The sequence below is a fragment of the Narcine bancroftii genome, chromosome 8 (genome assembly GCF_036971445.1).
Source record: "Narcine bancroftii isolate sNarBan1 chromosome 8, sNarBan1.hap1, whole genome shotgun sequence".
NCBI classification, from domain to species: domain Eukaryota; kingdom Metazoa; phylum Chordata; class Chondrichthyes; order Torpediniformes; family Narcinidae; genus Narcine; species Narcine bancroftii.
In genome coordinates this window covers 135,000,939-135,073,027 of record NC_091476.1, presented here as the reverse complement: position 1 = coordinate 135,073,027, position 72,089 = coordinate 135,000,939, and the positions used below count along the sequence as shown (strand labels likewise).

Below are 72,089 nucleotides of genomic sequence, written 5' to 3'. Positions count from 1 at the left end.
GAGAGGCAGGAAGCAGGTTTTCAGCACTTGTGAGCTGCCTGGGTGAAATATTAATGAGTACAGTTAAAGAGAAAAAGAATGCAAACAATGGGACATGGAGTGCATGTCTATAGAGAGAGAAAAGCAGAATATTACATGAAAATGAAAAATAACTCAGATTTTTGGACCTAACTCTGTAGCTTTCCTGCGCTGTTCCAAAGAGTTGTAGAATTAGCTTGAGGAACTATGCCTGATCTTTCATCCAGCCAGGTTTTAACTTCTGGACTTGATTTCAGATAACTTGCTTTCTTTGTTTGTATCAGAATTGGTCAGTTCTGTTCTCGGTTATCCAGCTTAATATTAAAGATCTTTGGCATCAAGATAGTTGACAATGAAACAAAGTCAATAGGCAAGAAAAGTAAAGCCTCCCAATAATTGGAGAAGTTCCTACTATTGAGGAAGATAGTTGTGGATTCTTGAGGTTAGCCACCCAAACTTCAGGACATCATATCAGAAGCTGTTCAGGTGCTTCATGATCTCCATAGTGGGGATGTTTTGTGTCAAGTCAAGTTTATTATCTTCTGATTGCACAAGTACAACTTGACAAAACAGCTTTCTCTGGTCCTCAGTTCAAAACACGAAGACACACAACCCAACCTAACACACATATGTACAGACAATATATATTGCAGGACAAGTATTCATACATACAAATAAATAAATATTTTTGTGAATATGAGAGTCTCAGGTGGTTAGTGTGGTCAGTTCCTTTGATTGTTCATCGTTTTCACTGCCTGTGGGAAGAAACAGAAGTTTGCTGTTGATTGCAGTGTTCACTTCCACTCAGTGAATGAGAGTTTGTGCCACATGTGAGAAGTGTACAACATCCAGGCTTGTACCGAAATGTGGCAGATAAAAGGTGTCCCAGTCCCGTTCCAGTCAATAATGACCTCAGAAGAGAAAAGCCAGCTGCCTCCTTGGAATGATCAGTGGCTTTACCATGACTATCTCTGAGTCAACAGCAGGACTCACCATTGACCAGAAGCCCAATGGACCCTATATGTAACTGATTGCTAAACTTGATCATGGTCTGTCCATTTTCTGATGATGGCTTGCCTAACTCCCCAATGCTTTCACCACTTAATGAGTGATTGTGATAGTATAGATTCTATCACCAATGTGTATATGTACAGATGGTAGTGTGGGATGACTGTGATTGGCTGAGAGCGTAGCCACACTTACTGGCAGGTCTTAAAGGATTGCTCCTAGCCAGACCAGGTCATTCTGGACTGGTTGACCTACATGTGATATGCTCCAGTCTTTTAGTTAATAAAAGCGTTGGTTTGGATCAACAAGTCTTTGGTTCTTTCGACGTGCTCTACAATGATGAAATAGCAAGTGAGCCAGTGAATAGAATTTTTTCCATTCACGTAATTTGGTTTAGATGCAACAGAGTGAACCTACAGAACCTGGGAGTCACTACCTGAGGCACTCATTCACATGTAGTCTGCAGAATGCATGGAAAAAAATTGCTGAGCTCTCTCTGCCTGACATCCACAGATCAATGTCATGGCTTTGCTGCAATAGTGTGAATCTCAGTGGCCAACCATTTCAGTTCCCTATCCCATTCCCTTGCTGACATATCTGTCCATAGTCTCATTCACTGCCAGACTGAGACCACTTGCATCTTCCATCTGGGCTCTCTCCAACCAATTGGCATTAATGTCGACTTCTCTGATTTCTGTTACCCCCTCCCCCCATAATTTTTCTTCCAGCTAGTGTTCTCTCTCTCTCTCTCACTCCTCCCCCGGTCAGTTTTCAGTCTTTATTCTTTTACCTTCCTGTTCTTTGCGTATTCCTTGAGGAAGGGATCAGGCCCATAATGTCGATAATATACCTTTACCTCCTATGGATGCTGTGAGGCTGGCTGAGTTCCTCCCACATTTCTGTGTGTTTTACAACCATCTACAGACTTTAATGTTTCACTGGATTCTATATGTAATTTGACATTTATTAGCATCTGGATTGATTGAAATTCAATCCATTCAGAGTTAGAAAACATTAATAAAAGAATTTTATATGGTGCATTTACTCAGTTGGGACTGTCAAGATTTTGTTGATAGACTGTTTAATATCCTGCTTCAAGCCAGCACTCATGCTTCTTTATGTAAAAGCAGACCAAGATCAATTATAGCAATGATTTAAAAAGTATACTTTGTTTCTGCAATGATTTTTGCACTGCAGATTTCCATTAGCCATTTCCTCCAAAGCCAAAGTTGTTACCCAAAACATTCTTTGAAATGCTAATTAAATCTAATGTGGATGTGTGCATCACATTAGAAAGCAAAATTGTTTTTTACTTTCCCAAAATCTTTCCAAATGGAACACTAAAGTCTTCTGGTGATGCAACCTGGAGATTTTGTTCAGATAGAAATACCTTGGGAGTGAGCACGTCATTTTTATGACATGATGCCTTATAATGAAGGCAGAGGTACAGAGCCAAACTCGTCAATGGTTTTGTTTTGGTCAGTTCTCTTCAGTCGAACCCGGATTGGTAAATGAAGAATGCATACCTATCCATTGTTCAGAGCCACCCATTGTATTGTGCCCACTTATCCAGGCAAGGCCCTACCTCTGTGCCAGCTATCAGTTTAAGGAATAAAGGAGGATGCAAACCAGTCCTCATTGAGGGGTCAGCAGTAGAGAGGGTAAAAAAATTCAGATTCCTGGTGTCATTATGTCAAAAGACCTATCCTGGGCCCATCATGTTGATACAATGGTAAAGAAGGCACACCAATGGCTATATTATGTTAGGAGTTTGTGGAGATTTGGTATGTCACTATAAGACTCTTGCAAATTTCTACAGCTGTACCATGGAGAGCATTCTGACTGGTTGTATCATTGTCTGTACAGGACAGGAACATGCTATAGAGGGTTGTAAACTAGGCCAGTGCCATCTTGGGCATTAGACTTCACTTAAGGACATCTTTATGAGGTGGTGCCTCAAGCAGCTTCTATCATCAAGGACCCTCAACACATAGGCCATGCCCTTTTCTCATTGCCAACATCAGGAAGGAGGGACAGTAGCCTGGAGATACACTCAGTGTTTCAAAAAGAGCTTTCCCTCTGCCGTCAAATATCTGAATGGAAAATTAACCCACTTTTTCTCCCTTTTTGCATAATTATTTTACTTTTTAAATCTTGTAATTACAGAATTTTTGCACCTTGTTCTGTACAATACAGCTGCCCCAAAGCAACAAATTTCTTAATGAATGTTCATGGCAATAAACCTGATTCTGACTTGGGAGCCAGTAGATGCTTCCACATTGACAGGCACCAGGAGAGAGTGAGCTTTGCGATACTTCACTTTGGGTACTCATTAGTAATAATGTCTTGCTTTTGGCACAGGTAATCATTATTCAGATCCTATTGAAATGAATTACTAAAGTGAATAGCTCATGCTGATGTAATCAGCAAGAGGGGGATGTTTTCATTGCCATCGAACCAAGTTGGAACAGGTTAAATTTCAGAGCCGAGTTATTGGAGTCTACTTGTTTCTCAAATGGGGCATTCATTGAAAAGTAGGCAAGACAATGGCCCGCTGAAAACTATTGTTTGGAATGTTATTCCTTCCCTCTACTGCTGGTTATATGAAAGCTTCATCAAATGACTGATAATTTGTAAAAATAAATTTTGAGACTGGTTGGTTTATGTCAAGTTAAAATCTAATTTGGTCAATGTGTGGACTGGTATTCACAGTAAGTCTGATAACTTATATTTCCAGTCTTTATTTTTAAATTAAATTTAGACATTGGTAGAAATTAATAAGGCTGTGAACTATTTTCAATGATTTATTCTGATGGTAGATTCAATTGCTCGATGTCATATATGTAAGTGGTGCCTTTTAGTAGATGGTATGGAGTAAGTATTCAGGATCAAATCATGAATCTGGTTAATCACTGAGTACATCAGAGGATTAAGGTGGACCTGGTGTTTTCAATATCTTCCAATTCTAACAAGAATTTAATTAGGTTATATTTGGTTAAGGCTCGGTGTTTCTTTTATTGTACTAAAAATACTTGGGTTATTTTAAAACAACTATGCTTTAATTAGCTATAGACCTCATTCATGACTGTGTAGAGGCATCCATCTTGAATCCAATGGAAGCTGCAACAAACTAGCCTCACACTCATTTAAATTTAAAGTTCCACACAAACGTAAACACAGCATCAGAAGCACAAACTTTTTAAGTGTGCAATTCTTTTTCTTTTAGAGATTCAGCCTGTCAGGTGCTTTGATAATGCAAGTGGATCTTAATGCAGGTGCTTATGTCAGTTCTGCTGGTCCACTACTGTCTAGCACTGTTGCTGTGCAGGCTGGATCTTCTGCATTTGTCTGTTCCTGCAGTATCCCTTATGTTTTCAGCAGGCTCTTTCGATTCCTCCTCAGTATTTGACCATCCTCTGTTCTGACAGAGTGGGATCTTGGATTTATTTCCTCCAGAATAGTGGCTATTTTGTCCCAAGCTTTGGAATCTCTGAGTCTCACTATATCATGTTGTGCCAGTGGCCCTAAGCTTCTTGCTCACTTGTCATAGTTTGCTTTTTGTTCCTTTGCAAACATTATTGTTTCCCTTCGACACCTCTGTTCCTGTTTGGATCTGCAGAGTAGGGAAGTGTAGTGTGTATTCTCCATCCCATCTTCTTCTTTGGCTTGGCTTCGCGGATGAAGATTTATGGAGGGGTAAATGTCCACATCAGCTGCAGGCTCGTTTGTGGCTGACAAGTCCGATGTGGGACAGGCAGACACGGTTGCAGCGGTTGCAGGGGAAAATTAGTTGGTTGGGGTTGGGTGTTGGGTTTTTCCTCCTTTGTCTTTTGTCAGTGAGGTGGGATCTGCGGTCTTAACCCAACAGAAGTTCTGCATTTGACGAGCCATGTTCAAGTGGCAAAGCTCTGCAACTCAATAGAGCTAGATATGGATCTGAACCTCTGTCTAGTGCTTTCTTGATCAACTGTTCAACAATGTGAACTCCTTTCTCTGCTTTGTCATTTGACTGGATGCAGAAGACTTGGACACGTATCAAAAATCATACTCTTCTGCAAAATTCTGCAATTTTCTACAGTTGTAGCATGGTCCACTGTCACTAGATAATTTGAGGAATTCCATGTCTTGCAAGGATCGATTTCATATATTTGATCACACAAGCTGCAGACATATTAGGAAGCAGCATAATCTCTGGCTGGTTCGATAGATAGTCAGTAACCAGCAAGTAATTATTTCCAATCATGTGGAATGGATCAGGCCCAACTTTCTGCCATAGTTCTGCTGGTAAGTCAGTTATTAATATGGATTCCTTTGCCTGATTTGTATGATGTTTCAAACAGGTCTCCCAGCTGGAAACCATCCTGTCAATGACAGCATTTATCCCTGGCCAATAAACAGCAGTTCTGGGCCAAGTCTTGCATTTTTCCATTCCAAGGTGCTCCTTGTGCGCCCTTTTCAACATCTCTTGTCACAATGATTTGGGAATGATCATTCTGCTCTGTCTGAGTCGAAACCCATTGACAAAACTCAGCTCAGCTCTTGTGTTGTAGTATGGCTGACATTCACCTCTTAGCTGTCCTTCATTCAGATATTGATGACCTTCTGTAGAACTGTCTTTTTCTGTTTCATCTATGATCTGCTTGGATTTCATGTCAGATACGGGAAGAGATTCAGTGAACAGGTTTACGTGGAGATTCATATCTGTCTCTGTGGAACTCTCATTGTGTGCTTCACTTTGCATCATTGCCCTGGATAACGCATCAGCTAACAAAATAGGTTTCCCTAGTGCGTACATCATCTTGAATAGGTGTAAGTTTTCACGTACATTGTCAACAAACAATGATTCATGTCCATTAAGGACTACTGTGAACCTGAAGTGGTGCTCTTTAACTTTCAACTTGAGTTTACATGTACTTTTCATGGCATGGTGCTGTTCATTATAGGCTTTGAGCTGTACAGGATTTATGGCTTTATCTTCATTGCCCTGATGTCATGCTCACAGATCAAATTGACCTTTGCCCCTGTGTCCAGCTTGAAAGGAATATTTGTTCCATTTGTATGTAATTACACAGTCCACTTGTCCTGCTTTACTCTGTTCACACTTGGATGTTCAGTGTCTGTTACTTTATAATCTTCTTGCACTACAGTACCAACGAAAAGTGCATCACTGAGGCCAATTTCTTCTGTAGTGTGTGCAGTGTGCACGATTTCACTTCTGTTTTGTTTCCCTTTGGAAAAACATTACTTTGCATAGTGATTCTGCCCTTTTCACTTATTACAGACTTTTCCATAGGTGGGGCATTGTTTTACTGCATGTTGAGTGCCACATTGTTTGCACTTGAATGTCTCTCCATTTTTTTATTGTTTCCTATACCTCATTTTTTTATTTATGTATGTGGACACTCACTGTGATTATGTCTATGCCTTCATTTTCACTGGCTTTTGCACTATTATCAAACTTCTTTCCATGCTGCAGAGCTAATTCACTGGCATGGCATATCTTTACTGCTCCAGCTAAGGTAAGCTCAGTTTCTCGCAGCAACCTTTCTCTCAGTTTCTTATCAATAATTCCAAACACAATTTGATCACGGATCACTCAATCTTACATCAATCCAATATTGCATATTCTTACTTTTAGTTTCAAGTCCACTAAAAAAGTATCAAAGGTCTCTCACTGCATCTGCATGCATGAAACACGTACCTCTTGAATGTTTCATTTTTCTTTGGCGAACAGTGTTTATCAAACACCTCGATAACATTGTCGAACTGGCCCTGGATCTTCTGCCTCAGCAAAAACAAATGTATTGAAAACTTCTAGTGCTTGAGGTCCCACCACAGAAAGTAGCAGTGCAATCTTCCATGCATCAGGTTTGCTATTGACTTCAGAGGTTTGCAGGTGCAGCATGAATCTTTGTTTGAACAACTTCCACTTGAGGTCGACATTTCAGTCCAATTTACAGCATCAGAGGCATTCACAGTTTCCATTTTTCTGCTGCTCTCACTCCTGGTACCATGTGATGTTTCTTTTATTGTAATAAAGAAACTTGGGTTCTTTTAAAACAACTATGCTTTATTATCTATAGACCTCATTCATGACCATGTGGAGGCATCCATCTTGAATCCAACCAAAGCTGCAACAAACTAATCTCTGACTACCTCTAGTGGTCATGAGGATCACTAGCATTCTATCATTACACTAGGCTAGGCCATTTTCCATATAAATTGCATCAAAGGACTGATATTTGCAGCATCCATGAAGATGAGTTTAGAGTAAGACAGGCTTGGCCATGGAACTTAGAATAAGCATTTCTTAGAGTCATGGAGAGAAGGAGCTCAAAAACAGCACCATCCAGCACCAATCTGTGGTTTCCCTGTAGGTAGTGATGGGCATTCACATCTGACCATTGCAGTGCCTTTTGTGAAGATGCTCCCATGTAGCTTTAAGTTAAAAACTGTGAAACTGTGATTTTCATGGTGGTGTGGCGAATCAGAGCAGATATTGAGTGATTTCCAGGAATGTTACAAAATAAAGGTTTTATTTCTGACAAAGAAAGTAGCATCTTTTAAGCTTGTGCATTGTTTTTCTTGAAATAATCTCTTGTAACATAAGTCAAAGCTGTTTCTCCACTGTTTGAACTTTATATATAGTCTTGTATTCCACTTCTAAATTTAAATCCACTGACTAGTGAACTTTAGAAGCATCGTTTAGTGTGGCTACAACATTATTTATCATGTATGACACAGGAAGAGTTTCTGGTGCTAGGTCATATAAATATGTAGAAGCAGTTCTCTATAAAACTGGACTCAGTGCCATGCCCTTGAAGTGATTTTAGCATTAATCTCATTCAACAACAAAACCGAATTATCTCATGAAATGATGGTTTAAAGCAGCCTTTCTCATCCTTTTAATAGCTATAGCCCCCTTAAGACTCTGCTCAAAGTTTATTGCCCCCCTTCCCTGTGAAGCAGTCAAGTTTAGTTGGTTTCTTCCCTGTACTTCTCTCCTACTGACTACATAAAAACCATTAAAAAAATTATGATTTCAGTCTGTGGCCCCCAACTTAAATGTGCTGTGGCCTCCGGGCTTTGGGGGTGGGGGTGGGGGGGGAGGGGAAAGAGTGTATAAAGCATGCATGCTGCAATTCTTCATATCAATTATAATTTTGTATCTCACCATTATTTGTTATTGCTACCTTAATTGTTTAATGGCAATGCTAAGTTCATGTTTGATATAAACACGTGTTCATATTTTTCTTCATTAGTCATAACTTTGGGCATCTCTGAGCCTGAAAGCACTTGCCAACTTGCTTTTGTAACTAATTCAATTTTTTTTAAAAACTTGGCGAATGAGAATGCAGGGAGGAGTGAAAGGAATAAATCAATGTGTGGTATTATCAGAAGTTCTCATTTGACTTTCTTGTTTTGAGTACAGGATACTAATAAATGCAAGATCCTCATATCTGCTTTCAGACTGCAGAGGAGATTGATCTCTTGTTCTACAACCTTAATTCTAATGCAGAGTTTTACGGTTTAAATCTAATATACACAAAATGGAAGTGATTCATTTTCTGTTAACTATGAAGTTAATATGTGTGTCCAGTGAACAAGAAGGTGCATTCTTACAATTTCAATCTGTTCCAGATATCATTCCTTCAGACAAAATGAATGAATTACTCACATTCGTGACATTTTAAAATTTTAATTATAGAAGCAAGCTGGTTAGGAATGACCATAGCTCCAGTGGTGGGATATACTTGTGTTTCTTTTTGGTGGAAAATTTGAAGATGAAGTGGATTAAAACATTGAGATAATTTCAGAAATTTGAAATTGAAAAATCATCAAAATAGGTCACATTTTTTTTTTTGTTGCTTCTTGAATTTGTTCTGTTTCACCTTCCTTTGGAAATGTTCACTGACTACCACCAACACTAAGGAACAAAATGTGAGAGAAGCTTTTCTAGCCTTTGATTCAATGCCTCCTGAGACATCTGGGTAGAAAATTTATTGTCTCATCAGTCAATCAATTATGATTTCTACAAGAGAGGTTTAGTGCATACAACATAAGACACATTTTTGGCCTGTTATTTTAGGATTTTGGTTGGATCGCTATTCAATTCTTGCACTGGTAAACTGGAAACTGAGATTAGTCATCCAGAAAATGTGCTCATTTCCTGTACTGGTGCTTTTGAATATTGTTACTGAAGTGGGTGAGGGTAAAGCTGTGGATTTTTTTTCCTGAAGATGTGGGGTTGAAAACTCGTTGCCTGAAGGGCAGAAATCTTCTCCATGGTTACTCAGTACTTGGATATGAAACAGGAGAGCTGTGAGCTTCATTTGTTGCAAGGTGAGATGAAGCTGGATAGCCCTTGTTCAACCAACATCAGCTTTGAAGGGCTGAATGGATTTCATTTGTGTTGTAAGTTTGTGACTTTGTAGAAAGAGACTATGCAGAAAGAATTTCAGTCTAAAATGCTGTGGTGTCTAGAACACTGGTGGGGCACAGCCTCATGATGACAGAACAAAGTTGCAATTCATTTCTTGCATCAAACAGAAGAAAAATCAGAGTTGTAAAATCCTGAGCACATTCTTCATAATTATGGTTTACAGGAAATATTTTTAAAACCAGTAAGTACTAAAAGTAGAATAGTCACATACCCCTGCATAAATCTTCATCCACGAAGCCAAGCCAAGCCAGTATGGGGGAAGTTTAAAGTTGCTGTGCAGGGTGAGTTTTTTTTCCCCACAAAAATAGATATTTAGAACAGGCTGCCAGGGTAATGGTATATACAGATACAATAGTATTGTTTAAGAGGCTTTTAGATAGAAACGGGGATATGCAGATATTGAGCAATACGGTGTCAGCAGCGGTTCTAATTTTATATGGGCATCGTGTTCAGCACAGACATGAGTTGGAAAGTCTCCCTCTGTGCTTTAGTGTCCTGTATTCTATGCCAAAGAGTTTCTTCACTAGAAGTGTCCAGTGAGAGCAGCAAAACACTTTCAAAGGCTTCAAGTCAAGATTGGCATTGCATTTTGAAAAATACCAGAACAAATTGAAAAAGCAACAAAGGGTAAAATCAAAACACAAGAGTGGTTATTGCCCAATGTATTTTAATATTTTATTTTCAAAGTTTGAATTGTGAAAAATATTTTTTTAATGTACACATTTTGCTGTACTCAACTTGTACAGTAGGTGGATGGGAAAACTTCACATCTGGCCCACTGATCTGGAGCAGATTTGATGCAGACAGCAAAACAAAGCCAGGGTCCCGTGATACAGTTGCATGGTTAGAACTTGCATTTTATGGAGCTAAATACTTTCTTAAAGCTGAAAAACAAATGTGTCAGCCCACATGGAGTCTTTTAATTAACTGCCATCCAAGTTAGCACAATGCTCCCAAACCTAGTGCAAGACTGAGACAGAAGTGACTGCAGTTATTGTCATCTGGAGCACCAATGGAGGTCTCAACCCAAAGTATTGAGCATCCCTTTACCTCTACAGATATTGCCTGACCTGCTGACTTTCTCTTGTAGTTTGTTTTTTGCTCTAGTGTAAGAGTCAATTGTGAGCACATTCAGATCATATATTAAATTTATCCATTTAATATCAAGCATTGAAGTGCTACAAAAGGCACCCAGTCTCGACAAAACAAGTCTGAAGCTTTCTATAGAAATACTCAATGTGAAGTGATCAAATTTTTGCAAGTGTAACTCTCAAATTCAGCAGATGCCAGATATTTTTTTGACCCACCATCAAATCTGAATGGGAATATTGGGGATAAAGAATGCTTTACTCTTCCAAATTTATTTTGCACTGTGTGCCAGTATAATGTCAAAATTTCATTGATTGGACTAGAATTGGATCTCTGGAACATCAACAGAAATGGAAATGTGCTGCAGCCCAAGCAACATCTGGACTGAGATTGTGCCTGTGAGTTGAATTGCTCAGATGTTGACACATTAAATAAGTGGTTGACGTTGGCACTAAGACGATCTGGAAAAAGCTGTAAGAATGTCTGAGAGTGATTGACATCCTTTAAGCCCAACTGATACATTGTGTGCTCATTGCCTTTAGAAGTACAGCACTGTTGATGCTCTATCTATCATAAAGTTTACCATGAGATGAGGGACATACAAAGCACAAAATTGGATGGAGAGAGGGGAAGGTTCAAATGCATCACCAAATCTGCATTTCAAAGACAGTAATATAAAGGGGGCAAGGTGCTATTGTCCATCTAGGTAGGCTGGAGTGAACCAGGAAATGTGATTTACACTGGGTGCCTGATATTCTTAATGGAGCTGCTTTGTTAAACATCAAGACGTTGTCCATTTAAAGTAGCTAGCTTTCATTACTTTACGATATACCTGTTGAACTGTGGACCACAAATATTGTTCCTAAATCAGAATTTTTTGATCCCTGAGCAAAACAAAAGTGCTGAGCGTGTTGACAGCATCATTAATGAACAAAATTTGACTGGGAATTAGCTTGAGTGCCTGTTGCAATATTCCATTGAGTGAGAGTTCAGCAAAGAATCTGCAAATGCTGTAAAACCCAAACTGCATGTTATGCATCACTAATACATAAAAATGGGGACAAATAAATCTTCTGTCATTCAATTTCTCGGCATTAATGTTTCAGACTCAACACAGCAACAGTGAACTATAAATTGGCCTTGTCGGGGCTAGAGGGCTCTATTATCCGATCATCACCACCATTGCTGTTTAGGGAGCTTTTTGTGTACAGATTGCCAAGCATGTTTTCAACAGCAGGACAGTGACTACACTCCATAAGTACACCAAGTATGTAACGTACTGTAAAGTGTTCTGAGGTTGCTGAATCAAAATTTAAAGGACATGCATTCCATTGTTAATCAAAACGACCTGATGTGGGTCATTTTCAGGAGACTTGACAACAATGTTGTAACCCTGATGTTCATCAGTTAATGGTACAAGCCAAGAGTAAACAGAACATGTCTGGAAAAAGTTTGCCCTTCATCTTTGCTCCAGCATTCAAAATATATGATGCAGTTAGTCTTGTTTTGGGATTACTAAGGTTGACAGTGAGGCAAATTGGGTCAAATTGCACCTATGTAGAAGATGATAAATGTTGATGTTGCAATAACAAGCTCGAGAGGAACCATGCTGAAGACTGGGTGAGCTTTCAACTCCTTGCATGACTGGAATTCAAAGCAAGATTGAAATCAATCAGTGAAAGCCTGGCAATTTCTCTAAAAGCCCCAATTTAGCACCTGTCTGATTATTACCATTCTGTATAAAGATCGTCATCAGAATGTGACCGTCAGTTAATGAGGAAGGGCATAAGTTTTGCATTTCTGCAATTAAACAAGTAGATATAACAATTCCTGGTATTGTAGTTACAGAATAGTAGTTGGTCCAATTTAAACAGGTTATACTTGAGTTACATTGCATTTGGAAGCAGGTTAGGAAGTAACAGTTTCAGTGTTGAAGTGAGCTTTGGATTTAGATTGAACCAATTATTTCTGCTTCGTCTGAGAAAGGAAACCGTCAGTTTCAGAATCAATAAGGAGAACCACAAAGAGGCAGATAATAGGTTAAGGGAAACAAGGATATTTGGTTTTGGATGTAAATTCCTGTATTTTGTATGGTTGCCTGGCTTCTTGACTTACTGGTGTGGGTCATCAATTGTTATGTCTGTGTGCTGCTTGATGATCCATTTGGAGGAAGTAATGGAGCAACCAAGCTCTAGAGGTGTTGAGTGAAACACGAAAGTCTGCAGACGCTGTTAATTTAGTAAAAACACAGAAATGCTGGAGGAACTCAGCCGGTCTTTTCAGTGTCCGAAACAGCAAAGATATATTGCCGATGTTTTGGACATGAGCGAGTTGAGGCTGATGTACGCTGCCTCCTCACTGATCACTTTCATTTATTGGAGAATCAAATTGATATGGTTCTCAAATTCTTTCAAAATTTAACTTCTTGAATTCATTGAAAGGCCATTTCTTCATCAAGTGGTGGCTTAATTTTAACGCAAATGCTGAATCATAATGTATTTCAAATCAGTGGAAAATGCTTCTGAAGGATGTTTTAACTATCCTGGGAGAGAAATAGATTCTGGGGAGATTAACACTCTCGTTTAAGCTAACAATGGATTTCATTTCCCATCCAATAATGTGCAAGTTCATTACCAGAATTGTGGCATAGAATGGGTATAGCTGCAGTTTTAAGTCAGACTGGTTAATGTTAGTCTCTCTAGCATTCTCACTCTGCTACATTCATAAGTCATCCACATGTCCTTTGGGTTTTGGAATTTGTAGAATAACCCCTACCAGTTAAAATTCTGAAAGTCAGGAAGTAGTTATTCAGCTAATTTAATCAGTAGATATAACAGTTCCTAGTGAAACATAACTTTATTGCAGTATAGTAAACTTACCTTTATTCAGCTTGTGGAATCTGTGTTATTCGCCCCCTCTGCCAGCATCAGAAATTGCTGCTACTATGGTGTAGATGCAATGTTGAGGAAGCGTGGATGGCAGTGGATGGCGATGACACCGGAAATGTCGTGAACAGCAGTGGTCAGAGCTGCAAAAATCACAGCTGACCCAAAATATATGGGGATGTAATATGTCAAAGTTCATTTTCCGAGGGTAGATGAATCTGAAACTCGAGGGCAAAGGTTTAAGGTGAAAGGGGAAAGATTTATAAGGGACCTGAGAGGCATTATTTTCATACATGGTACATGGTAGAGTCAAGGGCAATTATAACATTTAAAATATATTTGTATCAGTCGGTATATGGCTAGGAACGGTTCAGAGCAATATGGGCCAAATGCAGGAAAATGGGACTAACAGTGAGATATCTGGTCAGCACAGACAAGTTGGGCAGAAGGGCCTGTTTCCCAATAGTATGAGAGCTAACTGGAAGTGCAGAAATTTGGAGATAAGCTTGTTTTAAGATGGAGAGTAAGAGGGGAGTTGAAATCAGTGTAATGAAGCATTCATTGTTCCCTTTTTGTCAAATAAATTGTCTGCTGAGGTCTGTTTTTTTTAAATTAGGCAAAAATGTGGTGAACAGGTGTAAAGCTCTAGAACAGAAGTCAAAGCCTGCATTATCCTCCAGAGATGTGGTCAGGAATACAATGTGGACCAATGATGGGCAGAATGAGAGGATCCTCAGATCAATAACCCCTTTTTCACTGGCACCTTGTTCCAGGAATTGACAACCAATTTACTGGTTAAGGTCCAGTGGGAAAGCAAATCAATTGGCACACTGGCAGCAAATCACGCAAAATAATGCCATCAGTTGACGCCATCATGTCGATTAACCCAATGAAAAAAAGGATAACTTGCATCACGAGACAAAAATGTTGAAGGTAGACTCTCCTATCTCTGGGGATGACTGTGGTCAGTGTGAAAGCAGGTAGTGTCCTGGTTAAAAGTGGTCCAGTGGGAACAGCAAAAACGGCTTCTTTAACCAGGACACTGAACGGCTAATTAACTGGGATGGCAGTGAAAAAAGGGCTAATGTGTGGCTGGAATTGTTTTCTTTTGGTCACTGGTGACAGCCCCACCACGCCCCACCAGGATGTTTAAGATGATGTCAAGAGGGTGCTGAGAGTGGATGGAAGCGATACCTTTAAGGATAGGGGCTCACACAGAGACCTCTGGTTGCACTTTCTAGAAGGTATTTGATAGGTCTGAATGAGAGTTAGCTGAAACAAAAATTGAGCTGTCATCATGCCATGTTTCCATTGCAGTAGCACGTTTTAAAGACTCCAGGACTCCCAGTGTTTGGCATCCACTTTGGATTTATTTTTACCTCTCATGTAATGCATGAGGAAAGACAGCAGACAACTTGTGCTGAGCTTGATCGTAGAAAACAGCAGTGTGACAATGGCCAGAAAGTCAGTTTCATTGTGATATTGATTGATAGACAAATAATGAGCAGAGTTGAAGCAAAACTATGAAAGAAATAGGTAAGTTAGAAGCAGAGAAGCTGCTTAGGGTCAAAACATTTATTTAAAGTATCTTCACCTCCTATGGATGCTGCAGGACCTGTTGAGTTCTCCAGTATTTCTGTGTTTTTGCTGCAATCACAGCGTCTGAAGATTTTAGTGTTTCTCTTCTAAACACTGGTTACCCTTTACTTCCTATGGATGCTGCATGACCTGCTGGGTTTCTCCAGCACTTTTGTGCATTGCACCTGAATGTGATGTTTGGCGGCATTGACTCTCACCATCCCATGATTAGGCATCTCTTAATCTCTTTGACTAATCCATTTGCAAGTCAAAGGTAAACCAGCAAAGCTTTAAAAGTGAATTGAGCGGAGATTTAAAGGAGGGAAGAACATTGCTGATACAGCAGACATGAGGTACTTTCTTTGTATTAGCTTCCTTGAATGATACAAAGAACCATTTGCAAGTCAAAGGTAATCCAGCAAAGCTTTAAAAGTGAATTGAGCGGAGATTTAAAGGAGGGAAGAACATTGCTGTACAACAGACATCAGGTACTTTCTCTGTATTAGGTTCCTTGGAGGATGTTCCTCCTCTCCTGACGTCTCTTGCCTTTACATAATTTTCTCCTGTGTCAACAAATCTTTGCACCCATTCCTTCAGCAGTCATTTTAAATGCTCTTGTATGCCCTTGTTGGTTTATGTGGCACCTGAGGTATTACATAAATTAAACCCTCAATGTGTCTGACCAGATTTGCATTCAAATTTGTTTGTTTCCTGCCCGTTAAGAGTGCAGATGGAGAATTAGGCAATCGTTGAGTAATCGACTCCCTCTCTTGCAGAAGCTGATCCATCCAATGATTCAGGCCTGGGAACTGGTGCCATTGTTGGGATTTTGATTGTGGTTTTCCTCATCTTGCTGGTGGCTGTGGACGTGACCTGCTATTTCATCAATAAGTGCGGTCTGCTGATGTGTATCGCTGTGAATTTCTGTGGCCAACCGGGCCCTGGAGTGAAGGGCAAAGATATTGAAGAGGGAAAAGCTGCTTTCTCGTAAGTACATAAGAAGTAGGACCAGAAGTGGTCCATTTGGACCGTCGACCCTGCTCCACCATTGAGTAAGACCATGGCTGATCTGGCCAGGGTCTCCATTCCACCTACCTTCTCTGCAGCATCTACAAGGCCACCATTAGGATAAAGCCAGGAATTTCCCTCAATATTATGAGTGTTGATAAAAACACAACTCGGATATCCGGCAACTATGATGGCTGAATCAGTTCTATGCATTCGTTGAATGCCTTTCTGCTTAATAACATCAGGAGGAGGCCAGTCAAGCCTGTTCTGCCATTCAATGAGATCATGGTTAATCTGATGATAGTCTCAGCTCCACCTACCTGCCCTTTCCCCATATCCCTTAATTTTCCTACTATGTAAAATCTATTTAGCTTTGATTTGAATATATCAACTGAGGTGGTCTCCACTGCTTCAATTGGAAGCGAATTCCACAGACTTACCACCCTTTGGGAAAGCAGTCCCCCCTCACCTCTGCCCTAAATCTACTACCCTGAATCTTAAGGCTATGTTCCCTAGTTCTAGTCTCCCTCACCAATGGAAACACCTCTATTTTATCTATGGCTTTCATAATTTTATACGTTTGTATAAGATCGCCTCTCATTCTTCTGAATTCCAGCGAGTACAGACCCAAATGATCCAATCTCTCCACATAGGCTATCCCCCTCATCTCTGGAATCAATCTGGTGAACCTCCCATGCACTGCCTCCAAAGACACTACATCCTTCACCAAGTAAGGAGACAACAACTGCACGCAGTACTCCAGATGCAGCCTCACCAGTACCTTGTCCAGTTGCAGCATAACCTCCTTGCTCCTAAATTCAATCCCTCCATCAATGAAGGCCAAGATTTTTTGATGGCATCCTGCTCCTGCAAACCAACCTTTTGCGATTCATGCATAGGTGCATCAAAGTCCTTCTGGATGGTAGCATGTGCAATCGTTTACACATGTGTGTAAACAAATGTGATTAGAGCTCAGGTGTACAAACTGGTGACCAGGCTGAGAATTTGAAGGTTTAACAAGATCAATCAAAAGCAACTTGAATTGTCTTTATTGTAGCATGTATCAAAATGCAGTGAAAGAGTTTGTTTTACAAGCAGATGAGTTGGCATCTCACACATAGTTGGCATCTTACATCAAGTAAGACATGGAACAAAAGCATGAAAAGGTACAAAGAGACTTCAGTTTGTTCGGAGTAAAAGCAACTTTATTTTAATATTATGAGATTAATTCAGGAGTCTGATAACAGCAGAAAAGAAACTGACCTTGAATCTGGTGGTGGGTGTGTGATCTCACACACAAGTCTTCTTCCTTCGAGGAGGAGGGTGAAGGGAATGTGGCTGACTCAAAAATGCTGACAGACGGAAGCCACAAGATCTCTGCTGAACACATTGTACACGTTGTTCAGCATCTTGGAAACTGCAGAAATTTGAGGAAATTATCCTCAAGAAATTTGACCATTTCTTCACCTCACAGTGCTCTGTGGTTTAGGATGGAATGGGTGAGCTGGCACCTTACAGTGTGGCAGTTTTCATTTCTTCACTTGCACCAACATTTTTTCTTTTGACGTTTTATTCATTTGACTCGGGCCCACTGAGACCCAGCACCCTATTTGATAACAAAGTTCAAAATTATGATTTATTGTCAGTGTACAAACATGACATCACACAACCCTGAGATTCTTTTTCTTGCAGGCCAGGCAGAATTTATACTTTTTATTGCCCTTGAACTACCTGATAATGTGCTCTGTCTAGTTAACAGAGCATCGAGTATTTTTAGCTGTAAGTAAAACACCTTCAACTCTTTTCTCCAATGTGCTGATCGCTGCCAATTGTTTCCTTTTTAGGAAAGATGAGTCGAAGGAGCCCATTGTGGAGGTACGGACTGAGGAAGAACGAACGCCAAATCATGACGGGGGGAGCCAAACTGAGCCAAATGAAACCACTCCACTGACAGAGCCTGAGTGAGTAGTAAATTGCTTGAAAATGGACCAGCTCTGTACTGTATATCCAAGCTTTAATGTTTTGCTTCATGTTTGTGGTTCCATTGTTAATAATTCCTGTATGGCATTGTGTGATTTACTTTATGGTATTCCATCTAAATTGGCTTGTGTTGTTGGATAACCTCTCTCAACCCATTATCATTACATTATCTTAATGTAATGTCATTGAACATACTGGAAGGACAAGCCAAAATGCAGAAATTTGAAAAACTTAGCTGTGAGTCATTGTTCGTCATGAATTTCAGTGAATCACAATTTTTAAACTGTTTAAATGAACCTGCTCCAAACTGATTGCAGTCTGATGTGGCTTTTATTTAATGGGCCTTCAAACATTAATAAAATATATTTGCTAATTAGCCTCCATCGTGCATAAATTTATAATTGGCTACTTACAAGAATACCTGTATCAGTGAGGGAGTAAATTTTACAACATTTACTGAGCTCCATAATTCTCATAGTTCAAAGCCTGAAGCTGAACGTGCTTTACACTTCCGTAACTTGACACTAACAAGAGTATTTCACTCTGGATTTTACTTGGAATGAATTGAAGAGGAATTATGCAACCACTTTCCCTTGTGACCCACTTACCCTTGTGTATATTATATTGTTGATCAGGATTATTGACGCAAACCCCTTTGAGATTTTCTAGTTTTTACCTGTTTATGGTATTGTTGTGGTAGTTTTATTGTAAGACAATTCTATTTCCACATCTACTATGTGATGCCTGTGTTTTGTGTGACGGTTGATATGGTCTGTCTGTGTGCTTTGTTTCTATCTGTCACTATTGCTATATAGTCTTCTATCCATTTTCTACTCCTGTCGTCCTCGCAGGCATGCAGCAGATACCCAGGCCACTGTCGAGGACATGTTGCCTTCTGTCACCACAGTAACCACTAACTCTGACACAATCACTGAAACATTTGCCACAGCTCAAAACAGTCCAACCAGTGAAACGACTACACTCACTTCCAGCGCTGCTGTCCCAGCCTCGGCCAGTCCTGAGCCGTCACCTGCTGCAGCTGCTGCACCACACACGCCCACGGCAGCGGTGGCGTCTCCCACCTCGCCCTCCGTGCCTCAGGCCGAGGCTGCTCCCAAGGTTGCTCCCCTTGTCGATCTCAGCGATGCTCCGGCCTCTGTCTCGGCACCTCCTCCTTCCTCGGCCTCCAGTCCACCGGTCTTGAATGCCAGTTCCAATCAGGCCTCTACCCCTCTACCTGCTGCTGGAACAGTAGAGGAAGCTACGATATCTCCCGCCAACAAGCCCTCTGACCCAGTTCCCAGCCCTGGAAACCTTTCCAGTCCCCCCGCTACAACAGTGCAGCAACAACCCAAGCCGGAAGCTCCAGCGGCTGCCAAGATCCCCGAAACAGAAGCTCCAAAGCAAAGCCCGGTGGAAGCAACAAATAACTCCACCATTGTGAATAAGGAGGCTGCCGCAGACAGCAGCAAAAAACCCTCCAAGGGTGAGGACTTTCCAAATGATGGAGGGACCTTCAAGACCTCAGACATTGATCTTGCAAAGGATGTTTTTGCAGCTCTTGGCAATTCTTCTCTTCCCACTATGGCTGGTGGGAAAGCTACTGACCTTGCTCCTTCCACTACAGACGCCGCTTTACCACCTGCTCCAGAGAAGGAAGAGTATGGTCATTTTTGACACTAATGCTACTTGCTTGTCACTGTCTTTGTTGTGGTGCACTTGTGCTTCCGTGTCCTTTCAACTCCTGCATAAAACCTGGTCACTAACTTTACAAGAAATAACAACATTGAATGGATCCATTCCTAGCAGATTGCATCTTTCTTTCACATGCTTAGGGGAAGTCCCACATCATTTGATGTGTAGTTGTGGCAGATGAGACTAATTCTTTGATAGCTTCCTCCATTGATCAAAGTTATGAAAACGTAACTAAAATGAGCAAGGATCACGCCAATTAAACAACAACATTTTGCACTGTTTCCCTTTTGTTCAACATGAAACTTTCTCCAATTAAATTGCTACATTACATGCAATTTAAAGCATATTTAATTGCATGGGGAGAAGGAATTTGCTGATTTATATCAGCAGTGTTTTAGTTGGTGTTTGACACAATTTTGCAATTTGTGTGCACTGTGTTGGTTTGAGAATAAAGGGACCCAGCTTTTCATTTCAGGAAATCAGCAAATATCTTTCCTGCAATGAAACGGCCTTCCAAAACAATGACCCCTTGCAACAATAGAATATATTTTTTACATGTCATATAAAACTAAGTTAAATTTGCAATCTTTCTCAATCATTTACTTCTCTGAAATGATTTCAATTGGCCTTTCTCACGATTTAGCCCCTTGTCAAGCAACACAGCACATTAAGTTTCAGTGATGACTTTCGGCCCTTCAAATCATTTTGACTTGCTGTAGAAGGACTTGGTTTCTCACAGGAACAAGGCCAGAGAATGAGATGACAGAGCTGGAACACTCGACGGGAGAGCTCTGTTTTTATCTTTTGAGGCAAACAGCTGAAAGGATTTCTCCACCTGAAGCCGCAGCTGGTAAATCAAAGTAGGGAAAATGCATTTCAGATCATTTGTATCTAACAAAAAACACTTGATGCCATATGCCAGACTACTGTAATTTTTTTTCTCCTCAATCTTCCCCAAGGCAATGATGATCTGGTCCAGATTTGTTGAGGCAAAGGTTCTGAGTCTTTCTGGATTCCAGTGGTGCAGTGAAAGCAAAGAGCTTTAAAATCTTGCCCTCTGCCCCACCTGTGAATTATTAGAGTAACACACAAAATGCTGGAGAAACTCAGCAGGTCAGGCAGAATGGATTCCTGGTGAGAGCTTCTCAAGCCAAAATGTCAACTATCTGCTGCCTTCCATGGATGCTGTCTGACCCACTGAGTTCTTCCTGCACTTTGAGTTCCTCCAGTTTTCCAGCAGTAGCTGTCTCTCTTGTTTACTTCCGAGAAGAATTTGTAAACGGTTATTTAAAAAGACAGCAAAAACAATGAAAATTGAAGTAAATAAGTTTTAAAACCATGACATACTTCAAATTTTAAAAAGTTAAGAACATGTTCAAAACTCATAACTAATCAAAAACATTAAACTTGAGAATTTTGTTTTTTACAAATTGAACTGCTCTGCCTCTAAATCCATGGCCCGACTGCCTCTGCTCAAATCAAGAGGGCCTCGGGTCCTGAGCCAGCTTGAATGTGACACAGTTTCTGAGAGGATACATAACCCCAGTATGACTGGGCTCTGACGCTAAATGCAAGCCATTCCCTTTGGAGCCTTTGTCCGGAAGATCCAATCCCGTGCTTTGAGTCTTGACTCTTGGATCTGAGAAAATACTATTTTCTCCAGTTTATTTTCCACACTGACTGCAGAGTGACTCCAGTCAGGTAATTAAATTTGCAGACATGTTCTGCTACTGTGTGGAAACTCCAAAATACAATTTGTCAAGGTAGATTCACCATCAGTGAAGCATACAGCGCAATGCTGTGTCCATGCTCTATGCTCTATTGATGACACTTTCCAAGTTCTAGTATCTCTCAATTTCAAAACGTGTCATCTTCAAAGAAACTTAAGCAACGGTATTCCGAATTACTGTCTTATTAATTCAATAAATCAAACTTCGTAGTTGCAGCTGTAAGTAACTTTAATTAGTTGATAAGGAATAAACATTTTGCATAACTTCACATTGAGATTTTCATAACGATGAGTAGTAATGATAACAATATTCAACTTTAAATGGATATAAAAGAAATAAACAATAAGATGAATTCAAAGAAAAGTATCTCGAGCTCACATCTGTCATGATTCTTCGAAGAATGAGATACAAACTCTCGGTCTGCTCTGATATTACAACATGTGACATCATAGTAACCATGGTAACACTACAAACAACAATTTTCCTAAAGGGATAGGCACAAAATTAACAAAAATCAAAAATACAAGGTTTTAACCTTTATGTGCTCTTCCAAAGTTCATCTACATTGAGTTCAGAGGAGCAAATTTCGGAAGTAGAATACAATCACTACTTTATCGTACATTCAGGACAAATGACCAATTTCTACCGCACAAATGTGATTCTTCACGAGCAGTTCCAGTCAAACACTCAAGAATGTATTTGCCTTTTACTTCTAACCCTGCAGTTGGCAGCTCTGTAAATGCATATGTAAATAAATTTTACCTGTGGGCTTAAAAATCCTTCCTCCACCCATCCCACAAACAAAGCGGCACGTGCTTTGAGAACATTGAAAACGTTCAAGAGACTTGCATTGATGGCCCCTTTTCATGAGTTCAAGATACTGTACAGCATCTTGTAGTCAACGAATTTCATTTGAACTGTAGAAGCTGTGGCAATGTAGAAAGCTTGAGAAGTTGATCTCCCAAAAGTAACAATGATTTAATTAATTTAGTAATTCTGGCAGAGTTCATCGAGTTTTACAGGAAAGAAACAAACTCAACTACTCCATGTCAACAGTTATCTACCCAAGATCGACCCTTTTCATTATGTTCTGTATCCCTCTGCACCTTTCCTAATGATGAATCTGCCCAAATACCTTTTTAACATTGTCATTGTTCCCACTTTCTCCACTTCCTTCGGCAACTTAATTCACATACCGACCACCTTCTGTGTGAAAAAATTTCTCTGGCCCCTGTGAAATCTTTCCTCTCTCATTTTAATTCTGTCTTCTCAGTTTAGACTCCACTACACTGAGGAAAGGTTATCTGTTCCCCTCTTGAAGTTATAAATCTCTGTAAGGTCACCTATAGGCTCCAGGGTGAAGAGTCCCAGCCCATCCAGCTCTCTTTAAAACTGCCAGAAATTCTTCCCACCTACTCCTTTCCAAAGAGTGCCACAGGATATATTACATTGACTGAAAAACAGGATCACAATGGCACCTTCTTCAATGTGACGCTTGTTCAATGTTGCAGTGGGAACAGCAGGTTGGGTTGTAAACTACAGTCTCTCAAGCAGGACTTTCTGCAGAGAATAGTCTCACATTTGTCTGTCAGTATGGAGAATATGCCACTGGCTCTCTGCTCCCTTCCTCCACCTGACTGCTCCATTCCATAGTTCCGTAGCCAGGGATAAGGAGTTTGCAGCCTTACAGCACGCACCAGCATCACCATCACCGGATGCAAACCAGTGTCAAAACTAATCACTAACGTCAGGAGCTGCAGCTTTCACATCAGTTTGATTTATTCTCCCGTCCCGGTCTGAATTTAGAGATACAACACGGTAATAGATCCTTCCAGCCCATGAGCATGCGCTGCCCAAATAACTCACTAGCCCCATACATCTTTGAAACCCGGGATGAAACCGGAACGCCATGCAGACACAGGAGAACCGTACAAACTCCTTACGGACAGCAGTGGATTCGAACCTGGGTCACTGCCACTGTTATAGTGATGGGTGTTAACCACCACACTCCCCATGCTGCCCCATTTTCATTTCAAAATTATTTCAGATATCCTTCTTCATAAACCATTGAAATTAATTTGTCTTTTTAAAAATCCAGTAAAAATTAATCTGGTTATTTCTGTCAGATTTATAAGGAGGAATCTATTGCTGACTGATTGTACAGTCAGCTCCATTGATGTTGAATGTGTGGTGATTGGTACAACCAAAGGTTAATTCTTATCAACAATTAACTACAGTGACCAAACCCAGATATCTACTCCTTTGTTCTTCAATTGATTGCAGCACTGGCTGATTTTGAAAATCCTGATTCAATGCTGGAGATTCTAGGCACAAGCACTCCTGTAAACCTGTCAATGAACATCTCTCTGGCGGCCCTCTTCACAGCCCCCACTTCCTCAGGGGCCGCTGTCTTTGTGTCGGAATAATGACCAAGTTTCATGCATGAGTTTCCTATTCATTGTGCATGTGTTTTGTACAGAGATATCTGCTTTAGGGGAGTTTCAGAATTTTTTTTTAAAAGTGGTCTGTGTTGTTTTCCATTTGCTTCTGGCCAGTTACTGCAATGATCTTGCATCTTTCAGAACCTCACATCCACCGTGCAAGGACTTCGCAGTAAATTAATTCTGCAAAGTGGGAACAAATACATCCTAAGGTTCAATGAGCACTCACAGACACTGCAATGCAGTAACCCTAAAACTTTGCATTAATTCCCTGGTTTCTTGGTGCTTCATTTTGGGTAGGACTGGAAGAAGGACGAGACATCCAGTTGTTGTTCACCCTTGTCATTAGTGATCGGTGTTTGTCCACTGCTAGATTTCACTGCAGGCAGAAGTTTATCCAAGGTGCCTCTTCACTTTAGTTCCAGCCAGTTTGGACCTGCAGGTGTCCAATGTCAGAATAGCTCAGGTCTGCGTAAAGGTCACCTGTCCTCCTCCAGTTGGAGCCTGTATCTGCTACTATTATCTTTTAAATGAATCAGACCTGAAGAACAGAAAAATGAAGGCAGCACGGAGTGAGCGGACACCACAGAGTTCTCTGCACTTACATTCAGGGCTTTGACAGAAGAAGTGGGAGGAAAGATGCCTTCACCTGCGAACAGCCAGAAGATTCCCAGCTGTAAGCTGAGAAGGAATTGAGTCCCACTGATACGGATCTCTGGGACTATGCTCTGAAGACCAATGTACCTGTCATAAGAAGTTTAGTGACCATGAGAGTCAAGATTAGTGAACACATCTAATACTGCAACTCATCGACTGTATCTCTAGCTTTAGGCTTCTCCACAGTCCGAATACTCAGTAACAGTCAGTCAAGCTGAATTTCTGTCTGCTAAACCACTCAGGGCAGGTACAAAGCTCACAAGCCTCTGCAGGTTGTTAGTTAATCAGACATGAAAACATGTTACCTCCAGCATCAGTGACTCTCTCTTACAGAACTAGAAGCTGCAGGAGAAGGGACAAATCCTGCTTACAATTCCTAGTCCCACATAGAGTGGAGTGCTGACCATTATTGGACTGACCATAACTGATGCTCAGGCCAGTGGTGAAAGATAATGGAATTCTTGCCCTCCATCAATTGGGCTCCCTGGCTTCTGTGGGAGATTCACTCCAAACTCCCCTTCCCTCCCCCACCCCTCCATCCTTTAGAACCTGTATTCTATGGAAGGTTCACTCCAAAGACCCCACCCCCATACCCCTCCATTTATTGGAACCCCTGTCTTCTGTGGGAGGTGCACCTCACCCCACCCTTTCTGCTCAGATAGCCCAAGAAATTCACCCTGAGGTTGAACAAACCATTTCTGGATTCTTCAGTCATAATGACCAGCTCAGATCCCTAAAAACTGAATGTGGAGTACGGCTGCTGGAGATGACCGAGGACAATGATGCAGGAGGGAGTTGAACAGGTTCTGCTGTGGACACTCTGATGAGACAAGAAGCTAACAAAGGCAGATGTGTCCGTGCATTGAGATGCTCGGGGAGCTGGGAATCCCCCCCCCCCCCGGAAGCTTCAATGGAATGTCAAGGAGCAAAAGGGAATCTGATGCAGGGTTGGGCAAGACATGGGACCCCTGCAGTGCCAGTGTGTTTCCTGTGCACAGGTGGTCACTATGCAGGGTCTGATGATCCACGCGGCCATTTCTACTGCAGCACCTGGTATAAGAACGGAAGAAGAAGACCAAGCCACTGCATGTGTGGAGCCCCGAATGGGAGCTATAGACGCCTTTGTTGCAAATAGACCGCTGCTATCTTCTCAGGAAGGCTTACCAGGTTGGAAATAATAATCTTTGTCCAATTGTAGTCTAAGAAAAATGCAATGAACTAACAAGATTCAACTAGTGTCCTGATGGACTGACCAGTCTCTTCATGTGAACTCTGAGTTCATAGCCGTCCAGAAAATATCTTGCCAGGTTTACTTAGCGTTGTCCTGGGGGCCCTGACTGATAGCAGCTCTTTCAGCATGAACCGGCTCTGCACGACAGTTCCTTGTCCCCCATCCCGATGACTCCACTGGTGCCTATCCAGTCATTAGTGAAGGCACCTTGTGCAGAGTCACAATGATCCAAGAATGTGGGTAGGCCTTCCACACTGAGATCTGCTTAAGACTTCCCTTCATCTCGTCCAAGGAGAGACCGGATTTGCCCAACTGTGCTGCAGAAAGACTCTGGGAACATTCAGATAATCGGCCATGTGGAAGATGAACACGAACTGGAAGTGCGAGGCGGCATGTCCAACTCTGAACCAAGTGATCTCAATTGGAAACGTTGTTCAAAATGTTTACTTTGTGGACAATTTGTTTGAAGGTCATTTTCAGGGAAAATGAGTTATGGGATCGTTAGCAATTGGAACGTAGGTCACATCTCGTACCGTAGCACAAGGGAAATTCAACTCTCAGGCTGGGGGCAGCAATCCGAGCTGGCCATTCCAGCCACTTGCGTCCCTGCTCCTCAATTAGCTGCCGTGAAGCTGGTGGCATGGGCATGGGCTTGTGGGGGAAGCGAAGCAGTGCAATGTGAAGCCTCCTCTGAGCGGCCCCCAGCTGCCCAACTCCTCCAGAACAGCCCCGATGGGAGTCACAGATATCAATGATGCAAACAAAAGTGGACCTCTGCTGTCTTTACGGAACAACTCAGCAGGTTGGGAGTGGTTACCTTTGTCTAATTATATTCTGTGAAAATGTAATGAACTGGCAATATTCAGCTAGTTTCAAGTTTGTTTTCCAGTAATCTGGAATTCAGAATTCCCCTCTCCCTGGGTCACAGTGAAACGATGGTAAAACAGCCCAATATTTTGATTGCATTAACTGGCAGGTGCTTCATTTATTTTATTATCTGCCATCTGTGCAGTTTCCATAGCCACGATTTCTTCCAGTCTCTCTTGTGCTGCTTTCATCTGTTAAGCATGCTTATGCTTCAGTTTATCTTTTGGGAGAGAATGCTCGGGTGCCTTATTCTTTGGAATCCGTTCTGTATATTTGGTGAAACCGTTCAGCATAAATGCATGCAAAGTGACAAATGTTGAAAATGTGACCTAATTCTTCCCTAATTAGGGGATCAACCTTGTTCAGACCCAAAGGAATTTTGAAGATCCACAGAAAGTAGTGAGTCATGGTGATATCTTTCTGGTTGCACGTATTGTTAGTTTGCATTGATGAAGGAAAGAAGTTGCAAATTGATGACAAGGAAAGGTTTCCACAATTTTCCCATCAAAGTTTAGTTTCATGTACCAATGGTCGTCACCCCAGTGGAATATATGCTGCAAGATACCCCTGCTGGGTGCTTTCTCTTGGTGCCATTTCCTGGTTATTCATGATCTTAATCACTTTTTTGCTTCACAGGAAGGTCCCCTTAGAGGAGAAGCCCAAGCAAGAAGGATCAGAAGTAAAGACGGTTCCAAATGAAGCCACACAAACAAATGAGAACGAAAGCAAAGCATGATCAAAACAAATCAGAAACCACTTCCTCTTTGGTGTCTTCTTTTATTATTTTTGAACATGTTTTCCTGTTTGTAGACTTCAGCTCAGAAGAGGATCAATTGTGGCACACTTGCTTTTTGTAAAATTCTTTCATTAAGGGGTTGACCATGCGACTAAAATTGGTAAAGAAAATTACCTGGGTACTTTAATTGTAGTTATCATTTTTCACTGCGCTTAGTAAGGATTGTGATTTGTAGATAACGTGTGAGTCCTTCAGTTAGAAAACCACTGAGAAACGCCTTCAGTTTATTCCTACGTTATAGATTCTCAAGTTAAACCAAGTTTTCGGTACATACATGGAAAAACAGCCACAAATGATTTTTATCCTTTTTTTTTCAAAGTTAAGAATACTGATTAAAACACAGCTTTATAAATTACTGTTGTAAGGCTAGAAATGTGATTGCTTCACTGTTCAGACAATACATTATGTGCACAAAGCATTGCTATCTTAACCTATGTTTATATTTTTTTTATTTGCAAGTTTTGATCCTGAGTTAGCTTTTGACTAAACAGAAGGTTTGTAAATTTGCATATGTGAAGTATATTTCAATTTGCAGTATTCAATTTTATGAAAGGAATATTAATTTTTGCCAACTTTTATTTTCAGTGTTTATTGGTTTAAGACTGCAAACCATAATTGTTTAACCTTTACCTGTTCTAATTGTATGTAAATGTACAGGCTTTGTATTTGTTTTTTTTTACAAAGCCTGTTCAAAATGACGATAGTTTAGCTTGCTTTTGTCATTATATTTTTATTGAATGGAAGTGTTGACGTAACCTTCCCGTTACCTTTTTGTTAGAAATACATTGCTTATCTGATCTGCTGTCAGAATTAAAGTCCTGAATTATGCCATCTGGTTTCACATCATATTAAGACCAGTTTATGCCATTAAAGTCTGATATACATTTATGTTAATTGTTCTTGCTTGTTTCTGCTGCAAAACATTCTTGCAGCTGTGAAAGGCATTATGTAGCTCATTTCTGTTTTGGAAGCATTGCTTCAACTTTAAATGCAAGCTTGTGCACTGTGAATGCGTGAATATTATAGTGTGTTTTTGTCATTAGTATTTCAAAGAAACTCAACATAGCTTGGTTGTGAAAGGTGTAGCAGGTAGTTCTGAAGATTGTGTGGGATAATGCCGTCACTGGGTGGGTAAATTTAAACAGAAATAAGGTGAGGCAACTCTGTTTGGGCATGAATTCCATGTGTTATAACTTTTATTGCCTGTAATGTTTAAAAATGGTTAGACTGGGAGCATTCCCCATTAGCACAATCCAATGGGGTATTAATCTTTTATGTCCTTTAATTTTGTGTGCAGTCTCAGTCCAGTAATGAACGCATTGCAAATTTGTAAGTTCAAACTGTGAAATACTGGTCTTGTCATTTGCTTCAAGTGTTTGCATATATTCAATTTTAGGGATGACATTGGGGGCACCTACTAAACCAGGCATTTGATCACCAAGGTTGGCCTCTGTTCAGATGTGACAAGGCTGCAACAGATAATTTTTGGACTTTGTTTACTACTCCAGCAACACAGCAAAAATAATGCCATTTTTATTCCAATCCTGCCTTAAATCAAGCCCTTCCCAATATCATTATTGAGCGACATTTAACTTGTCACTTGCTTTAATATTTGTGCTGGCATTGTCATGGGACCAAGTTTACACAGATAATTGCAAGCATGCAATGATCTCGTAGCAAAAGGAATAAATGTTGTCTGAACTGTATCAATGAACAAATTTCAAATGTAATTCTTAAGGCAGATGATTTTCTCCTGTGTTGCTTCTAGTTTTAAAAAAAATGCATTTCAAAGGAACCCCTTTATTGCTTTGCCTGAAGATGGGAGGTGCACTAGTTAAGGCTCTCCACCTGTGACTTTCTCCCGCAGAAAATCACCAGCTGGCGAGTGCAGAAGAGGAGAAGCTCTGCCCTTGTGCCCTGAGCAGATAATAACCTCGAACTGATAAACTCAAAAGCTGCACCTCCTCTGTAGATCACAAGCAGGACTAAAGTCTTGAGCCTCCTCTGTCACCCCTAACCAGAATACTCTGCACTTAGCACCCTCTCTCCTATTGCAGAACTTTTTATTGAGTGGGGATTAAACCACTTTTCCACTATCACTGGTGTAAATACTGACTACTAACCAAGATTTTTGACTTTGCATTATGTCAGATACTTGTGTTCAATAAAAATTACAAAATATGATGAATTGCTGTGTCCTTGTTTTAGACTAGCTTTCCCCATCAGCCAAGGGAATTGGTAGCTGTGACTGAAGATAGGTTGGCTCAGGTCGGGCATTTGGGAAATCAATCTTGGGAATGACTCCTCATAGGTGCAACCATTGTGGTCCCAGCTAACCTATCTCAGTGGAAAAGACATCACAAATCACAATGTTTAATATACAGAGATGTTAAAGTATTTTCCTTTTTTTTTGTATAATTCAAGGAATGTGGTCTTCATAGGTTGAGCCAGCATTTAATCGCCCAACCCTACTTGCCTTCAAGAAGGTGGCAGTGAGCTGTGTTCTTGGACCACTGCAGATCTTGAAGTGTGGGTGTACTCTCAACGCTGTTAGGGAATTCCAGGATGTTAACCCAGCGACAATGAAGGAACTATTAGGACATGCGGTTCAGAGGACCTCTTACAGGCAGTGATGTTCCTGTACTTTTGCTCCACTTTTTGCTGGCAGAAGGGGTGGACTTGGGAGGTGCTGACTAAGGAGTCTCGGTGAGTTGCTGCTCTGCATCCTAGAGATGATACCAACCACTGCAAGAGCAACTATCTCCCCGTCAGTATACGGGGACACAATTTAAAGGAGAACTTCTAAAATGTTAGTCGTTATTTTTATTTTTGCACCATCGTATTATTTAAGCAGTGGAGACTGGTGCAGAATCCGGTAAACTGGCTGAAAGAGGAACAGACAAGGAGGCAAGGAGCAATGTCAACTGCAGTTGGCCTTGAGTTTGATTCATTGTCACATGTACCAAGATGCAGTGAAAATTCTTGTTTTGCGTGTTCTGCAGGCATCGCAAAGCATTCGCCACACTCTACCGTCATTTTGGATTTTGGAAAAATTCATAATATTCAAAATTTTGACCATCCTGTCTCAACGTCAAGAGGGAAAGGACATCCATAAACAACAATGGAAGGCACAGAGTTGGGATTTTAATCCCCGATGGTGTTTCTTGAATTCAATATAGTCCTGGGGGAGTAAAATGATAGGTGGCTGCCAACACGCACACACCTTTCTACTGTGACGGCACTATTGCCTGGAAAGTGCTCCCAGGATGTAAGGGTGACGGATTCAAATTCCAGGGCATATACAAAATAGTTATGTCACAGGCCTATCTCAGAAACCTGACCATAGATGGCTATTGTTCTGGTCCTTCATTTTCCTTGGGATTCCATGTTAAATTGAAGTCTGCTCCCTTGAGTGGACAGAAATAGCCCTCTCTCTGCCTAAACAAGAGCCTGGAGATCTTCAGGTGCAAAAGTACAATGCTGGAGAAACTCAGCAGGTCAAACAGTATGCTTAGTATTAGCAAAGATCTGAACCCTTCATCAAGGTATGGACAAAATCTGGCCAGGTGCCTGAACAAAATGGTGGGGGAGGAGGGGCAGAGGGAGGAGCACAGTCCCATAGGCAAGAGGTAATCAATGGATGAGGGAAGGGGGTGGAGAACAGGAGGAATGGAGAATGGGGAGTGGGCTTGCAGAAAACAGAAGTCAACAATAATGCCATCTGGCTGCAAAGTGCTAAGAGAAAATTAGATGCTGCTCCTCCAATTTACTAAGATCTCCAGGTGTTGAGGTCAATGTCTATCCTTGAACATCGCTACATCTGATCATCATACTCCCATTCTGTGCCTGAGATCTCGTATGCACATTGGATGTTGCATTTCCTTTATTATAATTGTGACTAGATGTCTGAAAGATGCTCATGAGTTTGGGATGCCCTGGGGATGTGAACAGTGCTATAGAGATACAAGCCTTTCAGTTTGGTGCTCTTCAGAACAATTCAGAGTGCTTCACTTGTAACAAGCCTTGCAAGCAGCTGGATGTTGGAGCAGTGCCCAGACAGATTGCAATGTACTGAAACGAGTCACTCATCAACCCCCTTTTTGAAGTATTTGCTCAATGCTGATCTTGGCCAAATGCATGGAGAACTCATTTTTCCATTAACTTTGCTCTGGAACACCTCAGTGTTCCATCCTGACCAATATTCACACGTTGACAGAGCAGTACGCTTCCTAGTCTGTATTGAAAGGCAAACAAAGATTGTGTGTTCCAATCCTGGAGTGGAGTTGAATCCAGAACTTAATACAAATAGAGGTTGCTGAGCCATATAATCTCTAAGCTCAGCCTCGTTATCAGGGTCATTGAAATTACAACCCACAAAACTCATCTACAGGTTTCACTTCGGTCCCAATTTGCTACCAGAACATTTTCAAGTATTCTGTACTCTGCTCTTCTCCAGAATTGGCTTGCAGCACACACATCCACAATGATTGAAGCTGTCTTCATTTGAAGGAATAAATGTATTTGTCTACCTAGCAATTGGTTGTTGGGAAAATAAATGTTTTCCTCTAAGCTAAAACCTTGGAAAATGTCACTTTGGGTTACAAGTGCAAACAATGAGAGGCTGGAAGGACTCAGCAAGTCTCAAAGCATTTATAGAGAGATTCAGACAGTCAACATTTCTGACTGAGTCCCTTTTATGATCCAAAACGTAACCCGTCCATTACTCTCTATGGATGCTGCCAGCCCTGCTGAATGCTTCCAGCTTCTCATTGGTTGCACGAGATTTCAGCGTCTGCAGTTTTTATGTTTGTTTTTGGAATACTGTCAGGAAAGACAGGACTTAAAAAAGTAGTTTCAGCTGTTTCTAAAGCTCATACTGACCATGTACAGAGAGTTCCTTTTGAGGATGTCTGACCCAATGACTCAAGGCATGGCTATTATGATGCTGTTTTACTCTAACTGGAAGTGAGGCTTGTGACTGGAGATTCCCGTGTGTAGGGCAAGCTACTGCCGAGCCTCATTTTAATCATGTCCCTTGGTAAGCATTCTTTCCTCTCCGTCCCATTGGCACACACTGATCCTGGGGCCTGCCGAAGGAGAGATTTTGGAATTCATGCCACTGTGTCAGTGGACAGGTACGTTGTTTACAGGAAGGATATTGTGTGGTGTCCATGACAGGAAGGTACACCAGACCCTGAACAAGTGACCAAAAAGAGGATTAACAAAGGAACCCCATGGCAGTAATATCTTCAGGTTCCGTTTGGACATTATGACAGTGGTCTCTACCTTCTCCAAGCTGCACACAGCCGTAAGCAAGTGAACAAGAACAAACAGGTATTGATATGAAGTAACAAAGTTCTGATTTTGCAATCTTTATAGAGAGGCTGTAAGTTGCCACCAGAAGCTGATGAGCTTGAAGGAAATGGCAGAGAATCCAAAAATAGATTTCCTCATTGTGTGGTGTCTGGCCGGAATACCATTTCCTTCCACAGGTGCTCTCTGACCAACTGTTTTTCTGGCATTTTCAACTTTTATTTTCAGATGTCTGGCAGCTGCAGTTTTTTTAAAATTTCACATCATGTGCAATATCAGCTCTTGACGTGTATTGGGCGGGGGGTGGGGTGGAGAGGTTCTGGAAGGAATGTGACTTCTTGACATTTGCATTTCATAACCTGGAATCTATTAAGCTAATTAGGAAGACTGAGTCCCTCACTATGACTTCAGATCTGCTGCCTTCAAATGTGAAGGAAGAAGATTCTATAATAAGTTTCATGTCAATTGGATGGCTGTGGATAAGGATTATTGGGTGCCAAGATTCCATCCAGGTGTAATGGATCAAATGGACTCTTTCTTTTTTTGAAGTGGCCTGATGGTTGTATAGAACCTTGAGAATTTTCCAGACGATCTACCAGTGACATTGTCAAACCATTTTTGCCTCGATGCAGGCAAGAGTAAGGTGGAGTATATTTCCACTGTCCGAACTCCACACTGTGTGCATCTGGGAAAGTAGAAGTGGCACTCTTTACTGTGTTGTTCTTTGCAATATGAAAGGATTAACCTGAGGTTATTGATGGCTTCTTGAGGTCATTTAAATGTTTTGACCACTGAACTCATGTTAATGAGGGGGAAAAGCTTTTTGAAGGCAGAGCAGCAATTTATTTTTTCCACAGTAAAATGTCAGTGGTTCCATTTACAATATACCAATGATGGAACTACAATAGACAACATTCATTCTCATAGCTGGATGATTTCTTCCTTATTTTGGAAATGCTCCAGTCTCTTCAAACCAGCTTCAGACACTTGTTTCAAACACATTCTTAAAGAGTGTTCTGGATGCCTGATTCTGTCCTCTGAAAAGATTTCTCACAGCGGATCAAAGATTCTAGCTCAATATTCAGCTTGACCAGTCAGCAAGAACAAGCACAGTTACTGTTCTTCAACAAGAAATTCTACAAATGCTGGGATTGAGTGCAATGCATCAAAGCGCTGGATAAATGCATCAGGTCATACTCCATACAGGGGATGCATGGCACTTCCCTACTGATGACCTGCTGCATTTCTCCAGCCGGTCACTTCTGGGCACTTTTGGACATTGCACAGTTAATATTCTAGTTTGCAAGAATAATTAGAAACAGTGACTGTGGGTGAAATTTTAGATTTGGATCTCTCTGAGATCTCTCTGAGTTCTGGAGGTAGAAGTTTCATCATATTTAAAGGTTATCTCAATGTGGGCTTGAGGGACCAGTGCTGGATGGTGGGACCAGCACCACGGTGGACATAATGATTTCCACAGGGTCACCACTTTCCTTTAATCCTACTATTCTTAATTTTACAATTTTAGGCTTACTTTTTTTTTAAACCTATTTATTATTTACCTTGTTAAAAAAAATATTTCCTTGATCTTTTTTTGCTGGTTGCTTGAGGCTGCCGGTTGATTGAATTCCGGATACCATGGGATTTACTGTATATAGATTTCACTCTACTCATCTCTTGGAGTTTTTGAAGGTGCACAGGGAGAAAATATAGTATACTTGCTTCATTAAAGTCCATGCAGACAATGTCTACCACCCTGCTATCATTGATCATCTTGGTCACCATTTGAAATAAAATCAAATTGTGGAACACAGTTTCCCATGCATGATGCCACGTATCTCCCTTTTCAAAACAAGTTTTGGGCAAGTGTATCTCCAATCCATGTGAAGCAGAAATTCAGGCACCACTTGATGAGTTTGTATCCAGAGCTGGTTTGAAGAAAGGGCCAGAACCTAAAGCCATTCTGCTCCTTTCTCCCTGAGCACAGATATTTGTGTTGACCCACCCGTTGACCAATTTGCAATATTTTCTATTTTCAGCTTGTAAGATCTAATATGCATGGTGCTTGATTAAATAATTGTTATGGCAGGCATATTGTCTTATTAACATGATTACACTAAGGATAATTAAAAGATGTGGAGCCTGCGGTGCTGTGATAGTAATTCACTGATGACCTGTTAAATGGATGATTAATGTGTATAATTTTGCGACAATTCCAATTCTGACTGATCCTGGTCAATGTGACCACTATGCTGGAGAATCAAGTTCCACTCATCACTCTCAAAAGGTGTTCCTGGTTCCCCCTCTGTAAATCTATCTCCCTCCGTCCAATCCATTTTTTTTCTCTTGCCTCTCTCTCCCTTTGTCACCTGCCAATGAACTGCCTCTGACTCCCAACTCCACCCCTCACCATCCCCATCTGTCTATCATCCTTCATCCCTCCCTGGTTCACCAAACCCTCCTCGCCCCTGTCTTGCCCCTTCCACCCCGTCCCTATTATACTGACTCTCTCCCATCTGCATTCTCAGTTTTGATGAAGGGTTTGACAATTAATGCTTAATTCATGTTTGAATTGTTCACCCAATCCTTTGTGCTTTATTTTGTTTAATAGCCCCTAAAGTGATCATTCATCAAAGGTTGCTGAAATAGAGTAAACCAACAGGTTTCAATTTATCTGTTCTGCTCATTATGTCCTCAGAAGGCTTTTGTATTTCCACATGACAGGAGGAAGACATTCAACCCATCCTCAGACAAATCCTATTCTCTGACCGATTTTTAATCCATTCTTTTCACACTCCCTCAACTGAGAAAGATGATCAGAATTGCGCTTGTTTTCCATATGTGGCCTCATTCAGATGCTGTACAATCCACTAAAACTTCCTTAATCTTGTATTCAAGTCCCATTGCAAAACGAAGGCTCCCCCACCCCCCACCCCCAAATCACTTGCAGAACTGATATCGACCCTCAGTGTCTGTGCACAAGAATGCTGAAGTCTTTGAATATTGGCATTACTTGGTTTCTCATACACTTTTCTAATACGTACATCAAAGTATGCGATCAATCAGTGAAATGCCAGAAGACCAGAGGGTGGCAAATGTTTGACCTTTATTTCTGAAAAGCTGCAAACACTCTCCAGGGAACTACATGCTGAACATCATTGGTTGATCAGTTACCAGAATGGGTACTGAAACACTGAATCTGTGTGCATTGGGAAAAGGAAGCTCTGCATTGGGTTAGTCTGCGTGGCATCGTGCATGGGAAACTGTGTTCCACAATTTGATTTTATTTCAAATGGTGACCAAGATGATCAATGATAGCAGGGTGGTAGACATTGTCTGCATGGACTTTAATGAAGCAAGTATACTATATTTTCTCCCTGTGCACCTTCAAAAACTCCAAGAGATGAGTAGAGTGAAATCTATATACAGTAAATCCCATGGTATCCGGAATTCAATCAACCGGCAGCCTCAAGCAACCAGCAAAAAAAGATCAAGGAAATATTTTTTTTAACAAGGTAAATAATAAATAGGTTTAAAAAAAAAGTAAGCCTAAAATTGTAAAATTAAATGTTCTCCAAAGTACCCACATAAACCACATTTCACCAGTGATCATCTTTGCTCATAGTAGCTGTTTATAAAGTGTGTGAAATGCAATGGTGTCAACCAGGATGAAGAGCTCGTTGATGTCACTCAACGTTGGGATGTCTCTCTTAAAGTGACTCCTTATCCCTGCTCGATAAGAGTCATCCCAGTCAGAGGCTTTATCTGTAAACTTGGGGAGGGGGTGGAGGGTGGGTGTAATTGTTCATATTTTGGGCAACTCCATTTGGTGGGGGGGGGGAGATCCTGCAAATGCAGCAACAGTTAAATTATTTCAAAGAGTGTGTCGAAAAATAAAGTAACATTCTTTATATATTCATGCAAGTGGAGTTCGATCAGTGTAAGTACAGTAGAGTATTTTTGTCCTTTAAAATGTTTATTCTTAATGCAGGTGTATTAGTTAGGCATTGTATGAGTAAGTCTAAAGCAACCGGAAAATACACATAAACTAGTATCTACCAATCCATTTAGGCACTGGATACCAAGGGTTTTACTGAACTTAACCTTCTATTCATAAGCCTATACTGTCTCTGTTCAACCTAGTTATTATGTTCAAGCTGTAGTTACATCCTTCACCATAGACTACCCCCAAGCAAACAGGGAGCTTTCCATTTCTCCTTAATTCCTTTGTTTTACATTTAACACTCAAAAGCAAAGGAAAATCCCCTGAATCTGTAATCTGTAGATAATAGCCAGAGATGGTGAAGCAAGATGCTTTCTAGTTTAGATCCTGCTTCTGCCACTTCCCACTGAGACACTGGTAGACAGAAAATTCATTTGATTTGTGCAAGTCATTGTTTTACTTTATTGTGTAACTTTTAGCAGAGGGGAAGCTAGATTAGATGTGGATCCAATATACTTCATAAGGTCACCAATACGGTACAATAGTGAAACAGCGTCTTCAAATGGAAGAATCCTTTGTAATGTGGATTTGAAAAGGCAATGTTTTATATGTGAGCTAAGACCTTCATGCCACCAAGAGCAGCAAAAATTAATAGTATCATTAAAATAAATATTCCTGTGGCAGTGTTCAATTTTCTGGCAGTTACTGAGGCACGATGGGCTTTCTCCTTGTTTCAATTTTCAAGGTCATTGCTGGCCTGAAAGCAAAATGATCATGAGTTTATTGTCATACCCAGAAGTATAATGCACATACACACTGAAATTCCAATAACAATCATTGAAAGACAATGCATACTGTGATCTGCACATTACTTATCTGAACATCCAATGAGCCCATGCCTGCTTAGAGTTTATTGAAGAATTATCTTCACCATCAACAGACTTGGGAGTCTTACTTATCTGAACATCCAATGGACCCATGCCTGCTTAGAGTTTATTGAAGAATTATCTTCACCATCAACAGACTTGGGAGTCTTACTTATCTGAACATCCAATGGACCCATGCCTGCTTAGAGTTTATTGAAGAATTATCTTCACCATCAACAGACTTGGGAGTCTTACTTATCTGAACATCCAATGGACCCATGCCTGCTTAGAGTTTATTGAAGAATTATCTTCACCATCAACAGACTTGGGAGTCTTACTTATCTGAACATCCAATGGACCCATGCCTGCTTAGAGTTTATTGAAGAATTATCTTCACCATCAACAGACTTGGGAGTCACCACTGACCAGAAGCAGAATATTTATCCACCATACTCTATAGAACTGAAAACCATGTGAACATTTAAGAATCAAATTGGTGGTTAAGGATGAAAAATATTTGACCAAAGTTCATCCATTAAAACTGAATATGTTGATTGAAAGACTTAAGTTGTATGCCTTGACTAAACATTCTTAAAACTTTGTTCGAAGTGATCTGTGCAAATTGCATGAGATCTCATTGACATCTTGATTGAGTTGCAGATCATGGGTATGGGTTCAATTTCCATTAATTCCTTACCTAGTCACATGTGAAGGAAATGGCCAAAGAACACTAACCTTACGGGAGAAAATCACTGCAGCGAGTCCAATTGGAAAACAGCAACACAGCAAATTAAAAATGGACCACAGTAAATAAGTCTGCACTGGTGGATCTGCAGCTTTCTTCGAACCTTTTCTTGGCCTCATGTTCCATTTCTTCTTTTGCTACAGATGGCTCTTTACAGCTCTAGCTTTTGGGAAGTCACTCTTTCTCTTCCATTTCCTCTAAGGATAGATTCTGAAAAGAGAGGACTGTTTAACTCAGCATGCTCAATGATTATGCAATTTTTGAAAGACTATGTGTTATATATAGAGAATTTAGGTTTAAATGGCTTAAGTTAAAATGTGATGATTAATCATAAAAGGGGAAGCCAGAACGGACAGGGAGCTTACTAGCAGCCAAGGACAAAAGGTTCAGCTGGATATGTTTTTTTTTAAACCTATCTTTTCATGGTCATAGTGAGAGACATGCAGGAGACAAAAGATTGATAAGAAGGGTGAGAAACAGAATTTAGTGTATGTAGAGTTCGCAGCGTACGTAACGAACATGATAATTAAAAATGCAGTTATACTTAGAATGCTTTTGCAATACTAACCAATTAAAACCGTATTAATAAGAAGGGGAAGGGCAAACAATAAGGGTATAAAAATCAATGCACTGTATGTATCGGGGCTTAACTGGTGAGAAGCCAGTTGAGTCCAACTCTGCAGACTTGTAAATAAAGCTTGTAGTGTCATCAGTTTTAAAGAGACTCATGTGTGAGAAGTTTTATTTCTGACAAATGGGGGCTCGTCCGGGATCTACACTCCAGCAGTGGGGGGAGGCGAGAAGAGGGACATCGGAGGCGGTGCACCCCGCTGAGTTCAGCGGCTCCTAGTCCCTTGCTCGTCGCTTCGGGTGGCTTGAGCGAGTGGTATCCGGACAAGGTGACACGACAAGACGGAGAGGAGAAGGGTGACGGTTCAATCCCCAGGAAGACTCCGGTAAGTGACGACTTACGATTGTGGTGTGGGGATTGGGTAACAGGTGTAACGGGATACACCTGTTTGGATAAAAAAAAACCTAACGTAATAGATCAGGTATAGAGCTTTTGTCGTGGCGTGAGGACCCTGTCGTGGGACTCTAGGATAGACCCCAGGGAAACCTCGGCGGTAACCGAAGGAGGGACAGCACCTCCGACGAAGTGCCGAGAAGAGAGGGGTCAACCCCAGGGAAACCTCAGCGGTAACCGAAGGAGGGACAGTACCTCCGACGAGGCGTCTGAGAAGAAGGGAGTAGGGTCCAGAACGAGAGGGTCCTCAGCAACGATAAACAGATCTAGGTGGGAAAATGGGAGGATCAAAATCTAAGGGTTCGTCTGAAAATTCAGGACAATTCCTGGGAGTTCCCCTTGACAGCCCTTTGGGGAGAATGTTTGAAAATTGGGCTAGTAAAAGATATCGAGACAAAAACAAGAAAAAGATGGTTCAATATTGTCTCCTTTGGTCGAAACAACCTATTAAAGGTTCCTTGGTCTGGTGGCCGAAATTTGGATCTGATGAGGATTGGGTTAGACAAGCATTAAACATATATGTAAATTCGAGACCAAAGGTGAATCAAGAAGAGTCAGCATATGCATTTTGTTGGGTTCCCTGGCCAGGATCCTTAACAGAATGTTTTAAATTGAGAGTGGCAGGAGAAAAGAAATGGGAACCTCTGGACAACCTTCCCCCTCCTTATATTCCCCCGGTGCCTACTGCGCCCGAGGAAAGCTCATTACCGGAGGGGAAAGATGATGAATCTGATTGCCCCGAAAGGGGCCGGGAAAAAAAGAATGAATTAAGGGAGTCGGACCCTAAACTTCCACCGGTAAACCGACCCTGGACAAGATCCCAGACTGGTCCAGGACCATCAAAGTTTTCAATAAGCCTAAATCCCCTGAGGGAAGTTCCTATGGGAGGACCGGGAGGGGGAACGGGATATGTGAATGTTCCCCTAACTAGTACAGAGGTGCGGGGATTTAAGAAAGAAATGAAAAAGTTATTGGAAGATCCTATAGGACTGGCCGAACAGCTCGACCAATTCCTGGGACCAAACACATATACGTGGGAAGAGATGCAGGCAATAATGGGAACATTATTCTCATCCCAGGAGAGGCAGATGATTCGACGGGCTGCCCTCCTCATGTGGAACAACCTGGGGACCCCAGACCCCATGAACAAAAATATCGCTTAAATGAACCCAGGTGGGACAAACGAACACCCGAGGGATTGGCAAGTATGAGACAATATAGAGAGTGGACAATTAAAGGGATACGGGAGGCTGTGCCAAAGGGTCACAATTTCACCAAGGCATTTGGGAACCACCAGGGGAAAGACGAGTCCCCTACTGATTTTTTGGAGAGGGTGAGAAAGAATGTCCAACAGTATGCGGGCGTGGACCCTAGTACACCAATGGGTGAACAGCTTATTCGAATTGAATTTGTTTCCAAATCATGGCAGGACATTAGAAAGAAACTAGAAAAGGAAGAGGACTGGAGCGAAAAACCCCTAAGCGACCTGTTAAAAAAGGCGCAAAAAGTATATGTGCAGAGAGAAGAAGAAGATCAAAAGAGGGCGACAAAGGTTATGGTACAGACTATCCGACAGATGAATGCCGAATCCAGAGGGGAAAGAAAACAAAACCTTCCTCTAAACAATCCAAGATATCCAAGAGAGGGAAGACCCCGGAGGTTCGTTAAGTGCTATTACTGCAATGAGGAAGGACACTTTAAGAGGGAATGCCCCCGATACAAGAGGGAATTGCGTGCCCTCGAACTTATGGAAGAAGATTAGGGGGGTCAGGGGTTCCAAATGTTGGGGACCAAGTATAAGAGGGAACCCCTGGTAAAACTAAAAATTGGTCCCAAGGGAGAAGAGGTGGTGTTTATGGTGGACACAGGAGCGGAACGAAGTAGTGTAATAACTGTGCCAATCGGAACTGAACCTGTAAAAAGTAATTTGACTATTTTTGGGATAGAAGGGGCTCCCAGAATGGTATCAATAATTCCCCAAGTAACAGTGAAACTGGAAGAAAGAGAAGGGGTACAAGACCTCTTGTTGTTACCGTCGGCTGGATTTAACCTCCTAGGAAGGGACTTACAGGCTCTCCTAGGTTTGGGTGCTCTCCCTGTGGACGGAGAAGTGCGAGTCCACCTTTGTACTTTAAAGGAAGAGGATGAACGGCAGATTGACGAGAGAGTCTGGTATAAGGAGGGAAATCGAGGAGGTCTGGACATCGCACCTTTACATGTCACATTAATACCAGGTCATCAGCCGGTAAGGAAACGTCAGTATCCTATTTCTTTGGAAGGGAGAAAAGGGCTACAGCCGGTAATTGAGACTCTAATACGAGACGGACTATTAGAAGAATGTATGTCACCTTATAACACCCCTATACTCCCAGTGAAAAAGTCAGATGGATCCTATCGCCTAGTTCAGGATCTAAGAAGTTTGAATGCTATTGTTCAGACCCGCCACCCAGTGGTGCCTAATCCCTATACTATTATGAGTCGGATTCCCCCAGACCATGAGTAGTTTAGTGTTATCGACTTGAAGGATGCCTTCTGGACGTGTCCATTAGAAGAGGAAAGTAGAGATATGTTTGCGTTTGAATGGGAAAATCCATGGACAGGTAGACGGAGACAGCTTCGGTGGACTGTATTGCCCCAAGGGTTCACTGAATCTCCGAACCTGTTTGGACAAATGCTAGAACAAATCCTGGTGGACTATCCACAATCTGATGATTCCCAACTAATGCAGTATGTGGACGATTTACTATTATCAGGACCCAAGGAACAAGAAATGAGGGGAGATACAATTAGACTCTTGAATTATCTGGGGAAAAAGGGTCTACGGGTGTCCAGGAATAAGTTACAGTTCGTTGAGAGAACTGTGGTATATCTGGGACACCAGATAAGTAAAGGACAGAAACGGATTACCCCTGAACGGATTGCGGGAATCACTAGAATGCCGTTACCCCGTAATAAGAAGGAAATAAGACAATTCCTGGGACTCTTAGGTTACTGTAGGTAATGGATAGAGGACTACTCAGCTTTGGTGAAGTTTATGTATGAAAAGCTGACAAATGAAAATGAATATCCATTGAAATGGACCCAGGAGGAGGAGGGATGGTTTGAGGACATGAAGCATCGCCTGACACGAGCCCCAGTACTCACTCTGCCCTCTTTAAAACAGCCCTTCCAGCTATTTGTCACTCATAACCAAGGAACAGCTGTGGGAGTTTTAACACAGGAAAAAGGCGGTCAGCGACACCCAGTGGCTTTCCTTTCAAAAATGATGGACACAGTGTCTCGCGGATGGCCGACGTGTATCCAGGGAGTAGCGGCTGCTGCTCTGTTGGTAGAGGAAGCACGTAAACTTACTTTTGGAGGAAAGATGACTGTGTACACCTCCCATTCTGTGAGTGTTTTATTAACACAAACTGCCCATTCTCGCATATTAAATTCTCGCATATTAAAGTATGAAACCATTTTAATGGTCGGAGAAGATCTACAGTTTGCAAAGATTAATAGCTGCATCCCAGCTCAGTTTTTATACGGCAGTGAAACAGAGAGAGAGGTGGAGCACGACTGTGTCGAGTTGACAGATCTTCAGACCAAGACCCGAGAAGATCTTTGCGATACTCCGCTGGGAGAAGGATATGAATTCTACATTGACGGCTCCGCCAAATGTGTTGACGGAATGAGAAGAAGTGGGTATGCTATAATAGAAGGAAATACTTGGAAAGTAGTAGAATCCACGAGACTACCCGGAAGCTGGTCAGCACAATCCTGTGAACTATATGCCTTGCAGAGAGCCCTCAGAATACTGGCAAAGAAAATTGGAACGATTTACACTGATTCCAAATACGCATACGGGGTAGTGCATACCTTTGGTAAGATCTGGAAGGAGCGTGGTCTAATTACATCAAGAGGAAAGGAATTGGCACACGAACAGATGATTACTCTGACTTTAGAAGCCTTGACATTACCCCAGGAAATAGCAGTGGTCTACATACCAAGCCATCAAAGGGGAGATACCCCGACAGCAATTGGAAACAGACTGGCTGATGAAGAAGCCAAAAGGGCAGCCATGCAACAAGAAGTCCGTTTGCTGACCTTAATCCCAATAAGACAAGGCATAAAGAAGGCTCCCATTTTCACTGCTAAGGAAGAAAAGGACATGGCTCAGCTGGGCGCAAGCCAGCTGCCTGATGGAACATGGAAGACACCAGATGGAAGAATGGTTCTAAATAAAGAAATAACTCGCAATATTTTAAAACACCTGCATCATCAGAGCCACTGGGGCACCCAAGCCTTATGTGACACAGTGCTTCGAGAATATGTGTGTAAAGGAATCTACACCTTGGCCCAACAGGAAGTGCAGAATTGTCACCTATGCACAAAAATTAATAAGAAAGTAATGAGGACAGGGACCATGGGAGGTCAACCATTAGCCATACGCCCTTTTCAACGTATTCAGATCGACTTCACAGAGTTACCTCAAGTCCAAAGATGGAAGTATCTATTGGTGGTAATAGATCACTTTACCCGATGGGTGGAAGCCTTCCCAACAGTAAATGCTACAGCCTCTACAGTAGCTCGCCTCCTCCTAGAGCAGATAATCCCCAGATATGGTATAATGGATTCTATAGACTCAGACAGGGGTCCACATTTTTCTTCAAAAATCCAGCAATTGATTTGTAATGCATTACAGGTCTCTTGGAAATTGCATACCCCTTGGCATCCACAAAGCTCAGGGAGGGTTGAACGTATGAATGAAACCTTAAAAATGCAATTGACAAAATTAATGGTGGAAACTAAAATGCCTTGGATAAAGTGTCTGCCCCTGGCTTTATTGAGAATTCGTACTGCCCCACGAAAAGATGTAGGATTGTCCCCTTATGAAATGATGTTTGGGCTTCCCTTCTGGAGTACAGTTGAGGGCTCTCTTACAGATTTACGAAAGAGAGGACTATTGGCACAAACACCGCCTCTAGACTTTTCTTTACACAAAGTGGAACCAGGAGACTGGATTCTCATCAAGACCTGGAAAACTGAAAAACTCCAGCTCCAGTGGGAAGGTCCATACCAAGTTCTCTTAACTACAGAGGCTGCAGCACGAACAAGAGAGAAGGGGTGGACGCACGCATCCAGATTTAAGGGACCTGTAGAGGCGCCTCAGGACCCCGATACGAACTCAGAGTGGACTTGTGTTCCTGGAGAAAAACCTCTTACTTTGCGATTTCGCAGAAAGACTTGATTCACAATGTTATTGTTATGTTCTTTGATTTTTCTTAGTTTGCCTATGTCTTTATCAGGTGTGAAATGTAAGAAATGCAGAGACACAGTGGTCCTGTTTCAGGACCACATTTGGGGAAGAAAGGAGGGTAATTTTATTTCCCATACCTCAGTTCCTGAGAAATGCTGGGCAGAAAATACCACCCAACATCCATATACCCCTTGTGTGGAAAAAGAAGGAAATAATATGGGTCATTATGTACAGATTCCTAATACCACTCCTTTCCCTCTTAACGGTTGGAAGGGTGACTCAGGCCCACCATGCCCTGATGGACTCTGGTTTTGCATACACCAGCGTACTGTTCCAATGAGAAGTTCCACTCCACACTCGAAAGTGCCTGCCCCTTTAAGACAGCCGGACTTAGTTCGAGTCCATCCAAATAACCATGAAAGTTTCAGTCACGCAGTTGGGGGAGATAACCTTTTTGCTGATCTTGCAACTAGAATTGCAGGAACTTTTAATGTAACCAATTGTTGGGTCTGCGGGGGTCCACTTCAGCACGAGATTAATTTATCATGAAACGTTTCTCTTCCCCGAGTTAAAATCCCCATTCATATATATATAATACACACATTTTAAAGAGAGAAAGGGGTGGATTGTTATATATAGAGAATTTAGGTTTAAATGGCTTAAGTTAAAATGTGATGATTAATCATAAAAGGGGAAGCCAGAACGGACAGGGAGCTTACTAGCAGCCAAGGACAAAAGGTTCAGCTGGATATGTTTTTTTTTAAACCTATCTTTTCATGGTCATAGTGAGAGACATGCAGGAGACAAAAGATTGATAAGAAGGGTGAGAAACAGAATTTAGTGTATGTAGAGTTCGCAGCGTACGTAACGAACATGATAATTAAAAATGCAGTTATACTTAGAATGCTTTTGCAATACTAACCAATTAAAACCGTATTAATAAGAAGGGGAAGGGCAAACAATAAGGGTATAAAAATCAATGCACTGTATGTATCGGGGCTTAACTGGTGAGAAGCCAGTTGAGTCCAACTCTGCAGACTTGTAAATAAAGCTTGTAGTGTCATCAGTTTTAAAGAGACTCATGTGTGAGAAGTTTTATTTCTGACACTATGGTCATATGGTCTAACACTGAAGGAAGTTGCCATTTGATGTGGAAAGTTCAGATCAGCATCACAGAATCTCAGCTCCACCGCTTGTTTCAAGATACTAAGGCAAGGAGTTTGAGAAGATTCGATATGTCACCAAAGACTCTTCAAAACTTCAACAGGTACTGTGGAGAGCATTCTGTCTGGTTGCATTTCTGTCTGGAAGTCCCAACTCTCAGGATAGGGAAAAAAAAACAGAGAATTGTGAATTCAGCCAGCGTCATTACAGGCACCAGTCTTCACTCCATCAAGGACATTTACAAGAGGCAGTGCCTTAAGAAAGCAGCCTCTATCCTCAAAGACTACCACCACCATCTTCACTCTGCCATCCCATCTTCACTCTGCTACCATCAGGGAAAAGGTACAAGAGCCTGAAGACAAGCACCTGGTGGCACAAAGGCAGCTTCTTCCCCTCTGCCATCGGATTTCTGAATGAACAATAAACCACAGTCATTACCTTATTTTGTATTTTTTCTTTTTTTTACAATATTTTTTCATTTCTTTTGAAATGTGTTTTATATAAATGTTTGCACTGAGACGCTGCTTCAAAACAACACATTTCATGACGTGTTCATGATAATAAATTCTGATTCTTAAGTAATAGCTGACTTTATTCAAGAAACGTTGGCAATTTCCCTCTGCCTGGCTTGCTGAGTTTTTGGGGGTTTTTTTATTTCTGAATTCCAGCGTCTGCAGTTGGTTTATAAAATTTTTATTCTCTGTGTCCAGCTGAAGTGGGAAATCGGGGAAGGAGAAGTGGAAGCCTGTCAGTGGCTGCACCAGGGGAAAAGAGGCAGAGGGGCAATTATTTGTGCATGTAATTATGGAGTATGAGCAGGCCTGAGGAAAAATTTAAAGAAAACTTTGCACTGCCATTGGAGGCTATTAATCAAGTACTGGATTAATACAGGTGCCCACTGGGTGACATGGGCATGATGGGCCAAACTGCCTCATTAAGAATTTCCTGTGGTAATTCACCTGCTACTTCCAGAGTTACAAACTGAAGGAAAGAAAAGTGCAACACCACTGATGTGTCAGTAGTGAGCCAGACACCGGCTTTCTTGCACACCCTCATTCACGACCGGACTTGCTGCAGCACCAAAAAGGAAGCCAAGCCAAGATTCCTTTATTGCCATGAAATAGTACAAAACTTGTAATATTACACAAAATTGCCTTCTCTCTGCCATGAGGGGGAATGTCTTCTCTCGAGGAACGATGGGAGTGTAGAACGAGGTGCCATCTGATGTGTTGAATGTGGACTCAATCTTAAATTCTAAGGATAAATTAGATAGATACATGGATGGGAGATGTCTGGAGGGTCATGGGATAGGAGCAGGTAATTAGAAATGAGAGGAATAATGGTCAGCACAGACTAGAAGAGCCGAAAGACCTGATTTTGCTGCTGTAGCATTCTATGGTTTGAGGTAAGTTGTTTCCGCTGGTAGGTGAGACTAGATCTAGGGGACATCACCTCAAGATTCAGGATAATAGATTTAAGACAGGGATGAGGAGGAACTGCTTTTCCCAGAGAGATTCTCTGCCCATTGAAGCAGTGGAGGTTATCTCAGTAAGTATATTTAAGCCAAGGGTGGATAGATTTTTACATAGTAGGAGAATTAAAGGATACGGAGAAGAGGGAGGTAGGTTGTGATTAGCCTATCATCAGATCAGCCATGATCTTAACAGCCGGGTGGCCTACACCTGCTCCTATTTCCGATGAGAATGGTGATCCACAGCATCAGCTGCTGTGTCACTCAGCTGCAGTTGGTGGATTATAATATCTCATTATTTCACTTAAAATTCACTGCTTGTGGGTTGTAATCATACTTGCCTGGATTTTAAAATGTTAATTAAATGACCATGTTTCTATTCTCCAGAACATTGTTTGGTAAGATTAAGTCTGTTCTTTTATTGTATTCACCATTAACTCTCTCCTCCAATGTCTCTTCCCTTCAATTTTGTCTCTGAAATTGCAGCTTAACAATTTGTCATTCCTCCTTCGCTCTGATTAATTGATTTAATCTCTTTCCAACAAATTTCTTACTTGTTTACTGTCTTCAGCCTCCTCTCTTCATAAAAAAATAATTCCAACTCTGTTGGCTTTCTGTCGAGGCTTCTGCTTCTCTTCAGTCTACCCACCTTCATTCTTCTGGATGTTTCCTTTTAACTCCCCAACTGTCAGTTGTTCTCTTTATTATTGCTGCTTCATCCACATTCTAGAACCTGGCAGCTTAACATGTCAAATCTCCAACCTTGTACACAGAGTTAGTGGTTTGTGTCGCCCTCTGTCTCCATTAGCTCTCCTCCTCATTGCTTTCTGTGCTTCCCCTGAAGTGCAGTACTTGGGGCAACAAGGTGCTCGTTCTTGCATTTCTCTGGGAGAAGAGGACACGGGCGGATTTACTGGGGACAGACAGTCAGTCAACCAGCAAATTGAAACCCAGATTAAAAGATGCAGCTGAGAAAGAATGAGGCATTCATTAATAACATTAAAAATAAACCAAAATGTCTGCTTATGGCCTCATGCACTGTCAAACTGAGCCCACTCGCAAATTGGAGGAGCAACTCCTGATATTCCATCTGGGTACTCTCCAACTGGATGGTGTAATGTTTCTTTTATTGTAATAAAGACACTTGGGTTATTTTAAAACAACTAAACTTTATTAGCTATAGAATTTATGATCCTGTGGAGGCATCCATCTTGAATTCACTCGAAGCTGCCACAAACTAGTCTCCGATTCCTTCTAGTGTCACTAGCACTCGATCTCTACATCACCTTTCCTTGAGATGTTTAATCTCACAGCATGACACACTAATACAGTGCTCATTTCAATTTACAGTTCAACACAAATGTAAACACAAACATTAGTGGCACAAACTTTTTAAGTGTGCAGTTCTTTTTCTTTTAGAGATTCAACCTGTCAGATGCTTTGATTACCTGTATGGATCTTCTTAACACAAGTGCTTGTGTTGGCTCTGCAGGCCCACTACTGTCTAGCACAGTGGTTCTCAACCTTTTTCTTTCCACTCGCATACTGCTTTAAGTATTCCCTATGCCATACATCCTCTGTAATTAGTAAGTAATTGCTTAAGGTAGTATGTGGGTGGAAAGAAAAAAGTTTGAAAACCACTGTTTTAATCGTACCTAATTGACTCGTTATGTGCATGGTTTCATAGCTCCAAAGGAAATGGGCCAATGACAATTTTTCTCAAGCAAAATATTTCTGTAACTATTGGGTCTAGAGCAGTGATTCTCAACCTTTCCACGCACATGCCATTTTCAGCAATCCCTTACTAATCATAGAACACGGATGGCAAAGGGATTGCCTAAAGGGTGTGTGTGAGCGGAAAGAATATGATTGAGAACCACTGGTTCAGCAGTAGTAGTGTTTCCTCTATTGCTGTGCAGGCTGGATCTTCTGCATTTGCCTGTTCCTGCAGTGTCTCTTTCAGAAAGCTCCTTCGATTCCTTCTCAGTTTTTGACCATCCTCTATTCTGATAGTGTAGGATCTTAGATTTGCTTCCTCCTGAACAGTGGCTTTTTTGTCCCAAGTGTTGAAATCTCTTAGTCTCACGATGTCATGTTGTGCCACTGGCCCTAAGCTTCTTGCTGACTTGTCATAGTTTACTTTTTGTCTCCATTGCAGATGCTTTTTTTTCCATTCGACATCCTCAACATCCCTGTTCTTGTTTGTCTGCAGGGTAGGGAAGTGTGGTGCGTAGTCTACATCCTATCAGAAGCTCAGCAGGTGACGTGCCATGTTCAAGTGGCAAAGCTCTGTAACTCAAAAGAGCTAGATAAGGATCTGAGCTTTTGTCTAGAGCTTTCTTGAGCAATTGTTTAACAATGTGATCTCCTTTCTCTGCTTTGCCATTTGACTGTGGATGCAGAAGTCTTGAAGTCACATGTCAAAAATCATACTCTTCTGCAAGGTTTTGGAACTCTCTGCAGTTGTAGCATGGTCCATGGTCACTGTAGACAATTTGCAGAATTCCATATCTTCCAAGGATCGATTTCATATATTTGATCACACAAGCAGCAGACATATTAGGAACCAGTGCAATCTCTGGATAGTTCGATAGAGTGTCAATAACCATCAAGTAATTCTTTCCATTGATATGGACAGATCAGACCCAACTTTCTGGGATGGTTCTGATGGTAAGTCAGTTATTATCATGGGTTCCTTTGCGAGCTTTGCAAACAGGTCTCACAGCTGGAAACCATCCTGCCAATGTCAGCATCCCCAGCGAATAAGGCTGAGGGAAGTTCATCTCCCACCCGCCATCCTCACTACATTCTACAGAGGATGTATTGAGAGCATCCTATACAACTGTATCACCGCCTGGTTCGGAAGCTGTATCTCCTCGAATCGCAAGACCTTTCAGAGGATGGTGAAGTCAGCCAAAAAGGTAATTGAAGGCTCTCTTCCTACCATGAAGGACATATGCAACACATGATGCAGGTGAAAGGCAATAAATATTGTGAAGGACTCCACACACCCCTCGTATAAACTTTTCTCCTTTTTGCCATCTGGTAGGACATACTGCAGCACTCAGGCCCTTATGTCCAGATTGGGCAACAGCTTTCTCCCCAAAGCCTAAACTGCAAGATAGGGTACCATGGACCATTACTGGATATGTCTTAATATTTTAATGTGTTTAATTTCTATTCTAACTTATATTTATGTAAATATGCTCTGTGGTCCTTGAACACTATCTCATCTTTACCATGCAAGCATGGTATGAACAATAAATAAAAGTGATGAGTTGAATTCTGGCCCTCCTCTTGCAACTTTCTTTTCTAAGGTGCCCCTCATGCACCTTTTTTAGCATCTCTTGTCACAGTGTTTGAGGAATGATAATTCTGCTCTGTCTGAATAGAAGCCCATTGACAACACTCAGCTCGGCTCTGATGTTGTAGTATGGCTGATATTCACCTCTAAGCCGTCCTTCATTCAGATCTTGATGACCTTCTGTTGAACTGTATCCTTTTCTGTTTCAGCTATGACATGCCTGATACAGGAAGAGATTCAGTGATCACGTTGACATGGAGATTCACATCTGCTCTGTGGAACTCTCCTTGTGTGCTTCACTCTGTGTTGTTGCCCTGGATAATACATAAGCTAACACAATAAGCTTCCCTGGTGTGTGCACCAATTCAAAGTCATAACTTTGTAGCTTCATCATCAGTCTTTGGATTATCAGCAACATTTCACTGAGTTTTTTTTGATTATCGCTATTAATGGCTTATGGTCTGTTTCTGCCACAGGTGTGTGGACCATACACATAACTGTGGAATTTCTCGAGTCCATAGACTGACCTAGACACTCTTTCTCTATCTTTGTATATCGACATTCACATGTTGTCATTGTCCTCGATGTGTATGCTACCCACCTCTAATCTTCTCCCACAGCCTAAAGTAATACAGCATCTATTCCATCTTTTGAAGTGTCTGTAGATATTCTCATCCTTCTGGATGTGTCAAAAAACATCAAAAACACTGGTTCTGTAATTAGAATGGTCTTCAGTCGTTCCCATTCTTCTTCATGGTGACTGTCCACTTGAATTCATATTTGTCCTGTAACAACTTCCTGAAGTACGTTGTCTTGGAAGACACGTTTGGTATGAATTTACCAATGAAATTGATCATTCCCTACACACTAAATATGCCTTTCATATCTGTGGGTCTGGGGATCTCTAAAATTGCTTTCAACTTGCTCTTGTTTGGCTCCACACCTGCCCCTGATAGTTTATCTCCCAGAAAGGTGATTTCCTTCACATCAAACTGTCATTTTTCTCTGTTTAACTTTAATCCATACTTCTGGATGTGTTGTAGCACTTTGATGAGCCTCTTCATTGTGTTGTTCTTGTGTGGATCCCCATAGGATCATATCATGAACACACATACTCCATTTATGCTTTCAATGACGGGCTCCATTGTCCTGTGGAACACTTCCAGAGCTGAAGAAATTCCAAAAGGCATCCTCAGACAGGAATATCAGCCAAATGGTGTGTTAAATGTACAATATTTTGTGTTATCTTCATGCAGTTTTATTTTCCAGAAGCCCTGTGATGCATCCAATTTGGTGAAAAACTTGCAATTTTGTCCTTGGTTAGAATCTGAAAATGTTCTCTCTTTATATTGGCATTTAAATGTTTTGGGTCCATGCACACGCATAGGTCACTGTTCTTTCTGACACACACCATTGAATTCACCCATTCTATGGGTTTTTCCACTTTAATGACCCCTAGTGATGTCATTTCGTCAAGATCCTGCTTGAGCTTTTCTCTTAGTAGCGCCAGAACCCACCTCGGGGTATGCACTACTAGCTGTGTATCCTCCTTTAATTGTATCTTATCAGTGAATGGTAGAACTCTAAACCTCGAGAAGATGTCTGGAAATTGAACCAGTATTTCCTCCACGCTGTTCCGTGCATTGGTACACTCTCTTGACTAGACTTAAGTTTTCATATTCTTTGTCACCAAGCAGTGATTCATGTCCATCTGGGACTATTGCAAACCTGAGGTGGTGCTCTTTAACTTTCTCCTTGAGTTTACCTTTACCTTTTGTGTTGATGCTCTGTCCATTGTTGGCTTTAATTTGTACAGGGTTTGCATAGATGACTTTATCTTCATTGCCCTGATGTCGCACTTACAGATCAAATGGACCTTTGCCCCTGTACCCAGCTTGCGAGGAATATTTGTTCCATTTATATGTAATGACACAGTCCACTTGTCCTTCTTGACTCTTAGCACTTGGCTGTTCAGTGTCTGTTGGTTTAGAATTTTCCTACGCCATCATGCCAACGAAAAGCGTATCACTGAGGGCAATTTCTTCTAAAGTGGGGGCAGTGTGCATGGTTTCACTGCTGTTTTTTTTTCCTTTCGTAAAACATTGCATAGTGATTCAGCACTTTGCTTTTATAATAGACTTTTCCATAGGCAGGGTGTAGAGCTCATCGAAAGAACCAGACTTGTTGATCCAAACCAAGGCTTTTATTAGCAAAAGACAGGAGCTCTTCACAGGTGGCCGACCAGTCCGGAATGATCCGACCTGGCTAGGGACACAACCCTTTAAGGCCCAGACAGTAGGCGTGGCTTAGCTCTCAGCCAATCACTGTAAGCAGTCTAGATACAGTAACTACATACACTATATACATTGGTGATAGATCTGTACTATCACACAGGGCATTGTTTTGGTGGATGTTGAGTGTCACGTTGTTTGCGCCTGAATATCTCTCCTTTTTTTGTTGTTTTTTACGATTTTATTAGTCTATGCTTTCATTTACATTGGCTTTTGCACTCTCACCAAACTTTTTTGCATACTGCAGAGCTAATTCACTGGTGTGGCATATCTTCACAGCTCCAGCTAAAGTAAGCTCTGTCGCAGTAACCTCTCTCTCAATTTCTTATCAATAATTCCAAACACAATTTGATCGTAAATCATTGATCAGTTAAAAAAGGATCAAAGCTCTCTCCCTGCAGCTGCATGCACGAAAGAAATACATACCTTTCAAACGTTTTATTTTTCTTTGGTGAACAGCGTTCATCAAACATCTCAATAATCTTGATAAACTTGCCCTGGTCTCTGCCTTGGCAAAAACAAATGTATTGAAAAGCTCTAGTGCTTGAGGTCCGCCATGGTAAGTGGCGGTGTAATCTTCCGTGCATCAGGTTTGCTATTGAGTCCAATGGCTTGCAGGTACAGCATAAATTGTTTAAACAAACTCCACACAAGGTCAACATTTCCAGTCCAATTTACAGTGTCAGGAGTCTTTACACTCTTTACATCTCTGCTAATAATGACTGATACAAACTCTGCACACTCCTAGTGTTTCTCCACTCCTGCTACCATGCACACTCCTGGTAACATTTGATGTTTCTTTTATTGTAATAAATATACTTGGGTTCTTTTAAAACAACTACACTTTATTAGCCATAGAATTCATGGCCATGTTGAGGCATACATCTTGAATCCATTCGAAGTTGTCACAAACTAGTCTCTGACTCCCTCTAGTAGGCAAGATTCCCACTTGCACTCTATCCCTACAGATGGCTTTAATATCGATGTGTCCAGTTTCTGTGGTGTCACTCCCCTAGATCCCCATCCCTCCTTCTCCTTTCCTTCAGCTTCCTATCCCCTTCCCTCTCCATTCAGAAAGCTACACCCTCCCCCTATCACTTTGCAGCTTTTTTCTCTTCTGCCTTGCCACCATTTGACCTCTTGCCTGTGCTCCCCCTCCTTCATCCTCCCACCACCCCCCCCCACCCCACCATTATGTTCAGGTGCCTGCCTGCATTTTGCTCATACCTTGATGAAGAGCTTAGGCCTGAAATGTTGGCTATGTATTTTTATCTTTGCTATATAAAGAATGCTGTCTGACCTGCTGAGTTTCTCCAGCATTTCTGTGTAAATATTAATTATTTACACAACTTTGCAAGTGACAGTGGATTTGAAATACATGGCAATGTTTCTGTGCACTCATTGAGTGACTGGTATATATGCAGCGAGTTTTATGACCTTTATGACATACAACAGATGAGGGATGAGTGGAAGATCAGTGATATCTGTGTGGTGATATGTAATTACACCACTAGGTCACCAGGGGTCATCCCGGTGACCTTGTATATAAAGCAGACCAGAGCTACAGTCTAGCCTTCCAGGTTTCTCTTGCAGAGAGACAAGACCTCTTAGTATACATATTAGTTTATTAAAGCTGTCTTATACTCGCACTCCTGGTTTGGTTATTGTCAGTACAACCTGATCAGATATCAGCCAATTTCATGGCTTATTTTGTCCTGATTTAGAATAAAACTACAAGGTTAAGCAGCATACAACAGGATTTGTGTTGAAGAGGCAAAAGGAGGGACTTGGCAAATGAATACTATCACCCACATCTCATGTATGACACTAACGATGATGAGAGAGGAGGCAGTGCAGAGCCTCTGTAGTGTGCAAGATGATGTCTTTGCACTGACTTTAACTTTGGACCCTGCTCTACTTGACGTATTGTAACACTACTCCCAACACTGTTGTTCATTTGTTTGTTTATTGTTACACTACCTGCTTGAAGAGTTAGTTTGCCTGTATATCACACAAAACAAAGCCTTTTTTATTGTATCTTGGTGCTAGTGACATCAGCTTGACATTTTCTCTCTCCTCCGATGCCTAAGATTTTCAGCACTTTTTTTAAAATTTTGGCTTTCTGCTGCATTTTGCTCTTGGAGAGATGCAGCACAGAAATAATGAATCCAGTCTGGCCATCAAGCTCTCATTTTGACACAAATCCTACCCTTTCCCATCTTCTTATTGCTACAAACCACTAGGTTCCATCACACATCTGCACACTCGGGCAATTTACAGCAGTCAACTGCATGCTTTTGAGCTGTGGGAGGAAAGCAGAAGCCCAGGAGGAAACCCATCAATAACAGGGAGAATGTGACATCTCCACACAGGTAGCACCAGATGTTAGCATGGAGCCCAGGTCACTGCAGTTGTGAGTAAGGAAGCTGGCACTCGTGCAGAGCATGAAATCCATGTCCTATTTTAAGACTTGTCGAAGTAGATGATTTTCAAAGCTAATATCTGTAATAGTCATGCACAATCATTTTTGGATGTAAAGAAGAACATAACAGAAGTGAATAAAAGAATCAAAGCATGGGGTACTCTGTAATGCTGATTTACTTGATATAAACTTGGTAGTGTTATTAAGCTTTGCTGTACTCGTTATCAGTGTGGATGAATGAGCAATCTCAGACTACCAAGAATAAAAAAAAGATTATGAGGAAGGAAACGGTTATTACTCCAAATGAAGTTCCCATTATGTTCAACAACTTGGCATTCCTGAAAGCAGTAATGGCTCTCTCCACATTGCCCATTTGAATGGAACTCTGAACCTGAGATATAAATCAATTTTAATGATGGATGATATGTAATTGTGTATCTAATGCAGAAACAGAAACTTGCGAATTTATATTGTTTTTGCTTGTATGAGGGAATCAACACCGTTCAATTTAATTTTTTAAAATTTAGACATACAGCAAATAACAGACTCTTCCTGCCCACAAGCCTGTGCTGACCAATTACACCCAATTGACACACAACCCCCATACATTTTGAACGGTGGGAGGAAACACGAGCAGACGCAGGGAAAGCATACAAACTCCTTACAGTCAGTGCCTGATTCGAACCCTGGTCGCTGGCGCTGAAACAGCATTTCGCTAACCATTAAGCTGATTGTGCTAGTTAGTTGATGACAAGTTCTAGGTCATTGTTGTATAACTAAGGAAATGAGATGTTTCTCCTGATCACAGTGCATATATCCATACACATCACATTAAACAATATTAGCACCGGTTATTTCACAAAATATAATTCAAAGTTTATAAAATATACTTCAGGGAGACCTCAATAGTGACACCGCTTCACAGACAGATCATGTTAGCTTAACCATTCATGGTGAGAAACAAGAGGTAAACCTGATGCATCACTCCAGAAAGTCAAGGTTTGTGGATGGTGATAAGTGTAAATCTTGTCATCATGGATCTCATGTTAATCTGCAAGGATACTTCTGCCCCTTCAATTTAGATGTAGCCTGACCCTTTTGTCTCACCGGCCCTGGGAGAGATGTGCAAGAATTTTGCAATCTGCAACATTTTACTCAAAACACTTGCTGGGCCTCTCAGTTCACAGTGCTACAACTGGGCACCTGTGTAGACTGGTCATTTGATGCAACTTCTTCTTTTCTTTCTTCTTTGGCTTGGCTTCGCGGACGAAGATTTATGGAGGGATATGTCCACGTCTGCTGCAGGCTCGTTGGTGACTGACAAGTCGATGCGGGACAGGCAGGCACGGTTCCAGCAGTTGCAAGGGAAAATCGGTGAGCTGGGGTTGGGTGTTGGGTTTTTCCTCCTTTGTCTTTTGTCAGTGAGGTGGGCTCTGCGATCTTCTTCAAAGGAGGTTGCTGCCCGCCGAACTGTGAGGCACCAAGATGCACGGTTGGAGGCGAGATCAGCCCACTGGCGGTGGTTAATGTGGCAGGCACCAAGAGATTTCTTTAAGCAGTCCTTGTACCTCTTCTTTGGTGCACCTCTGTCTCGGTGGCCAGTGGAGAGCTTGCCATATAACACGATCTTGGGAAGGCGATGGTCCTCCATTCTGGAGACGTGACCCACCCAGCACAGTTGATGCAACAGGTGAGGCATAATTCAACAAGAAGGAAATCCATGGTCACCTAACTGTTTTGTGGCTTTGGAGAACTTACGAATGGCAAGGTTTTGTGGGAAATGCTGATTAAAGACAAATATTCCACAAATATTCCAAAGACTCCAATTTGGAGGGGTCAGAGACCGTGAGGGATTGAAAAACATGATCGCCAACACCGAACAGCAAGGCAACTGAATGAACAAATAATTCCATACTACAATTGTATGACAGTCATTCCTTTTTTCTCATTCAGGACTACTACTACTGGAATAAGAGCAAGATAAGAGAAAACAGAGAGTATTTACAATTCATCTCAGCACCTGGTCTACCAGAAAGTCTTTCAACAAATCCTCTGAGGCTAAGCAATTATGTCATTTTATCAATAGAGGAACACAGAAATGACAATTAAAATTTTCCAACATACTCGTAAACATTTTCTTGTCTTTTACATCTTAGCCTACATTAAATGGCTCACAGATTCAGGGAATTTTTTTTCCAATCTTTTCATAATACCAAGATTTAATAGAGTTGTAGGAGAGAACCACTGACCTCACAAAAATAAAATATTGCAACTATTCCAAATGGAAACATCAAATTGAAGACAGACCAGCCTAAATGGGTCTTCAACTAGTGAACTATATAATCCTGGGTGCTCGTCGATAAGGACACTTTCAGATGACCTGTCCAGTCTCGTTGAGTGCCATGTTGTCAATTCTCTGGCTCTTAATTCCTTTTGCTCTTTACTTTTTGACATATGTTTTCACAGCTCTTCAAATTCCTTTTGATGTTAGAGGAGAAGTATGCTTAATGGAATGGTGAAAGAGGGTGGTATATAGAATGATGTATATCAAACTGACAAAACTGGATAAATGCTAGCTTTGATTTCTCACTCCCCAAATACATTCTGATGCTTTTCCTCATGACAGGAAGGAATTCGAATGTTTGGTGTCAATAAGTTCGTCTGAACATAATTCTGCTTTTTTTTCCAAAAAGAAACTTTATGTGAAGTATATACAAAGGAAAAAAATGTGCAAAGTCTTTTTACATTCTTCCTGCATGGAAAATTGAACATTATATACCACGGTAAGGCCCTTTGGCACATGATGTGTTTCTGACCTATATAAACCTACTCAAAAAATCGAAACCTTCCCTTCCTCATAACCCTCTTTTTTCTTTGATCCATGTGCCTGTCCAATGTCCCTACTGTACCAGGTTCCATCACCACTCTGGCAATGCATTCCAGGCACCCACTACTCTGTGTTTTTTTTAAAATATAGCCCAGGCATCTCCCTTAAACTTCCGACCCTCACCTTGTACTGATGTCTTACGGTGTTTGCTACTCTTGTCCTGATAAAAAGGTGCTGGCTGTCCACCCTTTCTATGCCTTTTATAATCTTGTAGACCTCAATTAATTCACCTCTCATCCTTCTTCACTCCAAAGAGAAAAGGCCTAGCTCTGCTAAACTTGTCTCATAAGATGTGTTCTCTGATCTTGGCAACATCTTTGTAAGGACCAAAGGCTCACTTTTAGTCGCTGGTGGATTGCATCCTGTTGGTCCCTGCGGGCATCGGAAGCGCACCGGTGGTTAGTAGGCAGCGCGTGGCCATGTTGTGTGCAGGGAGTAGTTGGCATAGAGTAGTTTTGAGTGAGGGCCAGTACATCCTTCATTAAGCTTGAGCGCTTGGCAGCTAGCAGTTGGAGCCGGAACCAGCACATTCAAAAGAGCATATGAGTTAGTTTCGGGCACGTTTGATATAAGTTCTACAGCCAGTGTTGGCAGTTGATGATCCAAGGAGGGTGAGTTAGGTGGTGATAGTTTCTGTTGACTTCATGTAGTGACTTACTTCCAATAAAACATAGTCGCTTGGAGGCTAAGTTAGGCATTTGTCTGCGACACATCTCTTGGCATAAATCAGTAACAAAGCTCAGTTGAATTTTCTCAATCTTTAATAATAAACACAAAAGGGCTAAGGTCTGTAAAATACCAATTTATTTTAACAAATAACTTTTTGTTATAACATCCCTATAATGTTCGTATTTAACGGTCCATGTACAGTAACTTGTTATTTAATGTTGCGAGGCGTAATGAAGCAGTCGACAGAAATGATCACTGCCTAATTTTTTGTACCAAGTCAACAGAAATTTGTTGTATTAAGTTGATAGAAATTTAATTGTTGAAATGGAAAATAGAAGATAGAAGATAATCCCCTTTGTTTTAGAGTGATATTGAAAATAATACATGGGCTATAGGATGAGATTGGAGTGATCGGCGTGGTTTAGCTATATCTGTAGGTTTTTTTTAAAGTTTTTTTTAATTCAGATTTGTTTTTTCTTCTTTTTTGGGGTTTTTTTTTCTCTTTTTTCATATATTGTTATTAATTATATCTTTTTTTTAGAGATAGTTCACACCCTAAACTGATCTAAAATTTTTTTTAATGATATATTTTTATTCTGTAATATTATTGTTTAATATCTCTGTATTAATTCATTACTTACTATGTATTTTTTATATCTCTTTGAACTGTATGTGTTTATAAATTATAATAATAATAAAAAGATTGAAAAAGAAAAGAAAAGAAAATAATACTGTGGCCAAATTAGAAATGCGGAAATGCCTTGCAGTTTGCAATCCACATCCATCCGCCTGAGTAGTGGCCAGAAAAAGAGTACAAAACTTCTAATTTGTGAGAAGAGAAATGGCCACAGCTGCCGCTGGTATTGATGAAAAGGAACAATGTATTGAAGACATGAGGGTTGGGGATCTCGGAGCATAAATGAAGCAATGAAGGCTGGACGCTGCAGGTGACAAAGGTACTCTCATCGCAATTGAAGAAGAAGAGGCAGCTTTGGTCGATGAGAGTAAAGACTCCGCAAAAGTACTGCTGATGACGTTGGCTGATTCTAGAGTCAGTGGTACAGAAATGGCTAAAAATGTGTTGCAAAATGTTGGTGAAGAGGACAAAAAGAAAAGAAACTGTATGATTTGAATTTGAAAAGGAGTCGGACTTCTGGGCAACATCAGAAGTACCAGCAGAAAACAGTGTTATAGCCTCGGTTCAGATGAGTGGTCTCACTGGGGCTGGTAAGGATAACAGCAAACTCTCAATAGTGTCTGTACAAATTAAGGCCAAGAACAGGAATGCAATGGTACGTGCACATGCATTTCTTGGACCAGGAAGCAGGAGCAGTAAAAGAAGATCCAAAGTGGACTACGGGGCTTCCTGTGCTTCAAGTGCCTCATCTCTATATATAAAGGCTAGGCTGAGTTGACTGTTCCTCAAGCTCAAATACGCCTTAGAGGAGCAACTAAGGATGTGGTGAATGGAACAGGAGGAGCAGCAAGTGGAACAGGAGGAGGAGCAGCTAAGGAAGCAGCAATTGGAGCTAAGGAGAAAAAGGGAACAATTGGATCTAAAATCAAAATTTGTTGCCGAGAAGGCTGAAGTGAAGGGACTGACAGGTTTAAAAGGATCTGTTGTTGAAAGTGACTTAACTAAGAGGTCTGATGGTAAGAAGTCATCACTTGAAATAAGAGTATTTGATGCTAAGGCAGAACCCTTCGTACCACAGTCACAAGGTATGAATATACATGGATAAATCCTCCCCAAGCATGGTGTTAGCGGGGCACAAACCCAATAATGAACTCATTTGACAGAGATATCAGTAGGATTTTGGTTGTGAAATATAATAAATTATGGGAACAGCAATATACTGTAAATAAGAAATTCACTTCTGAAGAAAAGGAAACAGATCAATGTGAAAATAAATCAATGGCATCTCAACCAGTATTGAAGGAATTATTTTCATCAGCCATAGATGAAAAATTTTGAGGAATCTTGCAAGGAATAGATTGAAAAAATATTGAATTCGACGAAAGATATTCACTTTAATACAATTAACACATCCTATTAATGTTATAGGTAAATCTTTCCACCGATTCAAATCATATTTAATTTTAGACAATAAAGATAGGTAATTCAATTCATATAAATTATTATAATTACTATCTATCTTAATACCTAAATACTTAATCTGATCTGACCATTTAAATTTAACAATATGCCTACACAGAGAAAAATCCATTTCAGCTAAAGGCATAATCTCACTCTTTTCCCAATTAATTTTATAACCCTATATTTCACCATACTGCTTCAATCTATCATGCAGACTCCTCAAAGATTCCAAAGGTTGTGTTAAATATATCAAAACATCATCTGCAAACACATTTATTTTAATTTCATCAGATTTCACCTTAATATCTTTAATATTACTATCTTGACTAATCATTTGAGCCAAAGGTTCAATAACCAATGCAAATAGAGCTGGTGACAAAGGGCAGCCTTGCATCATCAATCTAGTTAACGTAAAAGGTGAAGATACCCGTCCATTTGTCACAACTCTAGCAGTAGGACTTCTATATAAAGCCTTAATCCAACCAGTAATAAAAAAAGGCCCAAAATTGAATTTTTCCAAAACTTTAAATAAAAAAACTCCATTCTACTCTATCAAAGACCTTCTCTGCATCGAGAGAAATAACCATGGTTGGTTAGATTGCTCCCATAAATCAAGTAGATTTACTTGATTGTAAAGAAATCAACTTTACAATATTATCTGCTGAATATCTATTTTTAATAAAAACCCACTTGATATACATGAACTAAATCTGGTAAATATTTACCTAACGACCTAACCTATCAGCTAGAACCTTTGCAACAATTTTATAATCATCCTCACTTCCTGGCTTTCTCCCCACAACATTTGATGCCCTGGCTAATCAAGAACCTATCAATCCACCCAGTGATCTCTCTACAAGTGGCTGTGACAAGAATTTCCACAGATTTACCACCTTTTGACTGAAGAATTTTCTCTACATCTTTGTTCTAAGTAGACACCCTTCAAAATCCTGGTCATGCCCTCTTGTCCTAGACTCTCCCACCATGGGAAACAACCTTTTTACATCTACTCTGTCCACGCCTTTCAACATTCAAGCTATTTCAATGAGATCCCCCCACCCCACCCCCATTTTCCAAAATTCCAATAAGTTCAGTCCAAGAGCTGTCAATGCTCCTTAATATGATAATGCTTTAATTCCTGGAATTTGTTGAGGTCTTTCATGGCTTGGTTCAGCATCATGCTGAAGAAGATTGAAAAGAGGGTTGGTGCGAGAACACAGCCTTGCTTCACGCCATTGTTAATGGAGAAGGGTTCAGAGAGCTCATTACTGTATCTGACCCGACCTTGTTGGTTTTCGTGTAGTTGGATAACCATGTTGAGGAACTTTGGGGGGCATCTGATGCGCTCTAGTATTTGCCAAAGCCCTTTCCTGCTCACGGTGTCGAAGCCATTGGTGAGGTCAACAAAGGTGATGTAGAGTCTTTTGTTTTGTTCTCTGCACTTTTCTTGGAGCTGTCTGAGGGCAAAGACCATGTCAGTAGTTCCTCTGTTTGCGCGAAAGCCGCACTGTGATTCTGGGAGAATATTCTCGGCGACACTAGGAATTATTCTATTTAGGAATGAAGACGCTGTTTACATCCAGATGGCAGTCTCTTCAATCTGAGGCGCCTGCAAGCTCACACCAAGACACAAGAGAAACTTGTCCGTGAACTACTCTTTGCAGACGATGCCGCTTTAGTTGCCCATTCAGAGCCAGCTCTTCATCGCTTGACGTCCTGTTTTGCGGAAACTGCCAAAATGTTTGGCCTGGAAGTCAGCCTGAAGAAAACTGAGGTCCTCCATCAACCAGCTCCCCACCATGACTACCAGCCTCCCCACATCTCCATCGGGCACACAAAACTCAAAACGGTCAACCAGTTTACCTATCTCGGCTGCACCATTTCATCAGATGGAAGGATCGACAACGAGATAGACAACAGACTCTCCAAGGCAAATAGCGCCTTTGGAAGACTACACAAAAGAGTCTGGAAAAACGACCAACTGAAAAACATCAAAAAGATTAGCGTATACAGAGCCGTTGTCATACCCACACTCCTGTTCGGCTCCGAATCATGGGTCCTCTACCGGCATCACCTACGGCTCCTAGAACGCTTCCACCAGCGTTGTCTCCGCTCCATTCTCAACATTCCTTGGAGCGACTTCATCCCTAACATCGAAGTACTCGAGATGGCAGAGGCCGACAGCATCGAGTCCACGCTGATGAAGATCCAGCTGCGCTGGGTGGGTCACGTCTCCAGAATGGAGGACCATTGCCTTCCCAAGATCGTGTTATATGGCAAGCTCTCCACTGGCCACCGTGACAGAGGTGCACCAAAGAAGAGGTACAAGGACTGCCTAAAGAAATCTCTTGGTGCCTGCCACATTGACCACCGCCAGTGGGCTGATATCGCCTCAAACCGTGCATCTTGGCGCCTCACAGTTCGGCGGGCAGCAACCTCCTTTGAAGAAGACCGCAGAGCCCACCTCACTGACAAAAGACAAAGGAGGAAAAACCCAACACCCAACCCCAACCAACCAATTTTCCCCTGCAACCACTGCAACCGTGTCTGCCTGTCCCGCATCGGACTTGTCAGCCACAATCGAGCCTGCAGCTGACGTGGACTTTTACCCCCTCCATAAATCTTCGTCCGCGAAGCCAAGCCAAAGAAGGAATTCCTGGAAGCATTCGAGTGAACTTCCTTTGAATCCTCTCCAATGTCAGCAAATCTTTTCTTAAATGAGAAGCCCAAAATTCCCCTCAATACTCCAAGTGAGATCTCACCAGTGTCACATTTGTAGGGTTGTAGTCTGAGTACCCATCTCTCTATTCTGGCACATGGTTTGGATCTAGGTGCATAGATCACCTCTAATGGCTTATGATCTGTGATGAGTTCATATTCAATGCCGTATAAATATGCATGGAACCTCTCACAGGCCCATACAAGTCCGAGTGCTTCTTTCTCGTCTGAGAGTATCTTCTTTCCACATCTGATAACGATCTGCTGGCATAGGCAATGATTCTTGGTCCTCCATCATGCATCTGGACCAACACGGCTCCTAAACCAACCGGGCTGGCATCCGCTATGACTTTGGTTGATGCCGCCGGATCGTAATATCCAAGAGTTTTTGCATCTGTCAGGCTTTGCTTCAGCGCTGTGAACGCTTTCTTCTGCTCAGATCCAAAATGAAATGGTACACCTTTCCTGGTTAGTTTCCTTAGTGGTTCTGCCACTGTAGCGAAATTAGGAATGAACTTTGCACAAAAATTGACCAATCCCAGGAAACTCCTCACCTCTGTTGCGTTCTGAGGTGCACGTGCCTCTGCAATAGCTTTCACCTTGGCCTCTGCAGGGTTTAGTCCTTCCCGTGTAAGTCTGTGTCCCATGCTATCGAGCAACGCCTCATGCAACCACTGGAAAAAGTCTTGCAGAAGCATTTTTTGGGAGAAAAATCCACACAAAAATGCCAGAAATAAAGGAAATCTGAGACGACCAGGAGATGAGGGACCACGATGCTGAAAAGAAAGGTGCAGCAAAGCTGTACACAGATTCGAAACGTGGAGCCAAGTACTCAGACATCATGCCAGGAGATAATGTTCTAGTGAGGCATGAAACTGGTGGTAAGCTAGACACACCTTATTACCGTCAACCCTATACTGTCGTATCCAGAAGTGGCAGTATGGTGACAGTCAAGTCTCCGACTGGAGTCCTGTATAAGAGAAATGTCTCAGGTGTAAAAAGGTACCAGTCCAGAGATACATCGAGCGAAGAGGTTGAAAGGCCAATACGAGATGCTGAAACTGAGAGACCTGATGATGTTCCAGAGGCAGTTACCAGCACTCCTGATGAAGTTTCTAGAGCGCCAGAAACACCCAAAGCCGTGGTGAGCAGTATGTCCGACGCTGAGAGTGAACAACCGAGAAGCGACAACAATATCGCAGGCAGGCCGAAACGAAACCGGAAAGTGCCCAAACGATACGAAGACTTTGTGCCATAGTTTTAATAAGAACTTTGGGACAGTATTTAATCTTATATCATAAAGTGCATGTATGAGTGCTGTAGGAAGTAAATTTTATGTAGTTGAGTTATAGTATTACCATTAGTTACGATGTTTGTATGTTTCCGAGGGATATTGGTAAGTGAAGGTAAAGTTTATTTCTGATTAAAGGAGGGATGTCATGATAATGAATATGTATGAGATTTACTGGAAGTCACGTGGTATGAGAGAGAGATAAGAGAGAGATAAGAGCACAAGCAGGAGAACAAAGGAAACTGAAAAATAAAGACACTGAGAAGTTTACCTGATAAAACTTGTGTTTGATGTTTTATTAACTTCACATTTCGGGCCACAAATGTGACAACCAGCAACTCATAAAACAACATCACATCCCTGCTCTATTCCTCTTGAAATTAATGCCAGCATTGTATTTGCCTTCTTCACCACTGTCTCAATGTGTAAGTTTACCTTCAGGCTGCCTTGTACAAAGACTCCCAGGTCTATTTGGATCTGGATATTTTTAATTTTCTCCCCATTTAAAAAACAGTCATATATATAAGCTCTAGTACAGCTTTGAATGTGCCAAACAGCAGCATTTTCTCACTGACATCTCACTTTGCTTGTAAGACCAACACATTTTGCTTTTTTAATGAACAAAATTAACAGATGAGTTCATTGCAGTCCATTAATGCACAAAATTTGGAGTTCTTCACCTTCCTGAATGCCACATTTATGTTGCATTAATTTCCATGATCTCTGTATTCTTGTTCCAAATAAATATATCACTCATTATACAATATGTTTCTGATTAACCAAAAACCAATCAACCGAAATTCTGAATATCCAAAAGATTTTTCCGGTGAGCCATGACGTCACAATTTTAAAGAAAAAAGTTGAAAAAAATTTACCCACTGAACTCAAGTGGGGCTACAGTGGATCAGGTTTACAAATGAGACATTTGTCCACAGGTTACATATTGAAGGAAGGGATAGCACTGATTATTTAGTTATAAATTTTCAGAGTTTTTTTGCCATGAGTTACTGCAACATTGTGATAAATTGCATTGTGGCATTGTCAAAATTTGAATTGAATACTGTGCTCTCTTCCCACTCGCCTGCCTGAGCCAGGGTCTCTCCTCGCTCGCCTACTTGAGCCATGCTGCCACTCTCTCCCTGCTTGTCCGAGCCACTTCCTCTGTCAAATACCCTTTCAGCAGAGTCACTGAAATTCTGCTGGAGGACAATCCTGTGCACTCTCCTGCCACTTACAAGCGAGGTGAGACCTTGTGCTCCTGGGCAGGATTGGTGATGGCAGTGTGGAGGTCTCGGGGATCGGCAACTATGTGGGGCGGTGTCGGGGATCAGCTGCAGCCGATACAAATATTCTCCAGATACTACTGGGCTTCTTTAGAGAAAATTCCAGAATATCCGTAAGATCTTCTTAATTGAGATAGGTCAGTCCCAAGCATTTTGGATAATTGGAAACGTATTGTACATACAATTGTCTCAGCTTTCAACATGGCAGCTCTCTTCAGGTGACTGAATTACAAAAGATCCTAAACCACATTTCCTCCCTCTGTTACTCTTTAAGCCTGAGCCTACAATTTTGCTTGAAGACCCGGCAATGCCATCGGAACTGATGCTCGATGCAAAGGCTGGTGATGAGGACACATGGTTTGGAGGAGTTGGATTCAATTTTCTGACAATTATATGAGGAGGAAGGTGATACCTGGCTTTAGCTCTTCTCCTAGCATACAAACAGAGACTGAAGACCACAGAACCAGTGGTGAAGATGGTGAAGGTGTGGTCCAGGGATGCGGAGGAGCAACTGCAGGGCTGTTTTGAATCAGTGGACTGGAACATATTCAAGGACTCATCCATAACCTTGAATGAATATGCAACAGATGTCACTGACTTCATCAAGACCTGTGTGGATGAGCATGTAGCCAGGCGCAAATACCGGTGTTCCCCAACTAGAAGCTCTGGATGAATTAGAGTATCCACAACGTGCTGAGGGCAAGAATAAGGGTGTTTAAGTCCAGGATTCGAGATCGTTAGAAGTAGTCCAGGTACAACCTGTGGAAGGCCATCTCCGAAGCAAAGTGGCAATTCTGGAGGAAGCTCAAGACAGATACACGCCAGCTATGGCAGGGAGAACAGGCCATTACCACGTACAAAGCAAGGGCAAACATTATAGATGGCTGCTTTTTCACTACCTGATGAGCTGAGCACCTTCTATGCCCGCTTTGAGAAGAAGAACCAAACAGTGCCTACTAGAATTGCTGAAAATGCTGAGGACTCTGTGATATCTGTCGTCTGAGGGCGAAAATTCAAGAGGGTAAACCCTCGCAAGGCGTCATTCCCTGGCAGGGTACTGAAAATCTGCGCCATCCAACTAGCCAGACACCATGGACATTTTCAACCTCTCATTGTGGCAGTCAGAGGTTCCCATCAGCTTCAAAAAGGCATCAGTCATCCTGATACCCAAGCAGAGTAGAGTGAGCTGCCTCAACGACTACTGCCAAGTAGCACTAACTTCTACTGCGATGAAATGCTTCAAGAGGCTGGTAATGACCAGAATTAACACGTTCCGAAGAAAATATCTGGAGCCACTGCAATTTGCTTATCGTTACAATTATTCTACAGCCGATGCAATATCACTGGCTCTCCACTCAGATCTGGATCACCTCGAAAACAACAATTCATACCTACAATTGCTCTTCATGGACTACAGCTTGGCCTTCAATACCATTATTCCCTTAGTGCTGGTCAAGAAGCTACAAACTATAGTTTGCTTTGCAACTGGATCCTTGACTTTCTCATTGGAAGACCACAGACAGTATGAATTCGAAACAATGTCTTCTCCTCACTGATCATCAACACAGGTGCCTCCCAAGGATGTGTGCTTAGCCCACTGTTCTTCTCATTATAATACCCATGACTGTGTGGCCTGGCACAATTCTAATGCCATCTAAAAGTTTGCCAATGACACCACAGTTGTCGGCAGAATCACAACTGGCAATGAGAAAGCGTACAGGAGGGAGATAGATTAGCTCGTTGAATGGTGTAATGACAACAACCTTGCGCTCAATGTCAGCAAAACCAAGAAGATGATTGTGGACTTCAAGAGAAAGTCAGGGGGACACGACCAAGTCCTCGCTCAGTAGTGGAGAGGGTGAAGAACTTCAAATTCATCCAAAATGAGAGCCCGAAGCCAGGCTTACACAGGTCAAGGGTGAGATGGGAGTCAGACTTGGGCACAACAATCAATGAAGAGTGGTGGCAAGACCTGTGCTTGGACAGTGAGACTGGGATCATTAACACCAGATACAGGTTGGTGCAATATAACTTTTTGAACTAGCTGTACCTCACACCACAAAAATGACATAAATCAAAGCTGGAAAATCCAGAAATGTGCTTTAGATGTGGTGTGAAGATTGGAACCTTTGTCCACTCCACCCGGCTGTGTACAAAGGTGAGACCCACCTGGAGTTACTGGGGTTTCTCGAGGCTGGGGGATGTTGTGAGGAGTCCTATGGTTACTGATATCTCTACTTAAGCCAGTGCGGTATCATATCTGAGTTAAGTAATCAGGGTGCTCAGAAAGATAGGGAGATAGAATCCCTGCAAAATGACTGTGGTGAACTGCAAGAGGCAGTGCAGATTGCCCAAGGGCAAGTGACCAACTTAGAAATTAAAAACATGGAGGCAGTTTCCAAGCTTATTGAAACACAACACCTGCAGGCAATTCATTGGTTTGGCTGGCAGCTTGACTTAGGAAAATTCCAAGCCATTGTTCTGCAGGGGGGGGGGGGGGATTGACATGTGTTTAGTGAATGGGAATATGTGGATGGTTGGTGACAACCCCTGAGGAACCTGAGTCCCCCAACATACTTCCTCCTCCCTGCGTGCCCGAGCCTTTACAAGCCTGACCAGTGGCCGTGTTGTCATAGGTCTGCCAAAAGGGGAAGGTAGCCGAAAATGGGGTGACCTTGGGTGGACATGTATGTGGTCACAGTGAGATAATGGCATCCTGGGACTACTCTGCTAAGGAGCTAACCGGGTGAGGGGACTGATACCACCAACAGCCAGGTGAACGCCTAGCCATGCTGTTACTTCAGTTGGGAGACAAGGGGGCCCCCAATTTAATTCTCTCTCATCGGGAAGTGAGTGCCCTTGGTGGTCTGTCTGTTCAACAGACAAATGGCAATGCCTTGTGGGCACTGCCAGAAGGGTCAATGATGGCACCACCCTATGGGAACAGGGGTGACTGCAGTCCAGACCAGGATCCTTGCCCTCCTAGAATGGGGCAGATGTGGCTCGTCGTGGTGGCACACTGCTGACGTGGGACACGGGTTGTTAGGGAGTGGGCAATGACCATGGATATCTCCAGGGATGCCACGAGCACCACCTCCCAGGGAGCAAGAAGATGACTGATGCCTTGGTGGGCTATTTAGTCACCACCACATGCCCCAACCTGAGAGGGGTGGCCTTGCCCCTCTTGGGACTGGCAACAGGAAGGTGGTCCAGGAAGCCCTGGAGGGATCAGTATACATGGAGCGGAGAGCTCTTGCTCGAGTTTTCAGGGCTGAGGGGAAGTTCAGTGATATCACCCTGCCAGTGACTTATGGAAACATGCTCTCTGGAGAGAGCATTGCAGGGGGAGGGGAGAAGCTGCGTGAGGGTGGAGCTTCCCATCTGCTACCCAATCCAACCTGGACCAACCTCCCCCCCTGGTCCTCCCCCCACTGGAGGTGGCCGCTTACTAATCTATCTTTTGAACTCTCCCAAACAATCCCCTCCCCCACCCAAGCAGGAGAAGACTACCCTCTTCAGTTCCTCTTTTCGATGTGTCTTTGAAACCCTAATCTCAACAGACTGCTGTGATCCCATCACTAATTTCAGCTAGCACTATTCCAGCAACTATATTTGTCACCTATTTGCAAAAAACTCTCAACAAGACAGGCAAGAGCTGTTTCCATGGAAAACTAAACCTTAGCATTGGACTTTCGATTGCATCTATTGTGATTCGCATTAAGGGCACAGACTTTGTAAGGGCCTTTTGTGTTGTTGTTCTCCTTTTTAATCACCCTGAGCTGAAGAAATGATGTCTTTACTAAGCACACTCAGGAAATTGAAGTTACAATTTATAAGTAAAGTGTGGAGCAGCTCCCACAGCCTGCTCCATCGGTAACTCAGCAACCCTGTTCAGTCGTGGGGGGAGGGGGGGAGGCACGTGGGGGAACTGGTGAGGCTTTGTCATTGAATTTGATTATGTGCCTTGTCCAGCATATGGAGGGCACGTGTATATATTGATCCACTTGATTGGTATCTTTCTTAACACTTTTTTTTTCTTTTCCTTTTTTTATAGTTATAACATGTACACAGAGTTATTGATTATCTTCATAGTGACTGCAGAATGCTGTGTTTGGAGGATACAAGGCCTCCCTGCCTGCCTGGAATGTGTGCATCGTGGATGGTCACATGTCTTCCCCTAATGAAACATGTTCCAAAGTCACAACACCAGTCAATCAAGGTTGGACTCATGCCACCCATTAGTGCACACCTTGCCACTGGCTAATTTAAATAACCTAGGATCATTATTGGCTAGAAGCACAGATTAGCACTGTATATAACACCAACACACAGCGCATTCTTTCTCTCTGCCTTGTGGTCCAAGCCCTGCACAAGTGCCCTGGCACTTTATGGTCCTGTGGACATCGCTGGAAGTGTCATGGCTAAAGTGTGCACTACACTGAAGCTGAGCCATATCACTGCAATAGATCAATACTTGCGGGGAGCCACACCCCCATTGGTCAGGGAACTGGGTGTGAGTAAGAGTCCCTGTTTGTAGTGTGTGAGCAGGTCGAATATAGGTTTACCATTGTTGGAGTCCAACCGAAGTCCGAGGTGAATATCTATATCGTTGCTTAAGTGAAATAGTGATCGAGTACCGTTTAACCTTCTCCCCTGTTTGCTTTGCATGTTAATAAAAGTTATGTGTAATTGAAACCCACCGTACCTGATACACTTCCAAACACGACAGAGCCATTGGAACTTTCTTCCTCAATAGGTAGTGAAAACAAGTTCAAGATCAAGTTTATCAACCTATTTTTCAAGTTCAACCTGACAAAACAGTATTCTCTAGTCTTCGCTGCAACACACTGTAAACATACATACAGGCAACACACACAGACAAACAATGCATATGCACAGTACTTATACTTAGGTACAAATGTTAAAATAAATAAATAATACTGTTTAATAAATAGTTGAGTTACAGAACATTTGTATGAGAAGTTCATCCGTCACTGCTCATAGGAAGAAGTTTCTTGGCCTGGTGATTCTGGCTCTGATACTCCTGCATCTCTTTCCTGACAGGAGTAGTTGAAAGATGTTGTGTCTGAGGTGCTAGGGGTCCTCAATGATTTTGAAAGCCCTCTTTAGGGAACGATCCTGGTACATCCCATCAATGGTGGGCAGGGAGTGGAGAGGGTACCCCAGTGATCTTCTGCTGCTTTTATGGTCCTGTGGATTGTCCTCTGATCCATTTCTCTGCAGCAACCGTACCACACTGTGATGCAGCTGGCCAAGAAGCTCTTGAAAGTTGACAGGATGATAGCCGATAGCGTTGCCTGCCTCAGTCTTCTCAGAAAATTTCATCGCTCTTGTGCCTTCGAGACAAATGAGGAGATGCTGTGTGTCCACGATATGTCAACTCTAATGTTTATAAAGCAGATATTAATTGACACGTGATAAGTAAGGGTGTGAAAGGGAATGTGGATTTGAGATTACTATCGAATCAGCCACCAGTTTATTGAAAGACTATTCTTAGCCCCAAGTGATATCACTTCTGGTTATGATCTTCTCAACAAATGGAAACATGCCTTCTGTATCCTTTCTGAAGATTTATTATTGCAAAGATCCCGATCAGGCCATTTCTCACTTTTCAGAAGGAAACATACCCAGTTGCCTCACCTTTTCCTGATGTTTGTAGCTCATTTTTCTGGGATCATGCTTCTCTGCCCTCTCTCTATTACCCTTTCCATTTGCTGATCAGTAGTACCTGTATACACAGTCCTCCAAGTCCGTTATAACCAAGGTCACCACTAGTTGGCCTCATGGTTGGTGTTCAAACTGTATCAGGCAGTGATTGATGTTTCATAAGGAATAACTGGTAAGTTGTTTTTACACAGAGTGTTGGGTCCCTGGAATGCATTGCTGGGGGTGGGTTGGGGGGTGGGGTGGTGAT

General features: G+C 41.8%; 1 protein-coding gene and 2 long non-coding RNA genes across 11 annotated transcripts in view; 2 read left to right on the top strand and 1 right to left on the bottom strand.

Moving 5' to 3' along the window:
* Positions 1-29,614, top strand: part of ncam1a (neural cell adhesion molecule 1a) — a 443,331-nt gene extending 413,717 nt beyond the window's left edge. For 6 of the 7 annotated variants that reach the window (XM_069894928.1, XM_069894927.1, XM_069894935.1 and 3 more), the window contains 3 exons: positions 15,798-16,008; positions 17,874-17,990; positions 27,267-29,614. In XM_069894928.1, the coding sequence (XP_069751029.1) occupies positions 15,798-16,008; positions 17,874-17,990; positions 27,267-27,366 (428 nt within the window). In that variant the 3' untranslated portion in view covers positions 27,367-29,614. Of the gene's footprint in view, positions 1-15,797; positions 16,009-17,873; positions 17,991-18,860; positions 19,671-27,266 lie in introns of all 7 variants that reach the window. The other variant, XM_069894934.1, reaches the window with a different exon arrangement.
* Positions 29,615-37,115: 7,501 nt separating this feature from the next.
* Positions 37,116-47,884, bottom strand: LOC138741205 (uncharacterized). 3 transcript variants are annotated; one of them, XR_011343388.1, is made up of 4 exons: positions 47,623-47,884; positions 46,087-46,129; positions 38,284-38,503; positions 37,116-37,439 (listed from the first exon to the last, which is right to left on the bottom strand). It is a non-coding gene; the product is annotated as an uncharacterized lncRNA (long non-coding RNA). The 3 variants fall into 3 exon arrangements; XR_011343389.1 differs by lacking the exon at positions 46,087-46,129 and having other exon boundaries at positions 47,623-47,883; XR_011343387.1 differs by lacking the exon at positions 46,087-46,129 and having other exon boundaries at positions 47,746-47,880.
* Positions 38,553-57,556, top strand: LOC138741206 (uncharacterized). The gene is made up of 3 exons (XR_011343390.1): positions 38,553-39,249; positions 56,481-56,582; positions 57,162-57,556. It is a non-coding gene; the product is annotated as an uncharacterized lncRNA (long non-coding RNA).
* The last annotated feature ends 14,533 nt before the right edge of the window (positions 57,557-72,089 follow it).